This window comes from Mustela nivalis, assembly GCF_964662115.1.
Source record: "Mustela nivalis genome assembly, chromosome: 3".
Classification (NCBI taxonomy): domain Eukaryota; kingdom Metazoa; phylum Chordata; class Mammalia; order Carnivora; family Mustelidae; genus Mustela; species Mustela nivalis.
The window spans coordinates 154,588,746-154,660,834 of NC_139022.1; the positions used below are offsets into that span (position 1 = coordinate 154,588,746).

Sequence of the window (72,089 nt, forward strand, 5' to 3'; positions counted from 1 at the left end):
AAATAAATGAAAACCTGTATCAAAAAAGACTGGTACATAAATGTTCATAGCCACTTTATTTACAGTGGCCAAACAACCCCAAAAATAATGAATTCTAGTAAATGAGTGGATAAAGAAATTATAATACATCATAAAATCAAATACTATTCAGCAAAAAAAAAAAAAAAAAAGGAGAGTATTGTACATACAACATGGAGAAATTTCACAGTTATATGCTGATTAAAAGAAACAGAATTCATATGAAAAATTTTATTTATATGAAATTATAGAGTAAGTAAAATTAAACCATAAAAGTGATTAAAAGCAGAGCAATTTTTACTAGAGTCAGAAGGTGGGGGATCAAGAGAAGAGATTACTACAAAGGGGCACTAGCAAACTTTCCCAGGAGTATAAAAAATGTTCTATAACTTGATTGGAGTATAGGTTGCACATGTATACATTTGTTGGAATTCTTTTGACCTTAAATGTATGCATTTTATTGAATGTAAATTCAATTCATTCATTTCATTAAAAAAAATGGATCTTTTATATCCTGAATTCCACATCCCAGTGGAGCTTAATATCTGTTTCATCTTGAACTTTAAGTTTTCTCCATTTGGAGTACTTCTTGCCTTCAAGTTTCTGCATAAACTGTCCCCATTACTTGATAATCTTTCCACTTCTTCACCTTGAGGAAAGTGTTTCCTTCTAACCTTAGACTGGCTAAGTGCTCTTCCCATCTGTTTCCAAAGCCCTCTAATATAATGCTCAATAGACAATATATTCTCTACCTGTTATTACACGTTATTGTTTTTGCTTGTTTAATTGTCTGTCTCCTGTTAAAGTGTAACCTCCCTGAATATTAGAATTGTGTCTGCTTTGTTTGCTACCGTACTTATCACAGCCTTGGCTTATAGTTGGCACTTAATATGTATTTGTTGAATGAGTAAGTGAATGAACCAATAAATGAACAAATGAGCTTACATAAACCCCCTGAAATATTTAGGTAGCTTATCAGTGATTTCAAAGTTCTGTTCTCTAAGTAAAATTAATTGAGGGCTTCCCCTTCTAAATGAGGGTTATTTTTGGTATGGCACTACACATTTTATTATAGGTATTTTCTTCTAAATTGTATTTCTCAGAAGCCACCGTTTTTGTAGGAGCAGTGAGTCACAAAAATGTAATTCTTGGCTCTGCTTTTCCCACCATCCCGTCCCCCCAGCTAGCCAGACCAAACATTCCATATTAACCATGTTTTTGATTGTCTACAGGATTTCTGTCTGATTTAGATTGTCTATCAAGATATTTTGTAGTCTTCTTCCACTCTGAAAAGTATAACATATTTTTCCCTTCTTATAATGTTCTCTACCTTTTTACAAATGCTTTTAAAAAATATGTGCACCACATTGCTCTCCTAAAAATAGGGAGGGAAGAAAATTAAGGAGTCAAGAATTAACCACAGTTTTCCAGCTAGGTAAACTGGGTAGCAGGTGGTAGAATTCATGTTCTGAGACCAGGTATGAAGTTATGTGGACAAGCTTGGAGAACATGATATGTGGAGATATTTGAAAATTAGTGTTTGCTGATGTTGAGATAGTGATGCCTGTAGGCCATTAAGTTCAGCTACTGCACGGAATGGAAATGAGACTTTGCAGCACAAGGTATGAGCTTGGGTTGGAGATGAAATTGTGAACACATTAGTACCTATATAGTGGTTGAAACTTTGTGTACATATTGAAGCACCAGGAGGAGTATGCAGACTGAGAAGGGGCTTAAATGTCCATCTTTGATTTATTGGTCTTTAGATTTATCTTGTATATCTTATATAAAAATCTCTGCATGTATCAGGGCTTAATTAAACTTGAACTCATTCATTGAATAAATATTGATAAAATTACTGAGTATCAAGTTTGTGTTCAATAGTGGGTTATGTTCTATAAGGAATAGAAAGAAAGAAGATAAAATTTCCTCTTTCTAGAATCCTGCAGTCTGGCTGACAAGTCAGAGTGCATTATATACCAACTACTAGAAGTCATAATGTACAATCTGGAGTGTGGACAGGACCAGCATGTTTTATGTTTTTAGATATGTTTCAGGGAACCCTTGGGCATCTCATAATAAATCATCATAAAATATCCAAAAGTTGTGATATAAACATCATTGATATAAGCCCCTCCCAGTTTACTACTTCTCTTTCTGCTCTTCTCTTTGGAAGCTATTCATTACTTAACAAATAATCAAACCTCATTTCTTGAACATTTTATTCTTTAAGCCCATTCCTTTAATGCTAAAGAATGCAAGTGAGTCTCAGGAAGGCTTAGAATTAGAAACCTGTAGGGAGAGCCAGGGATGACCTCACTCCATTTCCCATCCCTGCTTTCCACTGCAGGTCTGGTTCATCTTCTCTCTGCAGACGCTCTTTCTGCTCCTAAAGCTGCCTGAAAAAAATATGACCACCTAGAGTAGAATATGATTACTAAGCATTTTCTTAGCCTTGAGTTCCTCTTGGTTTTCCTTTCTCAACACTATGCATGTATTATTTTTAATCCTTACCACAATCCTTCAAGACCGAAATTATTCTTTTTACATTATAGATGAGGAGACTGAAGCTGAGAAAGACTGTGGCCTGCCACGTCAGTCAGCTGCTGGGAATGCAGAAATGCAAATGTAAGGCCTCTGCCTTCATGGACTTCATACTCCAATGGTGAAGCAGATATTTATCATTACAGGTAGAGACATCAATTAATTATTACAAAATGCTTTGAAAAGTACTGTAATAGATGTGTAAACACTGAATTTTAGTAACACAAAGCATGGTGCCTGGAGGAGCAGAGAGAGCACTGTAGAAATGACATTTGAACCAAACTTGGAAGAATGTGCAGCTCTCCAGATACAAAAAGGCGGGTGACATTTCAGGTTTCAGAGGCACATAGTATTAATTATAAATAGGAAAAGCAGTGATGCCATGTTTCTCTTTGAAACCATGGCTCACCTTCTGAGCTGACAGCCCAGCCGCAGGTGTGCTATATGTGAGGTTGGCTACAGGCTCTGCTGAAATGTTTCAAAGTAAACTGATTTCCAGTAAGCCAGAGAAGAAAACACTTTAGACCAGTATTTGTTATAAAAATTCAGTCTCTCTCTTACTTCTTTAGTTTTCTCTCTCTCTTTTTCTCTTCCCTGCACCCTGCCCCAATCACAATATAAATCAGCACAGACAGCAATGTGGGATTCGGCAGTAATTGCTATTAGTTTTGAATGAATACATACCAAGTCTTGGGCACTACAAAAGCTGTTGTGCTGTACATTACACTTTTTTAAGGATATCCTCAGGTATATTTGTGTTTTCTCTGTCTTACAACCTATATCATACTACTCTGCATAGAACTTTTGGAATATCCCACCAATAAGAATACTCTGGAACCTGTACAGACTTACTTGGCAAGGTATGGGTTATAGAGTCTTGCATATGTCTCTTCATAAATAAGGGTGAAATGTAGGTGCTGTTTACACACAAAACAGCTGAAGACTATCTCTAACTTGCTATAAATGATTAAAAGTACTGACAATTTTCCCTACTGATGTGGCATTTTTCTCATAGGTAAGTATACCCTCAGAGATGTTTGAGTACAAAGTTTATCCTTAAGCCATAAGAAATCTTAATAAGCAAAAAAAGGTTTATTACATAAAACATTATATTTAAAGTTTCAGTAGAATTGTACCTGAACCTTTATAAACTCATTCTACTCCTTAAGCTTTGAAGAAGATGGATGGGTATTTCTATTGAATGCTCTTTCAGCTTAATATTTGTTGTAGGAGAGTTCAACTTAAATGTTTTTTCCACATGGCATTATTATCAGAAATAGCCCTATCTTTTTTGAACCCCAGGTCTTGCTGGTTCAGGACATAAAAAATATTTCATGTACTAAACCACGTCATTTTAACTATTGTAACTGAAAATCGACTAGTCCGGAGGGATCAGGTGAAAGCGAGCACAAATGTTTTTAAGCATGTCGCCCCACTAGCCTTCAGCGCTAGTGGAGACAGTATACAATGATGGCATATAAATTTTTTAAACCTGGGCGCCTGGGTGGCTCAGTGGGTTAAGCCGCTGCCTTCGGCTCAGGTCATGATCTCAGGGTCCTGGGATCGAGGCCCGCATCAGGCTCTCTGCTCAGCAGGGAGCCTGTTTCCTCCTCTCTCTCTGCCTGCCTCTCTGCCTGCTTGTGATCTCTCTCTGTCAAATAAATAAATAAAATCTTTAATAAATAAATAAATAAATAAAAATTTTTAGACCTTTTTTTATCCAGGTAATTTTATGTATATGTAATAAAACAATGAAAAAATATAAAATATATAGGGTAAGTGAGACAAAGCCTTCTTCCCATTACTCCCAGCCATATAGCATTGTCTCCAGAGGCAATACCTTATCCAAATTTTCTCTATCCTACCAGAGCTATTATGCACCTATGTGATTGTATGTACATGCCCATTGCTTTAATTTGACACAAGTGGTGGCAAATAATACACACTGTTTGGCACCCTGCTTTTTCATTTACTGTATCTTGGAGTTGTTGCGTATGAGCTCATGTAGATCTGCCTCATTCCATTTAATTGCTGCTTAGGATCCCATTATTTCACTGGGAATGGGAGTGAAGGCATTTTGAGCAAAATCTCAGAAATGATCAGATATTTTGTTCCTTAGCTTAGCTCTATGTCTCTCTTTCATAGTTCTGTCTCTTTTCTAGGGATTCCTTCGCTGACACTATACTGCATCTCATTCTACTTTATTTCTAGTACCCTGAATTCTTTTGTCTTTTTATTCGGTCTGTTCCATTAACCATCAAATCTGGATCAACTGAAACATCTGCCTTCTTCACTACTACACCTAGACTGCTAACTGTTTGGGTGAGATGCATGTAATTTGGCTATTATGAACTTAGGTTTTCTAAGATCATTTAGAGACTCCATTATACTCAAAAATCATTTTATTTATACCCATCTAATTGCCTACTTCTAATATTGGCCATTCCACTAGCTGACTATATTTATAATCTTCTCTTTTTTAGCCTCTTAATTTTATTTTTTTTATGTTCCAAGAGTCATTGTTTATGCACCACACCCAGTGCTCCATGCAATATGTGCCCTCCATAATACCCACCATGAGGCTCACCCATCCCCCCATCTCCCTCGCCTCCAAAACCCTCAGTTTGTTTCTCAGAATCCACAGTCTCTCATCTTTTGTCCCCCCCCCCAATTTACTCCAATTCACTCTTCCTTTCCTTCTCCTAATGTCCTACATGTTAGTCCTTATGCTCTACAAGTAAGTGAAACCATATGATAATTGACTCTCTCTGCTTGACTTATTTCACTCAGCATAATCTCCTCCAGTCCAGTCCATGTTGATACAAAAATTCGGTATTCATCCTTTCTGATGGAGACATAATACTACATTTTATATATGGACCATATCTTCTTTATCCATTCATCTGTTGAAGGACATCTTGGCTCTTTTCCACAGTTTGGTGACCGTGGCCATTGCTGCTATGAACATTTGGGTACATATGGCCCTTCTTTTCACTACATCTGTATCTTTGGGGTAAATACACAGTAGTAAAATTGCAGGGTCATAGGGAAGCTCTATTTTTAATTTTTTAAGGAATGTCCACACTGTTTTTCCAAAGTGGCTGCACCAACTTAGATTCCCACCAACAGTGTAAGAGGGTACCCCTTTCTCCACATCCTCTCCAACACTTATTGTTTCCTGTCCTGTTGATTTTGGCCATTCTAACTGGTGTAAGGTGGTATCTCAATGTGCTTTGATTTAAATTTCCCTGATGACTGGTGATGATGAACACTTTTTCATGTGTTCGTCTTACTTGTACTACCACAGGAAATGGCTTGGTCTCCCACTTCTTAGAAAAACACAGCTCACTAGCTAAGAACCCTCTTACTTCCTCTTTTAACCCTCAAAATTTCTACTTGAAATTCTCAGATGATCTCAAAACAAGAGTTTCCCTTTCATTATCCAGTGCTAATCTTACAATATATTCTTTATTCCCACTACCTCTCTACAATTTTTTAACTCTCTGGTATAAATAAATTCTTAAAAATGAAAATCCACTCTCTCCCCTTTATTCTCCTCCAGTGGTCATATCCCATTTCTTCCCAAATAGCATCCTTAAGAGAACAGGCCAAAGAATTGATATTGGTTCCATTATGTGATTTCCAGCCTGCTTGCCCATTCACTAAAGAACAGGTCCTGCCTCTACCACAACACTACTCCTGCTACTCCTGCTATGATCTCCAGAGAATGTCAAATTTCTAAGACTTTTGAACAGTCTTGGGCATCATCATACTTAAATTTTCTTCCACATTTGACCCTTGATTTGTCCTGAACCCCAACCCCTTCCAATAAAATTTCTGTTATTTTCACTATAATTTTTCTTCTTGTTTTCCTTTCCTTTTAAAAAGTAAACTATTCTGATTTCTTTCTGACATTAGGTCTTTAGGTCTACATTCCCCTAGGATTAAGTTCTCATCAAGCTTTTCTTTTCACTTTTTTCTGTTTTCTCTTATTATGGCATGAAGTCTAAATTCTTTACTTTTTTAATTGAAGTGTACTTGACACACAATGTTACTTAGGTTCAGGTGTACATCAAAGAGGTTTCACGGCTCTATACATTATGCTGTACTCACAAGTATAGCTACCATCTGTCACTGTACAATGCTACAACATTATAATATCATTGACTATATTCCCTACGCTGTACCTTTCATCCCCAAGACTTATTCATTCCATAACTGGAAGCCTGTACCTCCTACTCTCCTCTGCCCATTTTGCCTATCCCTCCAGCTACTCTCATTTGGCAACCATCAGTTTGTTCTCTGTATTAATGGGTCTGTTTCTGATTTTTTAATTTGCCTTGTCTTTTTTTAATCTTTTATTTATTTATTTATTGGAGAGAGAGAGTCTGCACAGGTATAAGCAAGGCAGGGAGAGCAGAAGGAGAAGCAGACTCCCCATTGAGCAGGGACCCCAATACGGGGCTCCATCCCAGGACCCCAAGATCATGACCTGAGTTAAAGGCAGACATTTAACTAACTGAGCCACCTAGGTGTCCCTGCTTTGTCTTTTAGAATTCACATATAAGTGAAATCATATAATACTTGTTTTTCTTTGATTTATTTTACTTAGCATAATGCCCTCTTAAGTTTATCAGTGTTGTCACAAATGAAAATATCTAATTTCTTTTTTATGGGTGAGTAGTATTCCATTGTGTGTGTGTGTGTGTGTGTGTGTGTGTGTGTAGAATAAAGAAGATGTGGTGTATATATCTTCTTTATTCATTCATCTATGGATGGACACTTCGGTTGCTTCCATATTTTGACTATTGTAAACAATGCTGTGGTAAACATAGGGATGCATACATATTTTCAAATGAGTATTTTCATACTCTTTGGGTAAAAACCAGCGGTGATCCTTTATTTTAAAAACCTTGTTGCTTACCTTTTAGCTTCCTGACTAAAAGCCAATGGCTAAGATGATGATGTGAAGTGAAGTGAAGGAGGAAGAAGATTTAACCTGAGCAATAGCATATTTCAAGGTACAGAGGTTCTTCTTTTCTTTTGTGGATGTTGTCATGAAGAATGTGAATTTTGGAAACACTGAATATATTCGTTAAGTAAAGATAGAGGGAAGTTGTTGCTTCTGTATCCCAAAGTATGAAAGGAACATATGGTCATCAGATGTAACAAGGAGGACTCCAGGTTCTTACTGTTTTCAACTTTTGAACCTGTCTTTTGTCCCAAACCATCAGGTCCCTTTTGCGTATTACCCACTCCCAGAATACACCCACACCACTTCCAAGACCATGTTTTTAGACTCATAGCTATATCTTCTTTTTTTTTTTTTTTTCAGTCTAGTCATTTGAAATAGAACTCCAATTTACAAAAGTTGTGAAGTATTTGGGGGTAATAATAGTGTCTGTTATTATTTGTCTATTCAGCTTTCTCAAACTTGAAGAAAATAAGCAATTTTATAAAAATATGTATTATCTTTACCAGCTACTGCTTGACTTTCCTCTTTAGTCATTCTGGAGCTCCAGACCCAGTTCAAGCTCCTTTCCTGCTGGGCCTGTGTGTATCCCCAGCTTTGGTCTCACATGCTGTAGACCATGTGCCCAGTTCCACTATTCCCTTTGCCAGATGTAGCCAGTTTTACAAATGAAATTATATACTTGAACCATATGAGTTTGGCTTGGTGATTGGCCCTGTGCATAGTCTACAATTTGGGTCAGACTTATGAACAGTTTGGTGAATTTGGCATCATCTTTGAGGAAGTGCGGATTGTCTTAAAACTCCAGAGAGAAAGCTTTAGGATCTCAGACATTCCATCTTTTGTGGGCTTCCAGAAAAGGCCACCCTCTGCTGGCATGGGAAAAAGGGCTTATTTTCAAACTATTCAAGTCATGTTGTGACTAGAAGTTGAAGTCTGGTGCAAAACTATGAAAACTTAAAAGATAATTTGCACAGATCTTGGAATAAGCAGCTTCACTCTACTGTACAGTGACTCTGGGATGTAGGAAGATACTTCTAGTACCACTGAACCATAATTTTATAAGAGAGTTTACTTAAGTTATTTGTATTCCTTAGAATAAATGTCATTTCTCAAATGTGAGAAAAGGGGCACCTGGGTGGCTCAGTGGTTTAAGCCTCTGCCTTCAGTTCAGTTCATGATCTCAGGGTCCTGGGATCAAGCCCGCATCGGGCTCTCTGCTCAGCGGGGAGCCTGCTTCCCCCACTCTCTCTGCCTGCCTCTGCCTACTTGTGATCTCTCTCTCTCTCTCTGTCAAATAAATAAATAAATAATCTAATAATAATAATAAAATAAAATAAAAAGTGAGAAAAAATAAGTCCAAGTTAGTTAGTTGAGGGAAGACAATGACCTGGTCCCTTTTATCAGTTGAAAGAGATTTGTAGGTTCCAAGGTATGTGATACCTCTGTGCTGCTGCTTCTTGTTGGCTTCGGGAGGAATGAGACTTCCATTAGGATCTGAGTGCTAAGGCCTAAGAATTTTTTCCATCCCAGATTTTTAAAGAATCATAAAGCAGCTTGAAAGAAAGCCTCACTCACTTACCCTGAACCCTCCACTGAAAAATAAATAATTGAAACCATAACTGAGCATGATTAATGAAGATACATTATAATAATTTATTATACTGTTTTTGGAGGGCTGTTTTTCCTCCATTTTTTCTCATCTGTCTCTTATATTACCTCTACTACTACTCTGGAGACTAGGCAAAATGCAGATGTTAAGAACATAAAGATATCAAAAAGTTAGTTTTGGCTGAGTTAGCAGTGACCACATTACAGATCTCAGATTTTCCCTCCTTTCATGTGGCTTTTGGTAGGTTGGACAATAAATTTACTGGTATGAAGTTACTTCATATATGATCTAAACATGCTGCACTGGATAAAAGGGAGTAACTGTGGATAGGTCTGCAGGGAACTTCAAGATCAGACTCAAGTATGATGGAGGGAACTTCAAATTTAGATGATATTTTTCAAATCAGACAAATGCTTTGCTAAAGACATTAGTAAAATTCTTAAAACTAATAAGAGAAAGCCATCCTTGTGCCTAATTAGCACATACATTTTCATACAGAAGTCTTATAAAGCAATTATGTTTCATTAATGCTGGTTCTCTTCACCTGACTATATCTCTACATCTTGGTTGTGATACTGCCTTTTTAACATTAAAGAACCTTCTAACTGCATAACCTACTCCTTGTACTTATAAAGCCTAAAGCCTTAGTGTTTCAAAGTATTTAATTTCATACAGATGATCTAAATTCATCCTAAAACTGTGCTAAAATGGTGTTTCTTATTTAAAATGTTAAATTTCTTGTCTAACAAACAAGAGCTTTTGTAGTTTTATCTCAAAAGAGTGTATTTAGGGGCACTTGGGTGGCTCAGTGGGTTAAAGCCTCTGCCTTCAGCTCAGGTCATAATCCTAGGGTCCTGGGATGGAGCCCCGCATCAGTCTCTCTGCTCAGTAGGGAGCCTGTTTCCTCCTCTCTCTCTCTGCCTGCCTCTCTGCCTACTTGTGATCTCTGTCAAATAAATAAATAAAACTTCTTAAAAAAAAAAAAAAAAAGAGAGAGTGTGTTTTGATGCCCAGGCTGTAGCCCAGACGACTTAAATCAGAATTTTAGGACATGGTACCTGTACTTTCCCTAGATGATTTCAATGTGTAGAAATCATCCTTAGATGATTTTAAGGTTGAGGCTACTGATTAAAAAGGTAGAACACTGTGATGAAAAGAAATCAGCCAGTTCCTTGGTTGGCATTCCATTTCCAGCACTAAATTAATTCATTCGAAAATATTTAAATATCTAGGGGCACCTGGGTGGCTCAGTGGGTTAAGCCTCTGCCTTCAACTCAGGTCATGATCTCGGGGTCCTGGAATCGAGCCCCACATCGCGTTCTCTGCTCAGCAGGGAGCCTGCTTCCCCCTCTCTCTGCCTGCCTCTCTGCCTACTTGTGATCTCTGTCTGTCAAATAATAAATAAAATCTTAAAAAAAAATTTTTGAATATCTAGTGAAAAACCAAAATGCCTAATATACACTGGCACATTCAATATATGGGTGGAATTATTATAGGAATGATAATATCTATTAATAAAAATATTTTATGAGCGGCCTTATACACATGTAGAAAACAGATGTGTTCGTTTAATAAGATTGTGTTTTAAGTGCCTTGCTATGCTTCACAGTTAAATTATGTATGCTGCATTCATAAGGATGATAAAGTCAAATAGACATACCTCTCCCACCTTTGAGTACTTTTAACACCTTGTACTTCCCTTAAACTGACTACTTTAATTTTACTTTGGATTATATACAAATTATCTTTAGCAATGCAGGGGAAAATTTCTTCTTTGGTACATACTAAACTCTAAGCTTCTTGAAAACAAAAATGTTTTCTTACTCATGCTGGCATCCTCTTAGCATGGTGCATCACTCTCCATAATGTTAGCAGGTGACCTGTTTTCTGAAACCAAGGTTATAAATAGGTTGTGTTATATTAGTTTGGCAATACTTAGGAGGTGATTAAAGATAGGATATTGGATGAATTATAAATTGCACATCCATTTGGGTGTGTGTGTGTATTTGGAAAGAAAGATTTGCTATTAAAGGAAACTGTGTTTAGCTTAGATTGTTCCTTGGCTCATGGTCTCTTGCAGTAGGCATTTTCCTGAGAGTTGTCAGAAGACTGATCTTGTGGGTGGTCTGCCATACTGAATTTGGGAACTAAGATCTCAGATCCAAGGCCCTCATCCCCCATAATGCCAGCAGACGGTACAGTCCATCAACGCCTAATTACTTCCTAATAGTTTGAACCCACAATCTTTTTTGGTTTGGTACCAGAATCAACTTCAGAAGATGTTGAAGAAAGAATGTCTGGAATTGGAAGCCTAAATATGTAGACTTTCCTTTGGGAGGTGATTGATCAGAAGAACATTTGTTATCCACAGTACTTGCAAATGACAACTTTGAAGATGAAAGGCTTTCTGACCTCAATGCAACCATTGTTGTCCACTAAAATTTCTGCCCTGAGTGCTTTCTGCCTTACCAACTATTTTTAATAAGAATTTGAGATGGAAATCAGTTAATTAAAAAGATATAGTCGTTTTAACTATCAATTGGCTGTACATCTAACCACACTGCCTCAGACTGCACTTGTAGCTAATGCCTCCACAGAACTGAATCTATGACATGTTCTAAAGTAACTTGGAGAAAACCTAAAACAAGGGTAGGAATTGTTTCTGAAAATCGTCTTTTAAAACAGAGAAAATATTTTTTTAAAGAGTTATAAAATACAAGAACATCCATAGGTTTTGCTTTTCTCTAATAAATTTATAGTCATGCAGAACATGATATAAAAATACTAGAAACTATAAATGGCTAAATTATTTTATTCTGCTAGTAAAGGGAAATCACTCTCAACAAATTTTACATCCTAATTAATACCACAAACCCCATAACACCCATAAAGGCAAAAGCCATGTAAATCTATTTAGGAGGCAGAAGCAGAAAAATAGTGATAGGTAGATAGCAACTTCCTCCTTCTCTTAGTGCCCCTAAGGAAACATATTGGTTTCCTAAAGAGGGACTGACTAAATTTCTTCTAATATGTATTAATTATTTTATTAAAGTTCTATTTAACAGAGTAATATGACTGTGTATAAAATTGCACTGAAATATTTCATCATTGCCAGAGGTGATCTCAGTCCTAATCAGTATCTACCCTAAGTATATATGAGCATTTTCTAATAAAACTATTGGGCTGGCAGAAAGGGCTACTAAAGATGGCAAATGTTCCCACCACAAGACCTGAGCTCTGACAGGAGAACAAAGGCCCAAGCAGGAATCTGAGACCCCCGCCCCGGGCTCCTGTGGACCAATGGGATCCCAACGAGCAGGCGGGATATCCAAATAAGGGAAACTTGCCAAAAGACCCCTGAGCTTTCCCCAAGACGCCTTAAAAGCCCCCTCCTCCCTGCCTTGGGCGCGACTTCCGCCACTCTGCTTTCCAGTGTCTGGGAACCTCGCCCGAGGGTGCCCACCTCCTCCCGGCACAACTTTCCCTGCTCCCCCTCTCCTAAGCCCTGAAACTTCGCTGGAGAGTGTTTTTAATAAATCTTGCCTTGCACCCACTTTGCCTGGTGTTGTGTTTATCTCGCTGGAAAAACTTTACAAAAACTAAGTTAATTTTGAAAGGAAAAAGGTGGATTTAATTCTGTTTCTTAAAGTTAATTTAGAGAATAAAAATCCTTTACGTCTGAAAAGTAATACTGATTGTCCTCAAATATTGTTAGTTTGGAGGTGTTACATGGAATAGGAGATACTGAAAAAGGAAGAAGGGAATCTTAAGTTTCCATATCACAAATATCAATCAATATTTAGAATTTGAATGTATCAAAATTCCAAAATAATCCTTCAATCAATATTTTCTGGTATATGTATCTCATATAAAGACAAGAGCCTGTTGAAAGAAGAACAACTTAATGGTACTTTCTCCCATCCCCACCCAAATACCTCTGTGAAGACCTATCCGTTCTTCACAGTGGTAATCAGACATCTCTTATGTACAAAGACTTTTGCATTCACATAACAAATTTCTCCTGGTTTTCCCCACTATTAATCAGCTACTCCTGATTTGCTGCTGTCAATCAAATATTGCATCATTAATCCATTTACAATTAAAGTGTGATACATTTTGTAGTAAAATTTTGTTAAGTCCAAAAGATCCTGTTTATCCCTGTGTGATGGGAAAACAACTGCTATTTAGAGGGTCATTGGTATTGTAATGCAAATATTTTTTGAAAACCATAGTTTGAAAAACAAAACCCAATTAATGCTGTAACTGAGGAGTCACAAAGCAAAATGCAAGTTAATGCAAGCCACATTTTTTTTCTAAAAGAGTTGGAAAATTCAATTAGAAGAATATTTTAAATGGTGTTTTAAGCTGTTTTAAGATCAGCCTTGGGTCTTCCTCTAGACTTTATAATATATATTTTGTAAACTATTTCATCTTTTCACCCTCAACTTTCCTCACATTTGGCACTGATTTAGACTATTTAGAATGGAATGGTTTCCCTTTCTTTAAACAGATCTTTCTCTTAGGGAAGTTCTACTGACCTCCCTTCCTAATTGGTAATAGATACTATGTAATTCTCAGTATTCTCCACCAAGAACTTTACTAGCATGATTGATCTTTTTAGTATTAATTTTCCCTTTACTCTGCTTTGTGATCTAGCTTATGATGGGGCAGTGCCTGAGAGAGCCATAGCACCGGTTTCTACAATAAAAATTTTCTCTTATAAGGAAGTTTTCAAGTTCAACTTCTTACTGTTTTTATGAAGACAAAATATAGCTGACCCAAAGGTATTCTAATAGCACATCATGGGAAGACCAACTAGCCAAAAACATCATCTGATGTTCATTTCTTACTTAGTTTAAGGAGAGAAAAGCAAATCACACCTTGTATGTAATGCCATAAATGTGCTTTCTTTGGTCGATTATGAAGAGTGGCACTGGATTTTAACATGTTGATCTTTGACTTTTGGGGGTGAGATTTTATAATTGTCTAATCATCTGATTTTCTTCCAGTGTAATCATTTAATTAAGGTATAAAAACATAATGAAGGCAACATGGAAAGTACTAATATTAATATATAACATTTATTGAATGTCAACATTACACTAAGAATTATACAAAGCACAAAATCAAAGTGCCTGCTAGTTAGCTTAGCATACATCTGCCAAATTTGTTAAGCAATTACAAAATTTCTTAAGACCTAGTAAGTGTCTTTATAACCAAAAAGATTTGGCTAATCCTTTCACCAAAATCTTTATCATTGATCTATTTTAATAGTAACTGCTTAGAAATACTACTTCCATTGTCTTAATACATGTGTCAGAGTGAACTGGAATAACTAAATCTTCCTGTCAAATTAACAAGGTAGTGAGTGGTGGGGGTGGATAAAAAACCCTAACAAAAATTAATTTTAGGGGCTTCTTGGTGGCTCAGTAAGTTAAGTGTCTGTCTTCATCTAGGTCATTATCCCAGGGTCCTGGGATCAAGTCCCACATCAAGCTCCCTGCTCAGTGGGGACCCTGCTTCTCTCTCTCCCATTCCCCCTGCTTGTACTCTCTCTCTCTGACAAATAAATAAATAAAATCTTAAAAAAAAAACTAATTTTGATCTTAAAGGAGAGATTTTGTCTCATCCTAATAAAAGTCACTGTATGCTGATGATGAGGGAGCAGGAAGCTGGCTGAGGACAAAGCAAAAGCTGGCACCTTGCACCCTCTCTCCACCTGCTCCCTCCCCTTGGCTTGGAATATGTGACATTCCTCAGGCACCCCTGACTGCCATAAGAGAGAAACAAATAGTTAACTTGCAGAGATCACAATCCTGCAAGACAGAGTCTCCCTTGGTTTACAAATGTCCTAGAGATCTGCAGACGAAGACGTTACCTTATCTATAGCACAATTTCCAGAGGCAAATAACTCAGTTCCTCAAGCCCTAAATAAAGTTAAATTTCTTCTAAACCCAAATCTCACTAACAAAGACGCTTGATAGCAGAAATGTGAATGGCTCAAAGTGAATGGCTCGGCCAAAAGAACATTGATCAAGCCGCAAGGCCTCCAGTATCCCGGCACCTTGTAGGCCCTCTTTAGCATATGAAAACCCCGTTGAAACCTGCCTTCCCCTCACCTTCCCCCAACCACAGGGTACATAACCTGCCATCCCTCACAACCCAGGGCAGCATCTCTTCCTGCTCAGGGGTTCTGTCCCCGTGCTTTAATAAATCACCATTTTGCACCAAAGATGTCTCAAGAATTCCTTCTTGGTCATCGGCTCCGGACCTCAGCCCACTGAACCTCACCTACATTCTAGAACTTCATCACTACCATATATTCCCTAGCTGAAACAGACTGTGAGCATTGTGCTGATTTTGAATTCTGTGGTGATTTCACTGGCCACATATTCACAAAAAGGGAAAGCCAATAGCTATTCTTACAAATAATTTATGAGCTTTTAAAGTACAGAGGTCCTATCTCCCTTTTTCCCTTTATGACTAAATTGATCCCCTCCCCCAAAAGAAAAAGAAGGGCGGGATAGTGGAAGTGGGGAAAGAGACAGAGAAGTCAGTATGCATATGATACCTACTTTTCTTCACCATTCATTCTTCTTACTTCCCAACTTGACATCCACACTTACAGGGAAAACTCAAAAATCTCTTGTAACCTCCAATTACCGAATCAAAAGGTTTTTACATAGTCTTTACTTTCTTACTTTTACTTTACTTGTTTTCAAGGAGAATATGAAACAGTTGACACTGTTGATACTGTTGAACAGCCTCTTTTACTAGTTTTTCTTTCCAAGGCTTTGTGACACTGCTTTCTCCTCAGGTCCCATTGTCATCTTCTTTTAACATCCTTTACTACGTCCTTGACTTTTTCCACCCTCTAAATGGAGGCATTTCTATGACTTCCATTATTGATATCTTAATTACTTTGTCTTCAGTGACTCCTTTTATTCTTGTATTCACCATATGAATTTAATTGTGAGGTCTAGTCCACACCTCTGTGATCTCTCTCTTGTCCCTCTGCTCCAACCATACTGGACTTTTTGGCATATCTTGTATTTGTCAACCCAGCTCTCACCCCAGAGGTTTTGTATTTGATGCTCTCTTTACTGGGACTGTTCTTCCCCCAAGTATCTGAAATCTCCTTCAGCTCTCTGCTGAAATGTTGCCTTATAGGTGAGGCTATCCTATATCATCCCATGAAAATACTAATTCCTACTCTCCACACTCACTTCCCTATCTTATGTTTCTCTATGCTATTCAACACTCCAGACATATACATTTTTTTGTTTGCTTATCAACTGTCTCCACATCCTGTAATATTTACATCATAAAGGCTGGTATTTTGTGTGTTTTGTTCACTGCTATATTCTCAGTGCTTAGAACGGTGCCTGACACACAATGGGCTTCAGTCAATATTTATTGCATGAATGAATGAGTTAGCAGACTTATAAGAAAGTCAAAACTCTTCATAGCTGATGCCATAGGGATGATGGCAGTGGGGCAACTTTGTGGGTCACATTTCAAAGTGTGGTATGAAGATTTGTGTGGAAGTGATTTATGAAGGCACTTCTCTAGAGATAGTCCTGGAGAAGACAGAAATAATTAGCAGGAGATAGCCCTGAAACTGACTCCAGTGCTTTTTCCTGGAAAGCCCCTTACTGGTGAGATAAATTAGTCAAACATCAGTTTTATAACAGTCTTGAGTTCAGCTGAATTAATTACTTTGTATAATCAACAATTTGAATTGTATTAATATGGCCAAACACAGTTTATTGAGAAAATCTGTAATGTATGGAAACCAAGTAAGATTGAAATTTCATGGTCTTGGCAGGTCATTTTTACCAAAAACCAAATGATATTCCACTAAAAATCACAAAGGTTCTTATTTTGAATTTTTACTATATTCATATTGGACCCTTCTAAGACCAGCATATGGTCTCCCCATTATTTTTTTATGTCCATGGGCCCATAAATCCCATTAAACAAACAAAAAAAAAAGTCTTCATAAAAATATTCTGTCAAAAGGCTTTCTGTTAACAAAACTAAGTTTTTTTTACACTCCTGAAAATTTGTCGTAAAATTCAGAACTCTCTGAAGTCTAGTTAATTCACAGAACATTAGCTTGCTTTCAAGAAAGCAAATATCAAAGTGAGTTCAAAGTAAAATGTTCGGGCACAAGAGTATATAGCCATGTCAGAAAAGGCTTTATTTTAAAATACTTCCTTTGAGGAACATTTGTCTAGACATGTCTTCTTGCCTCATGTGAAATTAATAGCTTAAAAAGAACTCTGTGAATGGTTCCAAATGCAAACTTTAAAATTGTTGAATAACTTAATAAGGATGCATTTCATTCCTGGTTTACCAAATACGGTTTTGACAATGTTTCCAACAGTCAAGATGGTTTCTAAAATGGAAAATGCCACATTATTTAATAATAATGGCACCCTAAAAGGAGGACTGTAAATGTTCTTTAAGAGATTACCTGCATAGACCATCTATTTGGTATTGAAAAAGATTAGAGTGTCCTTTGAGATCATTAAGGAAGTAGAAAAAGGTCTTCTAAATTAGAAAAAGTCCTAAGTCAAAGAGAAAGTCTGAGCCTCTCCTCTATTAGCAAACAGAACCGTGCATCTATGCAAGAATTGGGTAAAATAGCATTGGTCTTTATGAAGTGGGCATCCACTTTGATGGAGAAAGTAGACTCTCTGAGATACTACACACAGTACTTGTGTCTCAGATACTCTTGCATATCCTGTCTTATTCAGTCCTCAAAAACAACCTTGTCAGATAGAGATAATTATGTTTATATTACTGATTTTTAAAAAAAAAAAAACAACTTACAAGTGATTCAGAGACTTGTGGCCAAACTGGAATATGAACCTAGGTCTTATGACTCCGTAGCCAGTATTCTTCCCCTAAATCACACTATCCCATGAGTCTATCCAGTTACCTGAGGCAGAAACGGTATTCACGATCTCTTGGTCAAAAAGTATCATGAGCACTGTCACAGATTTCAGTACTCCACCCACATTCCTTCAGAAACATCTCACGGAGATGTTTATATTCTCTCTGTCTATTCCAGATCCTATGGCTGTGTAACAAATTACCCCACAGTTAGGTGGCAGGAGACCAGCTACTTATTATGCCCATGGATTCTGCAATTCAAGAGTTTGAACCAAGCATGGCAAGGACAGAATGGCCTCTGCCGATGATGTCTGGGGCATCAGCCAGAGGGCTGAGGGATGGAATCATTGGAAATCCACCTTATTCACATGTCTGTGGTTGGTGCTGGCTACAGGTTTAGATCTTAGATGGAGCTGTCAGCCAGACCTCTCCATGTGGCCTGGGCTTCCTTATTACATGGTACGTCAGTTCTGAGGGCAAGACTAGCCCAAGAGGAGTCAGAATCAGCCGGGTAAAACACCTTTTTAGAGCTAGCCTTGGAATCGATACAGTGTTAGTTCTGATGCATTTTGTTCATTGGAAGTGAGTCATTAGGACAAGCCCATATTTAAAAGAAGAAGAATTTGACTCTCTTTTGTGGGAAGAGCGTTGGAGACTTTGTGAAGATTTAAATATTTTAAATTACCACAGTGCTCTTCCACCTGGCTTTGGAGTACTTTTGCTTGCAAGAGCCTGCCCTGTGACTCTTCCCTGGAAGACTGCCCTCAGGTTCGAGTCACTTTGTTCGCAAGCCAGAAGGAACTGAAAGTTGACATGAGGAAACTCTTATTTCACAGGGTGGAACATAACTCACATTCTGATCCTGCAGATTCAAAAGAAGCTACCCTCCACAGAGCTTTGTTTAAAAACACACCCTTGTTTGGTTTCTTTTTTTTTTTTTCCCCCTTAATGCATTTTTGTAAACAAATTTTCAACTCATGGTCCTTTCCCTGGGAACTCAACGTATGACAGGGATGACTAACATATCTGCAAAATGATCCTGACTTTGAAAGGCAAATTCTAATGGTTACCATTTTTGCTGTTCCTATCTGCCCCCAGCATGTAGTACATAGTCATTTATTCTAAAGAGTTTTGCCAAGATTTATTAATTCACGGATTCTGACCATCAGAAAATATTTGTAAATGCTTTATATTTTAAAATCTGAGCCTCTTTTGATTGCTGAGAGGTTTATCATTACTTTTATTAAACTTTTTTCTCTAGCTAATTTCTTAAAGACATATTCCCTTTGTAGTAGAGCTTTAGATTTCTCTGAGCAATTAATTGGACATTTTCCCAGTAATTGCTTTTGCATACAATATTTGTGCATTAAAGCAGAGAAAAAACGTGTTCAATAGAATTTCCTTTGAAAGGCAGTCGATATGACATTACATTGTAGATACCATCACTAAAGGCAGAGATGCAGTCATATGTAGTGAATAAATATTTGTGGAAGAAACAGCACAAAGAAGGGTGAGAGAGCAGAAGGAAAAGGGGGAGTGAAAGAGCAAGGAGAGAAAATGGAGGAGAGAGTGAGGAGAGACAAGAAGGAAAAGTGGTAGCAAAGAAAAGGAGGCAGTATATTTTTCAGTGATTTCTTCATGGTGATCTCAGAATTTTTCATGAAATCTACAAATCATAATGTGGTTTATGTGTTTGGGTTTCCTGCAGAAGCAGGAATGGAGAAAAATTTTGTGTTAAGTCTGTGCAAGATGCTGAATCTAATTGATGTTGGAATGAAAACCCAAGATCCACTAGATGTTTGTCAGATACTTGCAGAGGTCACTTGGAGGCCACTGGACATTCCAGGTTCTGAAACTGTGGGTTTGGCACACTCTGTAAGGGTCAGGGCAGTCCCGAGTGGCATCTAGGTTACATTTGTTTTTTTCCCAGTGAAAGGATAAGAGCAAAATGCCTTGTCATCACTGGGAACCATAGAGTAGCCTGGCATATTGGTAGACTTTTTAATCTACTTTATGAAGGTGGTTCAGTATGGATGTCTCTCAGGATTGTTGCCTTCAAATTTTTAATTTAATGAAAACCTATGGCAACTCACAATTTCTACTTAAACTAGCACTTGTGATGACTGAGAAGTTTTCCCAAACTAAATTTTCTAGAATCTTCATTATTAAGTGGCAGTTTTTATAGAATAGATTGAGAATATTCCCTATTTTGGGTGCTTTCAGAAATATCTAGAAGGCAGGTTAGATCATGCTGCTTTGCACATTTTTAATGAAATCTAAGTTTTACTTGCCAGTGACTCAAAACAAACCCCTGAACTACCAATACTTCATATTTCTAACAGCAGTGTAGAAGCAGTGTGGAATTAGAAGTGAAATTCAGAGACATTTCATTTTGGTGATATCAGGTCTACCAGTCAGAGTTCCAAAGGAAACAAATGACATGGTCAAAGGGGTTGAATTGAATAAATTAAATAAATTTTGGGAAAGATTATTTGCAGAGGTGTAAGCAGGGCCAGGGCAACCAGAAAGGTGTGATTGAAATACATGGGGACTATTAACAACAAGAAACCATGTCACTCTGAGGCCTAAAGAGTCAACAACAGACAGCAGTTCTACCAACAGAGGCTGATGAGAACTGAAACTGTGGGAAAAGGCTACCTGAGAGAAACTGTGGCCTTAGGGGCTCAACAACTCCCAGAACTATAGTACAATACGGAGAGTACAAGAGGAATGAATATCCTCTTGTTGAATGAATATGAATATCCTCTTGTTGAATGAATATCCCAACTTTTCTCCAGTCTTAACACTGGTGCTGCTCATTGGCAAAACCTGAAAGAAAGCCAGAGAATAAAGGAGCGTGGTTAACTACTCCATAGAGGTCAACATCCCAAGTACAAAATAAGGCAGAAGAGCTGAGAAATTAGGGTAGGGAGACATTTGCTGGAAAATGGAAAATAACCAACATATCCAGTTTCAAATATCATTAGAATTGCCCGTGTTGCTTTTTTCCAATACAGGAGGAAACTCTCATTTCTTTTAAAGTTACCAACTACTTTTAACCCACCTGAACTTTGCCAGGTTGAAATAAACATGAAACTACAGAACAAAATTGGAGAGAAATATATTGTTAGGGGGGAAAATCCGAAAATAACTTACAGACTTCGAAGCTCCTAACTGACTTGAAGCTTCAGAAGTGGAAATAACATGCAAACAGAAATTGAATGCAGGGTAAAGTTCTAACTCTATCTAGAACCCAAAACCTAAGCCTCCAGTCAGATTTGGGAGGGACCTCAGAATACATCATCCATCTCCCTTGTTCTCCATGAGACAGAGTGATCTGAGTATGTCACACAACTAGAGCTATTGAATTTTAACAGCTCTTGTGTCAAGCTTAGTAAAGGAATACTCTCACCTCAAAATGCAGACATGGATAAGTTTAAAATTCCTACATGAAGTACTTCGGGCACCTTATACAATAAAATACTGAGATATGTTATTTTAAGAAAATGGAGACATTTTTGTTATCAGAAGAATCTCATTTTTTTTTTTTTTCAGAAGAATGGTTACATTAGGGGAGAGTTATAAACATTTTTCTCTTTTTTTTAACATAATATTTTTAAATTTACTACTGGTTTCCAAACTTCTTTTTTTTTTTTTTTGAAAGCCCCAAAACAATCACCCTACCACCTCACTCCCATGTAGTTAAATTATATTGATCATTACTAGAGTGACTATATAAATTTATCTCCTAAGCCAGGACATGCTTGAAAGTAAGAGAGGTTGCTAATATTATTAAGATTCTATAATTTTTGAGATTTTTGTTGACTGAAAAATAAATTTTATACAATTGGTAGAACTACAAAGTGGTTCTAGTCCCAAACTATTTCCAAAATCAAAGTTCTAGTTTCAAAAGGTGAAAATAATATATCCATGCATGTTAAAGCAAAAATTTTTTAGAAACTTTCTATTGTTTGTCAAACATCAAAAATTACATCAACAGAATAATTATACTCAATTCAGTCAATATACTGTTTCTCTATTATTGTGTCTCTGACTTTTTTTGAAGAGTTTGTTTTAATATGGCCTTAATTTTTTTTAAGAAAAAAAAAGCTCTTTTATAAAATTGTTTGGTCATATCTTCAAAACTACATTGAATTTGAAATTGTTAAACTCATAAATTGACATTTGTCTGTGTAAGAAGCTTACTTAAATGCCAGCAGCTATTAAATTTATAATTTATATGACTTGACACCCTCTCAATATCTAGACCTTTCTTAAACAAGACTCATATTTTTACTAATTGAAGAAGAAAACTTAAGCATTTTAATTTTCTTTTTTAAAGATTTATTTATTTTAGAGAAAGCAAAAGCCTACATGAGAGTGGGAGAAGGGACAGAGACTCCATATAAGGACGGAGCCCAACATGGAGCTCAGTCTCATGACCTGAACCAAAATGAAGAATGGGATGCTTAACCAACTGAGCCACCTAGACACCCAATGAAGCATTTTAATTTTCTTCTCACAGAAGAAATTTATTACTGAGTATTTTCCCTCTATAGTTGCAATTTTGAAAGGCATATTTCCATTATATTTTTGTAATGTTTAAATATAGAAGAACTATTGACTTTTAGATCAATTTTACAAATAAAAACTTTTCCTCAATTACAGTTATTAGCTAAATTTTGCCACAGAACAACAAATGGGTTCAAGAATTTCAACTGTATACCATTTGTGAGATACTATTGCAAAGTTAATGGGGCAGATCTGTATAGGTAGCCAGTTGGGAGTTCTAATGTCCACTTAATGAAATCCAAATTCATTCCAAGTCCTGATGGCAGTTTCTCACTTAAATATCAATGAAGAAAATTCTGAATCTCTTAGCTGGCTGGAATTTACAGCATAGCCAGGAGTGATTCCAAATTTCTTAGTTATTTAGTACCTCTTTTGTTAGCCAGATCTGGGAATATTGACCCACAAGAATTATGAAAACATAGGAACTCACATTGTGCTTCTCTGTGTCTTTAGACACACAGGGTTTCCTGCCATATACCTACCCGTGCCTCTACTCTATGCCCCACATCCCCACCATAAGATGAGAACTACCCCCATGCTCCTGCTTCCTCCTCTCTCTCTGCCTGCCTCTCTGCCTACTTGTAATCTCTCTCTGTCAAATAAATAAATAAATAAAATCTTTTAAAAAAAGAGAAAAGAAAGAAAGAATTCTTGAGACATCTTTAGTGCGAAATGGTGGTGTTTTTGTTTTTAAAGATTTTATTTATTTGACAGAGAGAGATCACAAGTAGAGAGAGAGAGAGAGGAAGGAGCAGGCTCCCTGCTTAGCAGAGAGCCCGATGCAGGACTCGATCCCAGGACCCTGAGATCATGACCTGAGCTGAAGGCAGAGGCTTAACCCACTGAGCCTCCCAGGCAGCCCCGAAATGGTGGTTTTGTTAAAGCACGGGGACAGGACCCATAGGCAGCAAGAGCTGCTGCCCACAGGTTGTGAGAGGTGGCTGATTATATACTTGGGAGTTGGTGGAGTTGAGGAAAAAGGAAGTTTCAAAAGGATTTTCATATGTTCAGGACTCACAGGATACTGGAGGCCTTGCCATTGTCGAGTTAGGGTTGTTTCTCCCTCTAACAAGGCATTAACCTTACGATAATTAGAAGTTTCCTAGAGGAATATCATGCATCTCCCACCCAGCTTGTACTTTGTCCTTAGCTAGCCTCCTGTTTCCTCAATACTACCAGTTGTAACATTAACAGTCTCTGTTCCAGGTAAACTGATCTCAGCTGTGGTCCTCTGTATTTGCCTATAACCATAGAGGGCATGGTTAATAGTTTGCTCTGTATCTTCCTTCTCTAATAGGAGAGTCACTGATCTGCAGTTTGCTTAACCTTTTCTTGTAAGGACTTTGAGCTCTCTACTTGTGGAGCTAAAACTAGAAGTTGAATTCTTTCTGTTTAATACTTTAAGTCCAATCTTTTCAGTAGAATATGCCTCAGTAGTGATCATTTTCTGTGAAATTATCCTAGAACAGTATATTGCACTTGCAAATGGCAAATTCAGTTCTTTCATCTTATCTTTGATTTTTTTCCCTATTCCATTATTTCTGTATATTTCAAGGACACAAATTTATCTATATATGATTGTTCTCTATTGTCTATCACCATTATTCCTCTTTGCTTCCTTTTATCATTTTGTCTATTTAAACTGCATTCTGTAACATTTTCTAGAGCTCTTTATCAGCTTTGGTCTTTTGCTGTTCTCATTAATTGCTGTTCATAAATATTTAATTGGTTTTAACATAATTTTGCCTCCAGTTCATTCTCCAGTCTCATTTTTACCTTATTTTTTGTCATTATTTCACTATAGGTTTCTTCTTTCAAAATTTTCATCTTTTCTGAAAAAATTTTAAAAAAATTTTTTTCATCTTTAATTTTATTAATTCATAAAGATTTTCTTGATTACTGGTGTCCATCAAGAATGAATTATTTATCTGGGTTGAATATATGTGCTTACATTTTATTAATTTATTTATTTTTAAATTTTGTTTTGTTCTCCTGTTTTGTTTTGGTATAATGGCTCTTTTATTTTTTCCATCTCTTTTCCCAAATACATGGATTGTTTCTCCTTGAAAACTTTCTACATTATCTGGTTTTTTTTTTTTTTTGCAATTTCCCTCACCTTTGACTCAATTCTATATTTGCCTCTTCATTTACTTAGAGGAGGAGAGTGGTAGAATGGAGGTGAGAGAGGAGAGTAGGAGGTGTGCCCTGCTTCCATTCACGTACTTTCTCTTTAATCTCTTTCTTTGGAAGTTTGTTAACATCTTTTGCCAGATTTTACCCTTGTTTCTTTTGGGGGGCACCTCCAGATCCATGATGGTATTGGACTATTACCCCATTATTAGAGTGAATCCTTCAGTTAGCTTTATTAAGTCTTTGGCTGTCTGAAAACACCACTATTTAACTCACCATTCTCTAGCCATCTTTTGCTCCCTGACCACAGCTGTGGTTATGTTAGGGAAAAACTCAAAATCCAGAAATTTTTCCAACAATCAGTGTGATGCTTTTTATCTACAATGAAAAAGTATCCAGTGGTTTGAGGAGTGGTATTCTCCTTTTATTCTCATCTTCTATTTTGCCAAACTTGTGTTTATCATAGAGAACTAGTTCTGGATAATTCTTCCTGAAGTATTTCTCTCATGTTGCTCCAAGCCAGAAAAAACAAAACTCTGACTTTTTTTGTTATTTCAGCTTCTCATTCACCTACCTTTCAGTCCTCTCCTCTGAGCCTTCAAAAGGCTTTTTAGGAATTTGTCTGTTCACTTTCTTCCCCATGATACAGCTCTGCTTGTTCTCTCTCTTTCTCTGTGTCATATTTGGAGGGAGAGGTAGTAGATAGGGAAATCTTGCATTCTTTTCAAAATCCACATTATGCAAAGATACTCCATAAAATTTAGAATTCATGTTAGAGTACTGTTCTTGTTGGAGGGCTGTTTTTCTTGTTAAAGTACTTTTTCTGGTTTTTTTGTTCATGTTGCTTATACTCATTAATGGTTTGTGTGGAAGCTTCTGTAATCTTACATTTACTCTGTTGTCTTTCTAATAAGTCCTTTAATATATTTCATCACCACATACTGATCAAGCAACCTGAGTTTCTTCGAGAAGAACTGCTACGAAGATGAGCATAATGAACACTTACCTTTATGTAAATTGTGTTTCAGTGCGGTAATTGAATAATTACAGAAAAAAAAAAAAAGGCTGAGTAATTGAAATCTGCTCCTGTACTGAGGGTACTAAATGGATTTTAGTCATTATTATCAATTTTTTCCATGACTAAATTTCTAGTGGTCTCATTGATTGTGCTGAATTAATTATAAAGACACAAATGAGGATCCTATATGGAATAAAGGGAGGACTGTGTAATTCGTGCATCTGATAGGCACCACTCTCCTATTCCCATGTCCAGATATACAAAAGCTTACCTGGGTCTTTGAAATGACAACTTACCCAAAAAGACATTTCATCTTGGAGATGAGGAATCTTTAAAACAGATGTAGTGATGCTGAATCCAGGAAAAACTATGAGATAGGTGATGTTTGTTGTCTGAGTCTCATAATCCTTTGTTTCCTGGATCACAGGCTTCTCAAGATCCTTATATCATACCACTATTCCTTTGACAAAACCTGTCTCAAATTCTTTTTTTACTCTGAGGAATAAATAACTGGTGAGGGACCTCACCCAGGGAATAGTTACCTTTAAATGGGATTAAATCCTTAAGTAAAAGAGAGATTGTGGAATATAGGACTTCAGGAAATCAGCAAGCTTATAGAATGGATTTCTGTTTGTGTTGAGGCCTCTTTTAGGTGTAGGGTTAGGTTGTGTACTCTTGAGCCCATGAAATTATATTATTTGGCTAATGCCTAATTCTATTCTTTGCCTATAGAAAACCCCCAATCGTAATTAATTTCTTTCCAGGTTTACCATTCTGCTGAAACTGAACAAACCTTTTTGTATTTATTCAACAAATATCAGCTTATTGATATCTCTTTAACACAGTAGTGGAGAAGTCAGAAGTATTTTTCAACAACTTCATCATTTTATTGGTTTTGGTCTCCGGGTTATGTGAGGCCTTATATACTCTACTATTTTTTAACATCTTATACATCAAAATATTTAAAGTGAGGCTGAGAAATATAGCCTGGGACTGAACATTTGTCAAGACTAGATAGAACATACTGAATCCTCCGTGGCTTCTGCTATGAAGCCTCTTTCCTTTACTCACAGTTCTTAAACCCTAATCTGTGACAAAAGCTCAGATTTCAGCAAATCGTAGTACATCGTTTGTTCTTGGGATAAGCTCTGGCCCTGAGTGATTTCAGATAATCTAACTGCTAATATTTTTATGAAAGAGGCCTCTCTTTGGTTCTCCCAGCTTCCAGGGAGATCTCTACAATGCCTGTAACTCATTTCTACAGAAAGGGCTCAAATGTTGCCTTGATTTCAAATTTAAACTACTTGTAACTAGGCTACTCCGAATATATTTAAAACTCTCTGATTCAAATTAGGGATATTTAGATATCTCTGCGCCAAGTACTATCAAGTGATAGCATGATAGATCTTTTATTATAGTGGGGATGGTGGTATAAGCAGAAGACTCAGCTACATATAAAATGTGTCAGATGGTCATAAGTGCTATGCAGAAAAGTGAAATAGAGAAGTGCGTTGAGAACTCTGGGGTGGGGGAAATTGCATTTTAATATAGGGTCAGGGAAGGCCTTATAATAAGGTGACTTTTGAAAAAAATTTGAAAATTTGGACTGAGCTGTGGAGATATTTGGAGGAAGAGTATACAGGATAAGTAAATACCAAATACAAACACTGTTTAGAAGTGAAAGTACACCCAGTTTGTTTTAGGCATGGTACAGAGTGTGTGTTAGCAGAATGAATAAAAGAGGAGGAGGTGGTAGGAAATGATACCAGAGAATTAAGAGAGTGGATGAGCAGATCTTGTAAGCCATTTTATGAATTTTACTTTCTCTAGTTTGAGTGAAATAGGAAGCTATTAGACATTCTGAGTAGAAACCCAATATGGTCTAATTTATGTTTTTCCAATGTTCACTTTTGTTTCTGTGTAGAAACTAAAGAGAGTAAGGATGGAAACAGCAAACCCAGGGTCATATTCCAGGCAAATGAGGGTTAGGACTCAGACTGTGGTGGTAAAATTAAAACAATGAGAAGTGGTAGGATTCCAGATAGATGCTGAAGGAGGGTCTTAAGATTTGCTGAAGGTCAGAATGCTGGTCATGGAAAGAAGGGAGTTAGGGATATCGCCAAGATTTTTTAACTGCAGCTGGTAGGAAACAAATAGCAGCTGAGATGGAGGAACAGAAATGGTGGGGGGGGGGGCGCTGCTCAGGTACTCAGGAGATATCTAGTAAAAACTTGAAATTCAGTTCATTAAGCTTAAAATTTTAAAAATCCAAATAAAAACCTGGCAATCATCAGCATATAAATAGCATATAAAGAGAAGAGATCCAAGCACTCCAGAGAGCATCACCCATGCTTCTTGTTGGTTTTACCAATGGGAGTCACTTGCAGGAGATCAGAGATGAAAAAAGCAAGGTCATGGGTTTTGGGAGGTCCCCCAGCTCATGTCCATGTCAGGCATCCCCTCTGCTATCCTAAAAGGTTTCACCAGGCTCTGGGCACTGCTCCTTCCCTGGCCCTCTAGGCCTAGGAATGATGGTCTGACAACTGCTTCTCACTATTACCAGTCCTAAGTGCTTTACCATCTCTCATTGGTTCCCTTGATCCTATCCGCTCCGTTTAACTTCCTTCTATTACTGTTTCAGAGTATGCCATCTGTTTTCTGCCAGGACCCTAAAGATATAATGGTAGCTCTAGTAAAAATAGATTGGAGTAATAGCACTTAAACCCTGTGGTCTAATCTATTGCCAATTAGTGATTATTGATAATTATAATTTCTACATAGTCCTTAAAATTATTTTTATCATAATTTTATTTGCTCTATTTTATTCCATCTTGCAATCAAATGGATTAGAAGCATATTACAAAGAAAAAAAAAAACAGCTTTGACTTGTCCTTAGAAAAGTCATGTTACTTTATTCTAAACTTCAGTTTCTAGATGAGTTCAGTAGACATGGTAACTACTACCTCTGCTTCCCGAAGTCCTTAAATGAGTTTGTACCTCCTTCAGGGTCATGGAATAAAGCAGTTAGAGGAGAACAAAGGTTGGCTGCTTCTTGCTAAATAATTCTACCGGTACGTAAAACTCAGAAATGCTAGCTAGAATTAGAAGAGATGGATAGGGATGGGGGAAAGCTCTCAGTACCTGCGAGGACAAAATGCATGTCATTTCAAGATGTGTTCAGTAACATTTTGTTTATCAGAATAGATTCTTTTGGTAAAGCCATGTGACTAAGAAAGAAAACAATCTAAAGACTTCGGAATGATAGTCTAAATATTGATGGTTACCAGCATGCTTCCTCTAGGTCTCCTTGCTGAAAGCTGCATCCAGGAATGACACACAGTCACGCAGCCCTGGAGTTTGGCTGCCGAGCACCTCTGCATCTCTAGCCTTCAGCACCAGAGTGTAGTGCTTAAATCTACAAACTGTCTCGTGCAGCATTTTCCCCCTCCTCCTCAAATAATATCCAATTACTGAGTGCTGTGCTGGGAGAACCTGGGGAAATGCTAGAAGGAAGCACAGCTGAGAGCCACTGTGGTTTGACAACTCTCCAGCTACTTTGAAAATATTTTGGCAAAAACAAGATTTTAAGTAAAACTGTTTCCTTTGGTAACATAACCAAAACTGCAGGTTTTACATTTTCAGTACTATGATTTGAGCCAAAAGGGGGGAAAGAAAAGAAAAAGAAAAAAGGGGGAAAAGAGAGAACACTTTGCATAAGATGCAGGAATGAGGGTGAGGAGGAAACATATGGAGACATATTTAACATTCTCTCTTTATTTCTTTTCTCTACTAAGGAATTTCCCCCTGTCAAAACACAGTGTTCTCTTTTGCCCTCAGATGACCTAGAAGGGATTCTCTGGGGATGACCAGGCTAGGATTTGTGTTACTGCTTATTTTAGGGTGATGGATAGTCAGTTGGGGAAGATAAAACCACATGTGGCCATCCCACATTACAGCAGATATGGGAGGGGATGAAATGGAATGATTTTCATCTGCACCCACTAGTTGGTTTTTAGAAGATAAGGTCATCGCTTCTTGCTTCATTTTCTCCCTGGTCACAACCATACATGAAATCCCGCACTACCTGGAAATTCAGGGTCTCTCCTATCTCACAGCTTTTGTAAATGCTATTTTCTCTACCTAGAATGCTCTACCCCCAGTCTCCAGCACTCTTTTTCAGAGAATATTCCCTTCACTCTCCAGATGATGTTAGCTTCTGGTGTTCTCTTTGTGGCTGTCTGTTTACATACTCTGCAATCATCTGTACATTCTATGAGGGCTTGTCCATCGTCATATCCCCAGGCTAGCATACTGTGGATATTTAATTTAATATCCACATATTAATGTAGATGGGTTCAGACAACCAGTATCAACTGGTTGTCTGAACCCATCTACATTACCTCTATTTCTTACTGTACTCATTTCTTAATAACCTATTCTTCCTCTGTGTTTATCTCCCCTTTTATTTCTCCTTCTTTTTTTCCCCCTAATATGCTTTTTCCCCCCTCCATAGTTTAGGGCCCAGTATGAAGCATGGAAAGGATAAAATATACCCTAAACTGTAGAATATTAATGTTAGAAGGTGCTTCACATATTATTTAACTCAGTGCCTCCAGTTGTATGATTGTTCTCAGTGGTTCAGGGTCACACAACTTGTTGGGAACAGACTTTTGATTAGCATCTTGTCATCTTGACTATATTTATTCTTCCTTTCATTATTGGCATGCTCTGTGAAGTATGAGAGGGGATGCAGGACCCCAGAAATACCAGTCATTTCTCTACAACATCAGTTTCTGATCATCCAACCAGTAAGTCTTATTGGAGAGAGAAAAAAAAATGCTTCCTAGATCTTCTTAAATATTTGCTATTCTAAGAATAAAACTGAGGGTCCAACTCTGTCCTCAACTATCCTCAAATTCAACAAGATCCATCAGTCTTAGAGTGCTAAGGGAAGAGTCAAGTGTGATTTTCTGTCCCTAAAATAAATGCTTATGTGAAAATGAACACAAAGGTCTAAGATACTCTGAGAGAGACAGACAGAGAGAGAGAGAGAGATGGTGGTCCTCATCAATAATAAGGACAACAACAGCTAACTGATATTTATTATTCCAACTGGCACTGTTCTAGGAACATCTCCTAAATGGCATGTATTTATTCATTTATTCCCCCAACAATACTGTGAGTTAAGTACTATTATCTCCATTTTATAGATGAGGAATCTTTGGCATAAAAATGTGGAATAGCATATTAACCAGCTTTAGCTAGTAAATGAAAAGCTGAGATTTGAACCTGAACAGCATACCACAAAGCTAACAGCCTGTGGAACACCTGAGATAAAGCTTCCAGCCCAAACACAAAGAGTTAAGAGTTAAGATTATATTCTGCAGACCAAATTTTAACAACCTCTTTGAAAGATCTCACACAACATAACTGAATTCTACAGGTCCTGAGATAATTTAGAGTCAAAACTTGGGGAATGAGGAGTCCTTTCACAATTGTGCGTCTAATTTGCTGGTGTGTTCCTTTGCTAATCCTAAGAATTTTGTTTTGTCTGTCTTTCTTCTTCCAGTAACTTTCACTTATTGCCAGTTCAGTTAGTTCAAACAATAATACTTGAGTTGTACCTTTTCTCACAAGCAGAAGAACGAATCAAGGACATGGTCTTCACAGAAGTGAAGGGAGGAGGCTCCTCAGAAAGGGTTTTGTTTCTGCTTCACGGTGGCATTTGGAATAAAATCTGTGCTATGTAGCCTTGGACAATCAGGACCCCGCCCATTGCCATGGTCTCCAACCATTCTCTCTGTTGCTCTCTGTGCTCCAGCCACTGAAATTCTTCGCCCCCTTGAACTCACCAACTTCGTCCTACTCCAGGGCTGTGTTCTCTCATTCCCTCTCTTATTTAACACACCTTTCCCACATATCTTCCCATGGCTGGATTCCTGCTGCCATTCAGGTCTCGGTTCGCCCATCACTGCTCAGCAAACTATTACCTCTCTACCCACTCTCCGTTCCATTCATCATGACCATAACGATTTTAAGCTTGAAAAAAATATTAAAGCATGAGTAATCCCTAAGCAGCAATAACAACAGCAACATCAAAGAAAAGAACGTTCGATAGATCCCCCACACGACTTGCTTCAGTAATATTATTTCCTAGTATACCTGACAATGTAAATTATTTATTGATTAAAAGTGGACAAATAAGATTATAGAACATCAGCCTAAAAAAAATGGGTGGTAGTATAGTTAATGTAGGGAATTCTATATGATGTATTTGATTAATAGGACCAGCTCTTTATTTAGACCACCCATTGTGTCAGATAATAAAATCAAAAAATAAAATAACCTGAAAGATGTATTTTTTTTCCCTATTCTCTGAATGCTATGGTCTGAATGCCTGTGTGCCCCCCCAAACTCACATGTTGGAATCCTAACTCCTAAAGATGATGATATTAGGAGGTTAGGATTCAGAAGATGCTTAGATCATGAGTGTGGAGCCCTCATGAATAAGATTAGTGCATTAGAAAAGAAGTTCTAGAGCCATCTCTTGCCCCTCCACCATGTTAGGACATAGCACAAAGATGCCAACTATGAACCAGGAAGACGACCTTCACCCAACCATTCCAGTACCTTGATCTTGGACTTTCCAGTCCCCAGAACTGTGGAAAATAAATGTCTATTGGTTTTTTGTTATAATAACTCAAACAGGTTAAAAAACTGAAAAAGGAGAAATGTATCTGGCTCTTTAAGATAAATATCAGATAACTGAGAAACAAGGTAAAAAACAGGAGTAAGAGTAGGGATGAAGAGTGGTGATGAGGAAGAGCATCTCTTTTTTAACCTAGCACAGAGCTGAACCTGGAGATTGTTTCTATGAATATTGACTGCTATGGGACCTTTACAGTCTAAGCATTAGTGTTAAGGAATATACATCCATCTTGGGCCAATTACCAATTTCTGACCATGCAGTTAAAAGCCACACATGATGTAGAATGTGGTTGCATTTTCCTTGACGTAGTGAAATTTTAGATGGTGATATTTCATGAGATAGCTTTACTTAATATTCTACCTATTGTTTATGTAAACATTGTTCTGCAAAACTCAGAATTGCTGTTTGTCAAGCAAGTTTTGTTACAAATTTCAGAAAGTAAATTAATACAGCTATAATTTCTAGGCACAAAAAGGTAAACTATTAAGTATGTCCACTTTTAAATATGAAATAAAATATGTATTAGATTTATTCAAAGAGCACCTTGCTAATAGTTAATAAATTTAGCAAGATTTGAAACATATTTCAGGACAGTCATTAATCAAGCTGGAGACTATATTCTGCCTTAAACCCTGTATTCAGATTGACTTTTCACATTAGTTGCACAGTGTGAGACTTTTCTAAGATCTAATCACAAAGCAGCCTAAGATATTTAAAAACCAGCTTAGGTGATCTTGGTTTACGGCAGGGCTTCTCAACCTCAGAACTACTACATTTGAGACTGGTAATTCCTTGTTGTGGGGAACTCTCTGGTGCATTGTTGAATGTTTAACATCTCTGGCCTCTACCCACTAGACACCTGTGGCACCCATTTTCCCAGTTGTGACAAACAAAAAGTTTTCCAGACATTGCCAAATGTTCTCTAGGGGAAAATTTACCCCCTGTTTATAGAGTAGGTAAAGAAGCTTTCCACATATCCAGGATTTAGGTCCACAACCTTGTTCACTAGATCCAAACCTCAGAAAACTGTACCTACAAACCTGGCCTCTTTACTGCTTCCAAAAACAGACTCATGTCCACTGACATGGCTTATTGAAGCTCGGCCGTGATAAGCATATATTATACATCTACCATATAGAGTTTAATTTGTATCAAGTCTTTGGTGAGCATATATCTCCTGATTTTGGCTCCATTAGGTGCTTTGTTATCTCTGTTTATTTCATTCTAAATTTCTTGTCAAAGCGTTTCTAGAAGGTTGAGAACTCGGGTTTACTATCAAATTTTGCAGTTAAAACTACATTAAAGTTATTTGTAATTCTATGACATTAGAGATCTCACTATCAAATTACCTAAAGTATATTAAGTCTCAACAAAGTTGGAAGTCCTTTAGCCAGTCTTACCATTTTCAGTGTTTCAACCCTCCAATCCAATTGTGTGTTCAGAACATACAAGGACAAAAATAGTTAAATGATCATTTTCTAAGCAATTCACATTACCCAGTATTTATTCATTTTAAAAATGGTTAGAAGCACAATAAGGTTAATCTCAAAATACAGTGATAATCTCAGAATAAATTTTTGATTTATCATGCTCATTTATGTGTGTCAAAAATTTCTTCTTTACATTTATATATTTATCTTTGAAAGTATGTTCCATAGGGTATCAATCCTTTCATTCCTTAGGGATTCCAGACATGGCCCCATCAGACCCATCTGCCAATCTCTGTCACCACAAATAATTAACCCCACCATGAAGTATTTAAAATATGTAAAGGTTAAAAGATCATAAAAATGAGACCATATGTCCAAACATACCACGTGTGCTTTGGCATGGGAAATGTATGTGTTAAGACAAATCTTAACAAGCCTGCCAGGGAACTAGATCAAAACCAGGACAAAAAGATTCTTTTCATATAAGCTAGGTATTTCCCTAGCACTTATCCTGAGGTTAGCCAAGATGAAGAAAACCAATGTACCCACATATCTGCCTGGCAAATCTATCTTCCTTAGTGGTTGAGAAGATAAAAGGCCTAGAACCCTATGTTTGAGGAAATGAACTGCCCTGGCCCAAATCCTGGCTCCACAATTAATTCTGTCAACATCTTACAATGTTGGTAAAATACTTAACATCTCTGAGCCTCAATTTCCTCATCTATAAAATAGAAATGATTATATCTTTCTTCTGGAATGTTTCAAGGATTAAACAATATAAACTGAAAGTGTTTGGACTTTTTCCTGTCATATAATGAAGGTTGCTGTTCTTTATTAAAAAAACAAATGCACACCTAGTCTTTTCAGGACTGCTAACATTTTGGTGTTCACTCTTAGTTATTTTAGATAATTCTCCAAGGAAACACTGGATCTGTAAAGATACATCTATTTTGTGGACACCTGGGTGGCTCAGTTAGTGAAGCATCCCAACTCTTGATTTCAGCTCAGATCCTGATCTTGAGGTTGTGAGATCAAGCCCCAAGTCAGGCTCATGCACAAGGCGTGGATCCTGCTTGGGTTTCTCTCTCTCGCTCCCTCTGCCCCTCCCCAATTTTCTCTCTAAAAAGACAAAAAAAAAAAAAAAAAAAAAATCCAGTTTTGCTAGGTGGCTCTACTACCAAGCCAGATTGAGGGAGCGTATATATTGTCAGAATCTAGTAGCGCACAAGTCTCTGCCTTCCCAGAGTGGGCCATCTGCACTGGTATGGGGTTTATTTCACTGATGGCAAATAGCTAAAGGAGCCTTCTTGAAGATCACTAGAAAGACAGTAAAAAATGGGAATGTTAGATCGATTTCAACCCATGCATTATACATATTCAGTTAGTTAGAATAGCTTGTACCCTGTTTATGCTGGTTGAATGAGCAGACTGTGAAACTGTCAAAACCTAGGAAGAAATTACTTTCAGATAGCCAGTAGTTGGGCTTGTCCATATCATACTCGCCATCCTTTAGAATGGATTATTTCGTGTTGGTTACACCACTATGTGTCAAATTGTTAAATTAAAAATTGTTAAAATAAATTGTAAACTGTTAAAATAAAAATTCATTCATTAGATAGCTAAGTAAATGATAATTAGTGCATATAATCCCTCAAAGTTTCCCATGTTTTTAAGGCCTTTTAGAACTTAAAGAAAATAACGAAATATTCTAGACATACAAAAATGTATGAAGAAGAATAAAGCAAATTTTACTGGGGCTCTAGGGCTTCAGGAGCCCCAGCATGAATCTAAAGTCTCGGTTCTTACTTGCTAGATCTCCTCCCCACGTTTAATACCCAAGCCTATGGGCATAGAGATTGCCAAATGGCTAGAGCCCCTAAAGATTTGGTTGTCAGTTTCCCACTCTACTTTCTCTATGAGCTTCAAAAAGCTGTAAATATAAAGAGACATGTAAAGTATTTCATTCAGCATTCTACAAGTTTTTAGTGGGAATTTTTTTTCAGGATCTCTAACCCTTCATTATTTTTTATCAGAATGTTTTCACCACTATGAGTTTGAAATTTTCATTTTATTTATATATTTGTGTTTGTAAGACATGAATTGTTAAGATTATTAAGGTTTTTTTTTTTAAGATATGAATAATAGTAAAGACAAAATGACCATGAACAGAATTAGTACGCTATAAAAATTATTGTAAGGACATGGTTTTCCATGGTAGAGAGCAATTTTTGTATTTGAATTTCTTTTCAGTAGTTCCAAAAGAATAACTAAAAGAAAATCAGTCATTTTATTATTGTTCAGTAAATGTAAACTCTAAACCCAAACTATCCTATCCCTTTGCAAAGGTCTTCTAGAATATTTTCCCAACTTATAAATTCCCTGTTGTGTAAATTGTCCTTAGAGAATGGAATGTGAGTGCTAGCAAGTCTACCTAACTGTCTCCCCCTCACCTAAAATCTGTTGAGTTAATGAAGAAATTCAATCTCTCTCTGTCTTTCTCTTTCTTTCTCTGTGTGTATGTGTTATCAAACCTCGGAATTCCAATACTTTTCTTACCCCAGTGAAATGATTGCGCAGTAAACAAGTGCTGAATTGGTAGTTTTAACTACCCAGGGTTCTGATAAGCCCAGGAATATCATCAGGTGATAAATCTTGCATCGGTAACTATTTTCCATAAGAACACTGACTAACATTCCTTTGAGTGTGCTTCTGGCCAACTAAAGCCTGATACTTCCTGCTAGATTTCTCTCTGGAGGACCTAAACCCCAGTTCTAATACCATTGGTGGTCCCATTCAGACCTGTCTTGGCCCCTCTGTGTGGGAAAGGGAGGAAGGAAGGTATTCCTTTCATTTTTAAGATGAGGAAACCGAGCCTCATAGAGGTTTTTATGAATTTAAATAATAAAGAGTGGAACCAAACTGACTCTAGAGCTCATAATATTTCACTATACTGCATTGCAAGTATAAAAATACAGTTTTGTAAGAAGCTGGCAGCCAGTAGTGCAGTAACTGATTTTAGGGATCTTTTAAGTGGTTGGGGTTATGCTGGCTGCTTGTGGGAAGCCTAATTTGTTTGGAACAGGGCCTGGCCCATAGTAACTCTTATATAAGTGTTTGCCATTTGCCGCTGCCACAAGCATGGACTCTGACCAGCTTAGATGTCATAAGTCCGTCATAGTTATCATGTATACACTGCTATTTCCTGGATCAAAACGGAAGGGAACAATGCCCTTAAAATACAAGCAATTTAAAGCCAGTGAAAATTTCCACACACTGGAATAGTGTTTCTATGATGCTCAGTAAAGTCACAATAATGTCAAAAAGGAAACTTTGTAAACCTAGCTGTATAAAGCAAGATTAGATCTTTGTAGTGCTCATTAACTTTGTTGTTGATCTTCTAGCCCTTGACACAGGCTTCTTTTTCTCTTCATACATAAAGATACCAAGGTATGAGAAGTTTGTGAATTCAGACTAAGACCTATTGATTGAATCTACATCATTTGAATAAAGGCTTGACAAAAGTGACCCTCTAGAATGTCTCATAAGAAGGAATCTTCTTAGGAAAAAAAATAATATAAATAGTGTTAAAGGAAAATTACTTAAATTATCCAAGGTAACCCACATTTTTTAAGTATCTTAAACTTTTCCAATAACAACACAACGATCATATATAATCGTGAGATCTGTTTCTTAAACCAGATGCACAATAATTTCTACTGGGAAATTCCTCCTATTAACCTGACAAGCTTCTTCCAATTTTTATGTTATTAAGATCCCAGAGACACTAACTTCTCAATATTTTTTCAACCCAACCTAAGATTTTTTTAATAGAATTTAAATTCTCTCTTTTACTAAGGTCAGGCCACAGGTCAGGCCATGTTCTTAAATCTAACTTAACTAGTAATAAAGATGACTTTTGATCAAAAAAATTTTTAAGAAATAAACTCTCTCAAAAAAAAAAAAAAAGAAAGAAAGAAACTGTCTCTCTTACTATCTCTACTTTTCTTTCTCTTTCTGGTGTAATGATTTTACAATGATCATTACTGATCTTTAAATATTGTAAGACCCACAATCCCAGAATGTGTCATAGAAACTTATATTTTTAAAATTTTAGTTATAGCTTTTATAAAATTGGTGACTAAATTAATAATTATCTATTTTGATTCTACAATGTACTTATAAATTACTTCATGTTTAGGAAATTCATTTATTAAAGTCTTAGAAAATTAGATGGCTATTTTCTTAGCTGTGCTGAATTTGAATGTTTGCGAATAAATCAATTTCAAATTTCCCTGTTTAAATTTCAAATGTTCCTGTTTAAATATATATATATATATATATATATATATATATATATATAAAATACACATATACATATACATATATAATAACATATATATGTATATATATATACATGCACACATAGAGTTTATAAATCACCTGGCAGGTATTGTGATTATAGAAACTGTTATTTCAAAAATCAGTACTCAAAGAAGGTATGATAGAGTTGAGAATGAGAAATCTGGCCCAGCTAGAACAAATAGATGGGAGACTGATCCAAAGTAATCCTCTTGAAGAAATTTAGACTGTGTGAGGGTGCTGAAAAAACCCTTAGAATCTTCAATTACTCAAGTTTTATTTTACTTTCATCATGCCTGGTGTATTGTAGCACCCTTGCACCCAACAAATTATAGCACACTTAGGGTCTTGAAAGTGACATAAATGTATTATATGCAGGCCTAGAAGAAGTCTAAAATGGGTCAGCAGGACTGTATTCCTTCTGGAGGTTCTGGGGAAGAATCTGTTTCCTTGCCTTTTCCAGTTTGTCTGTCTGTTCGTTCATTTTCTTTCTTTCTTTCTTTCTTTCTTTCTTTCTTTCTTTCTTTCTTTCTTTCTTTCTTTCTTTCTTTCTTGGCCTTTTCTTTGCCTAGAGGCTGCCCACATTCTTTGTCTCATGGCTTCAGTATTATTCCAGTTCTGTTTCCATCATTACGTCTTTTCCTCTGACTGTGACTCTCCAGTTTCCCTCTTATAAGGACCCTTATGGTTATATTGGGTCCACCTATAGTACAACATAATCTCCCACCTTAAAACCCTAAGTGTAATCACATCTGCAAAATCCCCTTTGCCATGTAAGACAGCATAACTGGTTCTGGGCTTCTTTGGGAGGTGTAGGCATCTTTGGGGGGACATTATTAGCCTACCATACCTGATACTGCTTCTTTTTTTTTTTTTTTTAAGATTTTATTTATTTATTTGACAGAGAGAGATCACAGTTAGGCAGAGAGGCAGGCAGAGAGAGAGAGGAGGAAGCAGGCTCCCTGCCGAGCAGAGAGCCTGATGCGGGACTCGATCCCAGGACCCTGAGATCATGACCTGAGCCGAAGGCAGCGGCTTAACCCATTGAGCCACCCAGTTGCCCCCTGATACTGCTTCTTGCAAAAGAGTGCCGAACTATAGAAGTCAGTGCTGCTCAGGAATCAGTGACTTAATATACTATCTCAGACTTGTCTGGAGAAGTCAGTGGCCCTAAAAGGGATACTGTCAGTCTCAATATGGGATTCTTGTGGGGCAGAACTTAGGACATGGTATACGCAACACATTTTTTGCCTGAGTTGGCTTTGAGCAGATGAGCATTTGTTAGAAACCTGACAAATGCTGAGAAGATGTCACCGGTGATTGCAGAAGTTTCTCTCCAGGCAGCACGAACAGATCCAACTCAGGAAGCTAGTTGCCAATGCAAGCCTGAAAACAACAACAACAAACGGGGAAAAACAAAACAAAACAAAAACCATTTGCCATTATACCCACGCGCTTCTACTTCTCCCCGATACAGAATGAGCAGGAAAAGGGCAAGCAAGATTCAACGCAATAGCCAACTAAATTTGAGAAATAATTGGGCTAAGCAATAAACAATCGATTTCTGAACTATAGGATTTTTCCGTACGCACTATGATTTTTCACAGAAAGGATATAGTATATAGTTGAAATGGACTCTTTTTTTTTTTTTTTAAATGGACTCTTTAATGCCATGTTCTGTGCATACATGGTCTTAATCTCTCTATTCAAGGACTATCCTTTGAGAAACTCCATCTTCAGCTATACTAACCCAGGAAAGTAAGACTGATCCTGTGGAAATTGCTCTGAGTTGGCTGCAAGAGTAAATTGTCTCTTAATAGACACTATACACTCTCTTTTTGAAAGAGGCAGTGAAGTCCAAGTATAAAAAGAGATAAGAAAATCCCAGTGGCTTTTTCTCTGCTTCCCATAGAGGCCATATTAGAAATTTTTTTTTTTTTTTTTACTAATAATTCTTATATCCAAGACCCTGGCAGTCTGGACTTTGAAGACTCAAACTAGAAACTGAACAGTTAAGAAAAATGAACCCTCTTCCAGGGCACCATTTGGGGGAAATCTAGCTTCTTATGGTCCCTTTACATTTATTTTCAGCTAATATGATCCAGGATGTTTTGCCAAGACTGGTCCACCTGCCAGAAATTCAGCAGGCTGGTAAAGGCCAGACATTCTCAAGTAGTAGAAGAGGTAATGAAAATAAAAGGGCATGCAAAACCTGATGTTTTCCTGCATGCTTCTCTTACCATAGACACTTAGAAAAACAAAAACAAAAATAAAAAGTAATTACTGAAAGCTATCACAACATGATTTGCTGAGTCACTGAATTAAGTTTTTTTAATAGACCTGTTTATTTCTAGAGAACTGTTGATTTTTAATAGAGATGTTACTATTTGAATCCAAGTGAGGATTTTTGTTCACTATACATCCAAAACTAAGGCTGCGTCAAATAGCAGTTACTATATGTCAGACACAAAGAAATTAGAAGAAGAAAAACACAGTTTAAGGGATCTCTGAGCTTTATCAGAGCTCCTTAGTTAAAGAATCCACATGTTAAAAATATTATAAGAGTTTTAAACTTGGGATCAAGAGAGATTTCATCCTGGTCCCCCATGAATTAGCTGTGTGATCTGGACAGGTCACTGATTGTTTCTGAAATCCAATTCTCTCTTCTCAGAATTAAAGGTGAAAATGCATGCCCTATATTCCTTGGCTCATCATTGGGAGACAAAATGAGATCAGGTCTGGGATAAAATTTCTAATTATCAACTGCTTTCCTTAAAAGAGGATGGTCAAAGAAAGATGCACCCTTTCTCTGGAATTATTCCAGTGGCCTTAACATGCTAGGATACATAAAAAATTAAATCAGCCTTCTTCCCTGACCTCAGAGACTTAAGCTTTCTACAAGTAACTCAAAATGAGTGCTTCACTGTATATGAAATCTGATTTAAGGAATATCAGCACTGAGACATCCCTTGGAGGCCAGGGATGTTTTCTCTTTCACAATATTGTGAACAATAATCACGTGGTTTTAGAAATTACTCCAATATGTCACATCTCTAGACTGTAGGTTTTTTCTTCTGATTATCCTAGAAATTTACCTTGACCACATCCCTGCTATGAATTATTCTCTTCTGCCTAAGCCACAGTCTTGATAGTAACCAGTTGCTATTCCTTCACATATAATCCTCTAAGCCCTCCGAGTACCAGCATTTCATTAAACAGATCTCCTCTGGTCTTAGAAACATGAGAGTGGGTCACACCACAAAGATGGAATTTTTCACATCTGAATCATGTAATAACATCAGAATTAACTTCAGAAATCATCTTCTGTAATGGTTTATGAGATTTTTTTTAGTAGCACAAAACTTTTATAAAATTAAATCTTGGGTAGAGTGCCATATATAAAATAAATTTGGCCCAAACTGCCTTGAATAAAGAGGGGACAACAAAAAGGCAGAGCTCTAACATATTACTCAGTTTCTTTGTTTCACTGAAGATTCTAAGGTTCCATTAAATGATTTGAAAACCAGTCTATATAGTCCAATCTCCCCTTCCCTCCAGAGCTTTAGACTCTTCTACAATAACCACCAGCAGGTTGTTCAACCTTTCAACATTTCCAGTGATGTCCATCCTCCCAAGGAAGGCCATCCTATTTTTAGACAGTTTTGTTTATTTAGAAATAGAATGTTCATTCTCATGTTTTGTTGGTTTCCTTATAATTTATATTTGTTGAAACTGGAACAAAGCTAGATTGTGTTATATTCCATGTATCTGAGTCAATGATCATATTTCTCTGAAACATTTTTTTACAAACTAAACATCCTTTTTCAACTTTCTCATAATGTGAGTCTATGTGGTCCTAATTTCTGTTCAAATTACTTTCCTCTGGCTTTCCTTTAGTTTGTCAATGTCAGTTTTAATTCGTGTGCCCAGAAGTATGCACAGTAATTGCAACCATCAACTCTCTCATTTTAAATATTTTACTTCTGTTAATAGGGCTTACATTTGATTTGGAGAAGACTCGTGGAGCCTAGTCCACTGGATCCCTGATATCATTCTTGAATATGCTACTGCAGAACAGTACTTCTCGTATCTTAAACTTGTAAACATGTTTTCATGGCTTCATGTGGTCATTTTTCTTTGCTGTAGCTTATGAAGCCAACTACACTGTGCTGTTAGAAAAATTCCCAAGTTCTTATCATTTATAGGACCCACTTTGTAGGATCTGGTAAATCAGCAACTGTATATTGTTCACATTTTATTCTGCAATTGCAGAGACAGCATCTTCTTAATTTTCTGTAGATCTTTATTGACATAAATTCTGTTTCAAAACAAGTTGGTCATTATTTTAGATCCAAACTATGTACTCACGGCTACCCATTTGTATATGACTGAAAGAAGTTTTTTGCTATAGAATTTTTGAGGCTTGAAGACTGTTGACCGTAAGCCTGAAAGGCTATGAAACCTGCTAAGTTGATTATGTTATTCTCCAATGGTCCTGAGTCTGTAGTTTCAACAGTCTACCCTTGAACCAAGGGTTCTAGATGAATTTTTAAGCAGCAGCAGATCAGTCTGAATTTTCATTTTTCCCTAGGAATTTTTTTAACTTTGTGAGTTCCAGCCAGATACTTTGCCTTCCTTGAACGTATTTTCATGTGGTTTTATAATATTTATTCAACATTATTTTCCATTAGTTCTCTATTTTTAATTGTTGGTAACCATTTCAGTGTGTAGCTATTACATGGTGCAGAACTGATTTATCCACATTAATGTCTGAGGAGACCATGACCCATTTTATTTGCTGCGTGGTCAGCCCCAGTATTCATGGCAGGTTTTCTGAATATATCTGATGAAGTCTTTAAGCACATGTAATTCTGAAAACACATTCCCATTTAGTAAGACTTATACAGGATGGTAAGCCCAACATGGCAAAATGTTTCTAAAAAATTCCATAAACATTAAGCATATTTATGTCATAGCATTAAGTTTGGTCAATTTGAAACTTACTGTATTGTAGTATAAGAGGCATTTTGTTTGCTTGTGTTTACTTTCCCAGGAGTAAATGCGTTTGGGTTAACCACAATGGCAAACTTAGTCAAGACATTTATGTCAACAAATCCTACTGCTTAACAAAGTCACATTCTTAGTTTCTAGGACAGCAGACTGGATTCTAAGTAATAAGGTGTTTATAAGGCATGCTGTAAATCTGGGACTATAAACATGTCTACTTTTCTGTTAAACCTGCTGCTGTGCATGAGGTACAATAAGCTCTCTTTTCAGTTTTATGGTGGCCGGTATGCTGGCTTGCCAATCCTGATTGCTGTTGATTCTACTGTTCCCAAAGCCTCCTGCCAAGCTCTTGACCCAAGTCACGCTCCCTGGTGATGTCATAATGCTGCTAAGAATTTGCTCATTCACTGTACCTGCAGGGATGCCCCAAGAGTCACATACTTTCTCTATTAGTCACACATGGATGGAGAATAACATCATAAAAAAAGCAGGGCCTCTCCTTCCCCTGATTGCAAAGGTATCACATTTTTAGGTCTTTCATAATAAGCCTATAGATGATATAATAAAATGACTATTACCTTTATAGAAATTATTATTAACATGGCTTTTTCTTGAGTTAACTACTACTTTTGTTGTTTTGACAAGAAATAAGATTTTCTCTGCATTTATAAGCAAAATTTATTTCAATTCAACACATATTCATGAAACACAAGTGCCTGGTATTTGAGATTATCATCACAGTTACTGATGCTAAATACCTGTAGGAAAAGAGGACAAACTGGTAGTAGATCTTGGTATTTAAATTACATAATGTCAGATGTATCTGTTTGGAAAAATATGATCAATTAAGGCCTTTTCACCCAAATGTTATTATATAGATATACCTTGCATCTTGCCTTACTTTACACTTGATTCCCTCACCCAAAGTGCTCATAGAATAATGTTTCAGAGATCATGTCAGACCAAATATTAAAAACAAAAACAATCCCTCAACAAAAAAATTCTTAAAATCCTCTGGTTTTGAGTTCAGTCCCAAACAAATAGCTCTTGTATTTTTACACTTTTTGTTTCAGTGTTTTAATCAAGCATGACCAATGACCCAAATACAAATGACTAAAACCACAAGTTAAGTTCTCATGGACTATGAGACTTGGAGCTTATCCTCTACCTTTGATGTGTCAGCATGTTTCCTTTGACACTTCATTTAATAAAAGAATTTTTTAGTGGATTTTCTTCTGCTACCTTCAGGAAGAAATTCCATTAATAACTAAACTCAAAGAGTTAGAGGCTATTTCTAGAAAGTTCCTTGAGTTACTTCATCCACTATTATACCTATGTATTTGACATTCAATTTGACAATGAACATGAATTAGGCAAAAATCATTTTCTTAAACAGTTTTTCAAATTTCAGTGATAAATAAATATTTTGCACAAGAGAAAAGCTCTTGTGGATCCATTAAATTATTTTTACCATGATGTTAATCAGATCTGTCAATTTTACAGAGTAAAACCTAAACGCCGCTCATGTTCCCCCAGTGCCTCAGCCCAGCTGTGCAACTGAGCCCATGGCACCTACCCTACTGCCTAGGCCTTGGGCCCCCCTGCCAGAGGTGCAGCAATATCAGACTAGAGCTCCTTGTGGCATGTTTTCCAAAGGGTTGATAAAGATAGGAGTGGGGTGATATTGGACAACAAGCCTCAGCAAGCACTATCCAATGGGATATGGACTCCATTTAATCAGTTGACTGTCAGATCCATTTTGTCTGTGTTTGAAAGAAAAAAGCAAGTTCACTGGCATCTGTAAGTACATCACAGACTAGCAGAACATCTTCCACTCTTATCACAGAGACAACTCTAAAATTATTGAGAAGAATAAGCTCAGGCAAGCACTCTCAGGGTACCAGCTCTCTGACCAGTTTAAGGACATCCTCCTTCGCAAGTCTGACAGATGTGGACAGGGACAAATCATTTGATGACTTCATCCAAGGCTGCATCTTCTTGCAGAATGCATAATCAGTGAAAGTGAAGTTTCTGTGGCCTCCTAAGTGCAACATTCCATGATTTCCTTACCAGCATTGACTGATACATTCAGGCATTATCATACCAATCAGGATGGCTGGATTCAGGTGTCAGATGAACAGTATTTGTCCATGGTCTTTAGCATCTTATGATACTAGCCTTTGCAAATAACAAGTGACTTACAGAAGGAAGACTAAAAATGCCATCTCCTTACATACCATTCTTCCTTTAGATTTTATATAATTAACACTTGAGGATCTGACTGTACATATGTGGATAAGCTAATTAAGGCTTCTGCAAGTGTAACTGTAGTTATAATAATTATTCACATATAAACATTTGATTTGACTCTGTTCATTGTCCCATGAGTTAAGATATAATAATGTTTCAGGTATCCTGCATTCAAAAAATTTATCATGTGAATTTCCAGATAGTTCAAATACTTTTATTAGACAATAGGAATTTTAAAATAATAAGGAAGTTCTGGAGGATTTTATGTGCCTTATATTTTTAAAACAGGGTTTATTGTATTTGTTTAAATATGCAAATAAACAATAAAGCAAATGTGCCTCCTATGCCACCCCCCCAAAATCTAAACAAGTGTAAAAGCAAAAATAAACTCATGACATCCTAAAATTCAATATTAATTTAATACGTTATAATTTGCTTTAATTATATAAACTTAATACTTGAACCATGAATATGATGAACTCTTCTTATCACTACACTATATGCTTCTTGTAGACTGACCCACATCTGGTTTATCTCACCATTTTAAAATCTTAGAAAACCTTTGGAGAGAAAATGAGTAAATGATCCTTGCTAATATAGACAGCCTTTAAAATACTGAGCAGAACAAAAATGTACAACACTTTTACACTGAAAACTATAAAACATTAGTGAGAGAAGTTGAAAGATGCTAAAAAAAATGGAGGATATACCATGTTCATGGACAAAAAGAACAAATATTAAAAATGTCACTTTAACACAAACCAATCTATCAATTCAATGTGTAAACGACTTAAAATCCCAGCAGATAATTTTTGCAGAAATTGATGATTCTGAAATTCCTAAGGAAATACAAAGGCTTATGAATAGACAAGGAAGTCTTTAAGAACAGTAAATTTAAAAACTGAAGGCCTTACTACCATATATCAAGACTCACTATACTGTACTATACTAATTATACTATACTATACTATATACTATAATGTGTGTGTGTATACACACACTATACTAATTAGAAAAAGTATGGCATTATAAGAAGCCTGAAAATGGAACAGAACTGAGTTTATAAACAAAGTAATGTATGTAAAGTCACCTGATTTATGACAAAGGTGACACTCCAGTGAATTGCAGAAAATATGATCTTTTCAGTAAGTAGCAATGGGTCAATTGCATATCCATACATACACACACACACAAAAAAAAATCTTCTTGACCTCTACTTTACACCATATACAAAAATAAATTCCAGGCTGATTGCACATCTAAATGCAAGAGGTAAAACAAATGAAGCTTTAAAGTGAGAACAAAGAGAATATTTTGATATCTCAGAATATTCAGTGGTTTCTTATACAGGCCATTAAAAGCACTAACCATTAAGAAATGATAATCTATAAATCTATAATAAAATAAAAACAACATAATGAAAACATAATGACATTCTGTAATAGACTGAATAATAGAAACGAGATTTACTCTCTCATCTGAAATAACAACAGCAAAAACAGACAACAAACAAAATAGGAAACTACCATTCTCAAAACACAATAGATCAGAGATCAAAGGTTGTGATACCTGGGAGATGGAGAACAAATGAAGTGGGCTCTACTATTGCCCTAGCTTTCTCCCTTGAGAGAGCTGAGAATGTACAGTGCAAGGTGGGGGGAACCAAATAGAGCCCAGCAGATTCCCTGAGTTAAGCAGACAAGGCTAAGTGTCCAGAGAGACCAAGGAAGCTAGAGTTCACAGGACAGAGACAGGAATTGCACAAAGAAATAATTCTGGAGATAAGTACTTAACTGAGTACTATCTGGTGTATATATATGAGGAAACCACTTGAGGCAAAGAAAAGAATGATGAGAGAATATTAGAGGGAGCAGTGCCTGGCCCTTACACAAGGTCAGAATAATGCCTTTTTTGCACTAGCCAGACTGGTAAACCTGATGATTTACAAGGCATGGGAAATAACAAAATGGAGGTGCATTAGTAAAGAGAAAGAAATTTAAAATTAGTCCTAGACTAAATATTCCTCAGATACCACCTAACAGCTCTTAAAAGCAAACTCAAAAGAAACTGTTTCCAACTAATTGAACTGCAAAGTTTAGGGCTATTCATAGGAAGGGTGCCTGTGTAGCTCAGTCAGTTGTGTCTGACTCTTGATTTCAGCTCAGGTCATGATCTCAGGGTCCTGATATTGACCCCTGCATCAGGCTCCCCACTCAGTGGGGAGTCTGCTTGAGGTTCTCCCTCTCCCTCTGTCCTTCCTTCCCCCACAAATAGAAATAAATACATCTTTTTAAAAAAAGAATATTCATAGGAATACAAAAATATCTAGAACCCAAATATTTAAAGTCGCAAAGCCAATTTAATTGGCATTTAATTAAAGATTACCAAACATACAAAGAAGCAAGGAAAATACATCCCATAATGAGAATGAAAATAAATCAGCTGAAACCAACTCAGACTGACACAGATGTTAAAATTAGCAGACAGGAAACGGGAATTACAAAGCAGTTACTATAACTGTATTACAAATGTTCAAAAGTTATGTACAAACATATAGCTATAAAAAAGAATCCTAATCGGATACACAGAGGTGAAAATAATAATGTCTGCAATGAAAACTACATTGTTTAGGATTGGCAGCAGACCAGGCATTTTAGTAAAATGATCAGTAAACTTGAAAAAAAAGTAATGGAAACTATCTAAATAAAAACAAAGAAATTTCTTAATTTTTAAAAAGCATCAGTGCGATATGGGATACATTCAAGCAGCCTAATATATGTATAACTGGAGTTTACAAAGGAAAGAGAATGAGATACAAAAAGTAGTTGGAGAAATATTGTCTCAAATATTTCAAATACAATGAAAAACTATAAACCCATAGAAGTTCCATAAAAGTTTCATAGAAGTTCCATAAACCCTACACACAAAAAAAAAAACACAAAGAAACACAAAGAAACGTCACCAAGTTATATTATAATCCAATTGCTTAAAACCAGTGAGGAAAAAAAGTAAAAAAGAGAAAATCCTTTATAGTTTTAGTACATTTACATAATAAAGAGCATATTATGTACAGAGAAGTCCAGATAAGAATGACAACAGATTTCTCATTAGAAACAATGTGAAAGACAGTTGAGTTACATCTTGAAAATATTTAAAGAAAAAACTGTCAAGCTACAAATCTATCTCCCCAAAATTATTTTTTAAAATAAATATTCATCACTAGCCAATCTTCAGGTAATAGAAGAATGATGATGGATAGAAATCTAGATTTATATAAAGAAATGAAGATCATCATAGTAATTACATGATAAACTACATGGTAAATGTAGAGTAGCTAAATGGTAAATATGTAAGATTTTTCTTATTATTTAAATATTTTATTAAATACAATGATAAAGTTTTTTGTTTTGTTTTTGTTTTTGTGAGATATATATGTATAAATAAAGTACATAGCCTTAAATAGCATTAAAATCAGGAGTGGAAGTATACTATACAACAATTCTTATATGTGAAGTGTTATAATATCTCTTAAAAGCAGACTGTGATGGGTTAAAGTTGGCTGCTATAAACTCTAAAACAATTGCTGAGGTAATGAAACAAAAAGTTACAGCTAAAAAGCTAACAGAAGAAGTAAAATGAAATCACTAAAATATACTCAATAAAATACGATTAATTAAAAGGCAAAGAATTTCTTTTTTCTTTTTTTTTATTTATTTGACAGGCAGAGAGAGAAAGGAGGAAGCAGGCTTCCCCTTGAGCAGAGAGCCCGATGCAGGGCTCAATCCCAGGACCCTGAGATCATGACCTGAGCCGAAGGCAGAGGCTTTAACCCACTGAGCCACCCAGATGCCCCAAAGGCAAAGAATTTCATAAGGGTTTTTTTAAAAAAGCAATTCTCAGCTACATACTACTTATAAAAAATTCACTTTAAAAATAAAGACACAAATAGCTAAAAGTTAAAGGGTGAAAAATAATATTGCAACTAATACTAGTCAAAAGAAATCTAGAATGGCTATAGTTGTACCAGAGAAAGTAGATTGAGCAAAGAATATTTCCAGGGATAAAGAAGGTCATCATAATGTTAAAGCAGTCAAATCATTAAGAGGGTATAAATATACTAAATAATGTATTTGCGTAATAAAGAGCTGCAAAATACATATAGAAATAGACAACTTCACAAATAGGAGTTCAATATCCTTCACTCAATAATTGATAGAACAAGTAGCTAGTCAATAAAGATATGGAAGATTTTAATATTTACAACCAGCTTGATTCAAGTGATATTTTCAAAGACTCCACTCAACAATGGCAGAATACACACTGTTTTTAAGTCCACCCAGAATATTTACCAGATAGACCATATTCCAGGCCATAAAACAAGGTCTCAGTAAATTCAGAAACAAAAGATAAAGAAATCAAAGAATAACACTAAAGAAAGCATCAAACCACAAAGGAAGAGAGAAAGGAACAAAGAAAAGCTACAAAATCAACTAGAAACCAGTTAACAAAATAGCAATTAGTATATATTCATCAATAATTAAATGTAAATGGACGGAATACTCTAATCACAAGTCATTGGGTGACTAAATGGATAAAAAAAAAAAAAAGACCCATCTATATGCTGCCTACAGGAGACTCACTTCAGACCTAAGGACACAAACAGGCTGAAAGTAAAGTGATTAAAAAAAGGTGTTCCATGCAATGGAAGTGAAAAAACGCTGGGGTAGCAATACTTATGTCAGGTAAAATAGGCTTTAAAATAAAGACTGATTCAAGAGACAAAGAAGGACATTGCGAAATGATATCAAAAGGTATCGATCGAAAAAGAAGATATAACAACAGCAAATATCTATCCTACCAATGTAGGAGTAGCTAAATATCTATCCTACCAATGTAGGAGTAGCTAAATATATAAAGCAAATAGTAACAGACATAAAGGAAGAAACTGAGAGTAATACAATAGTAGTATAGGAGTTTAACACCCAGTTACATCAATGCATAGATCATCCACACAGAAAATTAACAAGGATAACAAATGGCTTTGAATAACACATTAGACCAGATGAACCAAACAGATGTATACAGAACATTTCATCCAAATACAATAGAATACACATTCTTTTCAAGTGTACATAGAACACTATACAGGATGGGTCACATGTTAACCCATAGGACAAGTCTCTGTAAATTTAAGATTGAAATCATATCAGGCACCTTTTCTGACTGCAATGGTATAAAACTAGAAATCAATTATAAGAAAAAAAACTGGAAAAAATACAATGCATGAGGCTGAAAAACATTCTGCTAAGGAACCAATGGATCAACAAAGAAATCAAAAATGAAATTAGGGGCACCTGGGTGGCTCAGTGGGTTAAGCCTCTGCCTTCGGCTCAGGTCTCAGGGTCCTGGGATCGAGCCCCGCATGGGGCTCTCTGCTCAGCAGGGAGCCTGCTTCCCCCCTCTCTCTCTGCCTCCCTCTCTGCCTACTTGTGCTCTCTCTGTGTCAAATAAATAAATTAAATATTTTTAAAAAATGAAATTTAAACATACATGGAGACAAATGAAAATGAAAACATGATGGTGCAAAGCCTTTGAGACAGAGCAAAAGCAGTTCTAAGAGGGAAGTTTATAGTGATAACTGGCCTATCTCAAGACACAAGACAACTCAACTAAACAATATAACCTTCCTCCTAAAGGACCTAGAAAAAGAAAAAAAAAAAAGTCCAAATTTAATAGAAGGAAAGAAATAATACTAGAGCAGAAATAAATAAAATAGAGACTAAAAAACAATATAAGATGAAGGAAAACAAGTGTTGTTTCTTTAAAAGAAAACAAAAACAAAATTGATAAACCTTTAGTCAGACTCATCAAGAAAAGAGAGAGGACTCAAGTAAAAGCAGGAATTAAGTAAGAGAAATAACAACCACAGAAATACAAAGAATTGTAAGAGAATACTATGAAAAACTACGTATCAACAAACTCAACAACCTAGAAGAAATGGATAAATTCCTAGAAACATACAATCTTCTATTGCTGAATCAAGAAAAAATATGAAACTTGAACAGAATGATTACTAGTAACAAAATTGAATTGGTTATCAAAAAATTCCCCAACAAAAAAAGTCCATGTGGCTTAATGAGTGAATTACCAACATTTAAAGAAGAGGTAATACCTATTCTCAAACTATTCCAAAACATAGACGAGGAAGGAAAACTTCCAAATTCATTTTATGAGGCCAGCATTACTCTGAAACCAAACCAAAGACCCTACAAAAAACAAACAAACAAACAAAAAACCCAGAAAACTGTAAGATAATATCCCTGATGAGCATAGATGGAAAACTCAACAAAATATTAGCAAACTGAATTTAACAATACATTTAAGGGATCATTTACCACAACTAAGTGGGTCTTAGTCACATCGCAGGGATGCAAGGCTGCTTCAATCAATGTGATACATCACATTAACAAGAGGAAGAATTTTTAAAAAATGATTATCTCAAAAGATACAGAAAAAACATTTGACAAAATACAGCATCTATTCATGATAAAAACTGTGAGCAAACTAGGTTTAAAGTAACTTGTGAAAAATCCTCAACTAACATACTCAATAATAAAGAACTGAAAGAATTTTTATCTCTAAGATTGGGAAGAAGACAAGGATTGTCCACTGTCACCACTGTTATTCAATATAGTACTGGAGGTCCTAGCTGTAGAAATCATATAAGAGAAAGAAATTAAAAGCATCCAAATTGGTAAGGAGGAAGTAAAACTGAGTATTTGCACATGGCATGATACCATACATAGAAAATCCTGAAGAATTCACCAAAAAACTATTAGAATTAATAAATGAATTTAGTAAATTTGCAGGGCACAAAATTAATACACAAAAATTACTGCATTTCTATACACTAATAACAAACTAGCAGAAAGAGAAATTAAGAAAACAATCCCATTTATAATTGTACCAAAAGGAATAAAATAACCAGGAATAAATATAATGAAGGAAGTGAAAGACATATACTCAGGAAACCACCCAACATTGATGAAAGAAATTGAAGATTATACAAACAAATGGAAAGATATATTGTACTCATATTTAGAATCTCCAATTACCCAAAGCAATGTACAGATTCAGTGCAATCCCTCTCAAAATACCAATAGCATTTTTCACAGAACTAGAGCAAAAAAAATCCTAAAATTTGAATGGAATCACAAAAGACTCCAAATAGCCAAAATAATCTTTTAAAACATTTTTTTAAATTTATTTATTATAAGAATTCTCTATACCCAATGTGAGACTCAAACTCAAGAATCAAGACCAAGAGCCATATGCTCTTCCAACTGAGCCAGCCAGGTGCCTTGCCAAAGCAATCTTTTTTTTTTTCTTACAGATTTATTTGTTTATTTAAGAAAGAGACAGAAAGAGTGCAAACTTCGGGGAAGGACAGAGGGAGAGGGAGAGAGAAGCCTAAGTAGACTCTGCACTGAATGTGGAGCCTGGCACAGGGCTCAGTCTCATAACCCTGAGATTACAACCTGAGCCCAACCCAAGAGTCGATGCTGTGCTACCCAGGTACCCCCTGCCAAAGCAATCTTGAGAGAAAAGAACAAGGCTATTGGTATCACAATCTCAGATTTCAAGATATATTACAAACTACAGTAAATCAAAACAATATGGTACTGGCACAAAAATAGACACATAGATCAACAGAACATGATAGAGAGCCCAGAAACAAACCCATGCTTATATGGTCAATTAATTTATGACAAAAGAGACATGAATATACAGTGGGTGAAAGACTGTCTCTTCAATAAATGATGCTGGGAAAAGTGGACAGCTACATACAAAAGAATGAAACTGGACCACTTTCTTTACACACAAAAATAAACACACAATGGATTAAAGTCCTAAATGTGAAATCTGAAATCATAAAACTCCTACAAGAAAACATCTCCAGTTAGGCATGAAAATTGGCCTTAGCACCATATTAATGGATATATTTCTTCAGGTAAGGGAAATAAAAGCAAAAATAAACTACTGGGACCACACCAAAATAAGTCCTTTGCACAGCAAAGGAAACCAGCAATAAAACAAAAGGCAACCTACTGAATGGGAGAAGATATTTGCAAATGATATATCAGATAAGGAGTTAATATCCAAAATACGTAAAGAACTTATTCAGCTCAACATAAAAAAAAATCCAATTAAAAAATGGGCAGATGACCTGAATGGACATCCCCCACCCCCCAAAAAATAAAAATATACAAGTGGGATTTACTCCTTTGATAAAAGAGTGATTCAGCATTTGCAAATCAATAAACATTAATAACAGAAAGGATAAGAACCATGTGGTCATTTCAATAGATGCATAAACATCATTTGACAAAGTACAATATTCATTCATAATAAAAACCCTCAGCAAAGTAGGTTTAGAGGGACATACTTCAATATAGTAAAGCTATATTTGAAAAACCACAGCTCATATCATTCTCATTGGGGAAAAGCTAAGAGTTTTCCTCTATGGTCTCTTCCCTTCTTTTCAGGTACTTGTTAACAGTAGCTAGAGAGGGGGCACCTGGGTGGCTCAGTAGGTTAAGCGGTTATCTTCTACTCAGGTCATGATCCCAGGATCCTGGGTTTGAGCCCCGTATCAGTCTCCTTGATCAGCAGAGAGCCTGCTTCTCCTTCTGCTTCTGCCTGACACTCTGCCTGCTTGTACTCTCTCTCTATCTCTCTGTCAAATAAATAAATAAAATCTTTTTTAAAAATGGAGAGAAGAAAGATGACTGAAAAATGAGTTGCTATTATAATAGAATTAGTAAGAAAGCAGGATATGGAGAACTACTAGCCCCAGCACTAGCTATGGGGAAGTGTCATAGGCCTTCATGAATGTATGAGTAAACTCCCTTTATAACCTCTCTTGGTAATACTTATGAGATACGTATTGGAAGCCACACTAAAAAGCCCTGTAGGCTTGCTGCTGTCCTCTTAGTCCCAACAGAATGGACAGATTTCATTCTTCTTTTTTGTTTTTAAGATTTTATTTATTTATTTGATAGATATCACAAGTAGACGAAGAGGCAGGCAGAGAGAGAGGAGGAAGCAGGCTCCCCGCTGAGCAGAGACCCTGATGCAAGGCTCGATGCCAGGACCCTGAGACCATGACCTGAGCTGAAGGCAGAGGCTTTAACCCACTGAGCCACCCAGGCACCCTGGGATTTCATTCTTCTTAAGTGTTACATTGCCTAGAATGCCTGTTGAATTGCAAACATCTCTGGAAATGACATCACATTTAGCTAATCAATTGTCAATACCTAACTACAAAGTGGTTTCTCTGATTAGGCACCATACAAAGCCCTGATGGGACACAAGGCTGGTAAATTCTGAGAGAGAAGGGGAGGTGTGCTTGACAGTCAGTATGAGGGTCCTGGTACCTGGACATGGAAGGATGAAGAGGGAGAAATCCAACAAGGAAGAGGGGAAAGGAAAGCATTGTGCAGTTTCACTTCCCTCACGGTTTTGCCAGAGATAGCTCACGCTTATTTTATGATCCCTTTCTAAAGTTATATGGAAAAAAAGTCAGATACAGTCCTTATAAACCTTATTAGGAAACAAAAACTTCTCCCTCCTCAGCATTTTCCTGAGTTTTTTACAAGTTTGTTAAACTCATCCAAACATAGCTTCAAACCAAAATTACCTCAAAACATAGATTCCCTAAGGGAGCAGAGTACTATTTTGAAAGGGTGCTGAGGTAAAGCAGTTCTTCATATATTATATATGAAGTATATTTTTATACTTGTTTAAATAAATAGAAAAAATTGCTTTGCAGAGACTGACCAGATACTCAACAAATCTGTTTATTCTTCCTCGGCACCTGGCTAAATTACATTTACCAGACCCTTAGCATTCTAGACTATGTAACTAATTCTTACTCATGGAATGAATATAAATGAAAAAATTTAGAATGTAGCTTTTTCATATTTGTTTTTTCTTATTTCCATCTGTTGTCTGGATGACACTAAGGCAACCTGAAGAAGCCACAGGTTGAAGGTAATATGACCACAGCATAGGGATAGCAGAGCCCTCCTACTGACCCTCAATGGGTTATAAGTGAGAAATAAACCTTTGTTGGGTCAAATATTAAACATCTGGAGTTTATTTTAGGAACTGGTATTATTTAATCCTGATTCACAAAGCTGTTTAAGAAATAGAAAACATGCATCATATTTGGATAAAATATAGGACTCCCCTCATTCTTGGATACTTGGGCTAAAATCACATGTGATGGGCCTATTTAGTCGGCCCTAAATTCTCAGCTTTCAGGATTCATGCTCTCAAACAGAACTCCAGGGGCCCAAGGAAGAGGCTAAGATTCACACTATACAATAAAAGACTTATTATATACTGTGCGTAACACAGAAATAGCATTAGTCCTAAGAATAAGGCTTCAAGTGGAGACTCATACAACTTGAATTGTGGTCATCCCACTTATTAATTATGTCATCCTGGGCATGTTGTTTAGCATCTCTGTGCCTTGATTTTCTCATTTGTAAAATGGGATAAAAATGGTATTGATGGTACTAGTGGTATCACTAACCAATCTTGGATAAGGAAGGTTAACTGAGTGATATATGCTAAGTGCTTAGAATACAGCATGGCACAGAGAAAATACTATGTGAATGTTTGCTATTAGTATTAATTAGCTGAATGGCCCTGAGAACTTACATATTTCTGAACCTTCATTTTTGTATCTGAAAAAGAAAGCTAGTAAAATCTCTTTGTGATTGATAAAGGGGGAGGTAATACTATAGTATTTTGGTAAATTGTTAATTCCTGACCCCTAATGAATTATACTTTCGCTATCTACATCCTAATGTACTTGCCTCCATTGACTCTAGGCTTGTCCATGTGACTTACTTTGGTCAATGAGATATCAGCAGATGTGACACCAGCAAATGCTTAATAAGCATTTGTATATCATGGAGTGATCTATAGACTCCACACAATCCTAATCAAAATTCCAGCAAATTATTTTGTGGCTATCAACAAACTGATTTCTAAAGTTTATATGAAAAGGCAAACGACCCAGAATAGCAAAAAACAATATTGAAGGAGAAGGACAAAGTCAGAAGACTGAATCCACTCAATTTCAAGACTTGCTATAAAGCTATGGCAATCAAGACAATGTGGTATTGGTGAAAGAATAGACAAATGGATCAATAGAACATAACAGAGAGCCAAGAAAGAGACCCACATAATATAGTCAACTGCCCTTTGACAAAGGAGCAAAAGCAATGCAATGGAACAGAAATAAATCTTCAAATGGTGCTAGAACAACTGGACAACCATATGCCAAAAAAAAAAAAAAAAAAAGAATCTAGACACAGATCTTAACAACTTACACAAAAATTAATTCAAAATGGATCGTGGGTCTAAATGTAAAAGGAATAATTATAAAACTCCTAGAAGATAACATAGGAGAAAACCTAGGATACCTTGTGTATTGCAATGACTTTTTAGAAAGAACATCAAGAGTATGATCCATGAAATAAATAATTAAAACTGGACTTTATTAAAATTAAAGGCTTCTACTCTGTGAAAGATACTATAAGAGAATGGAAAAACGAGCCACAGACTGAGAGAAAATATTTGCAAAACAAATACCTGAAAAAGGATTGGTATGCAAAATATACAAAGAACTCTTGAAGTTCAACAAGAAATCAAACAACCCAATTTAAAAATGGGCAAAGATCAGGACACCTCACCAAAGAAGATACGCAGATGCCAAATAGGCATATGATAAGATGCTCAACATTGTATTTCATTAGAGAATTGAAAATTAAAATAGTAAACTACCACTACACACCAAAATTCAAAACACTAACAATACCAAATGATGGCTAAGATGTGGAAAAATAGGAACTCTCATTATTTTGTAGTAGAAATACAAAATGGGACAGCCACTCTGGAAGAAAATTTGACAGTTTTTTGTAAAACTAAACATACTCTTACCTTGGGATCCAACAGTTATGCTGCTTGTTATTTACCTATATGAGCTGAAAATCTATATCCATACAAAAATCTGTACATGGATGTTTAGAGGAGCTTCATTCATAATTGCCAAAAACTTGGAAGCAACCAAGATATCCTTTAGTAGGTGAATAGATTTGGTGCTGAAAAGAAATGAGCTATTAAGCCATGAAAAGACACTGAAGAAATTAAGTAGATATTGATACATAAAAGAAATCAATGTGAAAAGACTATAATTGTATGATACCAACCCTATGACATTCTGGAAAAGACTAAACTATGGAGACAGTGAAAGGATAGGTGATTGCCAAGGGTTAGCAGTGAAACTCCTCTGTATGATACCATAATGGTGGATACATATCGTTATACATTTGTCCATACCCATAGAAAGTATAACTCAGGGCTCCTGGTTGGCTCAGTGGGTTAAGGCCTCTACCTTCAGCTCAGGTCATGATCCCTGGGCCTGGGATGGAGCACCAGGCTCTCTGCTCAGCAGGGAGCCTGCTTCTCCCTCTCCCCCCTGTCTGCCTCTCTGCTTACTGGTGATCTCTGTCAAATAAATAAATAAAAATAATTAAAAATTATTTTTAAAAATAAAGTATAACACCAAGAGTGAACTCTAATGTATACTGTGGACATTGGGTGATAATAATATCTCAATGTAGATCTATCAGCTATAATAAATTTACCAGATTGATGTAGGGTTTTGATAGTGAGGGAAATTGCATCTGTGGGGGTAAGATGTATATGGAAATCTCTGTACCCTCTGCTCAATTTTGCTGTGAACCCAAAAATGCTCTAAAAACTAGTCTATTAAAAAATGCCAAGGACAATTAAAAAAAAAAATCTTATGTTGCTGGGTGCCTGGGTGGCTCAGTGGGTTAAGCTGCTGCCTTCAGCTCAGGTTATGATCTCAGGGTCCTGGGATCGAGTCCCGCATTGGGCTCTCTGCTCGGCAGGGAGCCTGCTTCCCTCTCTCTCTCTGCCTGCCTCTCCATCTACTTGTGATTTCTCTCTGTCAAATAAATAAATAAAATCTTTAAAAAAAAAATCTTATGTTGCTCAACATAAGAGGCATTCTTGCCTCTAGTATGTGGAAAGAATTGTAGCAGACTGAAAGGAAGGAAGGGAGTTACAGATGCAAAATGAAATATGCAGTTAACATCCTAAGTATTCATACTCTAGTTGGAAAGACAAGACACAATAAAAATAAATCAAGTAGCTAGCCCGGCTGCACCTCTCTTCCCAATACCCATGAAGACATTTCTCTGGATATGTAACATCTATTTGCAACATACAACTTAGGATTTTATTTAATAGTCTACAAAACACAGAAAATTACTTAGAGGAATTCCACCAAGATCCTACACAATAGGGTGAAAACTCAAAAGACTGCAGGGGCCAGTTTCAGGAATCAACCAAGACCATATATAATATAGTAGAGACTTGCTGTTTGGTGAACCATGGTCAAACTGGAGCATGCTTGCCCGCCCGAAAGAATTCACATTCATATTGAAAGCAAAATCAAACTAAAACAAAGAAAATTTTAAAATAAAAAAGCTCATCCTTCACTGCACAATTAATTATGGACTTATTTCCCTAAATATAGGATTTAAGTATCTCTCAGTACAAGGCATTTTGATAAACAGATCCAAATTCAAATTAATTCTAAATTCTTAACTCTTGGTTGAGAATTTAGAAATCCATGAATGCATTCAATACTTCAACATATACTGTACATAATATTTACAGCGTGTTTTTATTTAGTTATCTGTTTCTATATAAACCAAACTAACAGCTATAATAATGCTAACAATAGGAGACCTTTAAGAATTTTAAAAATAAATAAATAAATAAAAGCTCATGCCTGCTCAGCAAAACAAGTGCCAGATGTGATCTCTGTCCTTAACTACATTCCTTAAAGACTAGGCCAGCAGTCAATTAAGCAATATCCTAATGACTGTATATATTTGCTTGAGAAAGGAAACACGTAAGAGCCAAGACGTTAAATGACTTGGGTTGAAAAATGAGTTGTTTCACAGCCAAGAGGAGTCTAAGGACAAATAATGATTAAATGTAATGAGGCCTCCTGGATGGGATGTTGGAACAGAAAATGGACACTACATAAAAATTAAGGGAATCCAGGAAGTGGTGATGCAACATGGGGGCTTAAGTGGGTAGGAGAAGAATAAATGAAACAAGATGGGATTGGGAGGGAGACAAACCATAAGTGACTCTTAATCTCACAAAACAAACTGAGGGTTGCTGGGGGGAGGGGGTTTGGGAGAAGGGGGTAGGATTATGGACATTGGGGAGGGTAAGTGCTTTGGTGAGAGCTGTGAAGTGTGTAAACCTGGTGATTCACAGACCTGTACCCCTGGGGATAAAAATATATGTTTATAAAAAATAAAAAATTAAAAAAAAAATTAAGGGAATCCACCCTGTATCCAGTGTGACTTCAGGTAACAATATATCAACAAGGTATAACAAACATACCTATACCATAGCAATATAACATATTATTTATAGGTAGAACTGGGTGCCATGTATTTGGGAGCTCTGTGAAGTCTCTTGGCAATTTTTTGGTAAATCTAAAAAAAAATAAGGCTTTTTTAAAAAAAATGAATTAATAACTAATATGGGGTAAATCCAGGCCTCGGTTTCCCAAGCCTCCTTTCTTTTCCCATAGGCCAGAGTTTCTAAACTGGTTCGTGGAAACCTTTGGTAGTCTGAGAAACATAATAGGTAATGGATTACAAAGGAAATAAATGCTATTGATTATAGTAATCAAAATAGTAAAAACCCAAAGTTGAGATGTAGTAATATGTGTATTGTCATTAATATATCAAATATAAGATCTAGTGGTAGGTCTCTTACCTACTATAATTTTGAAATGTGAGGAAAGTAGTTCAAGTAACCTGCACTTACTGAAATTATGATATGAAAATATTTTTATTTGTATTGGTTCAAAGTCATAAGTATTAATATTATTGTGATTTTTTGTCTACTTTCATAACTTAAGGAAGAGTTAAATTTCAGCTAGATATGAAAAACAGCTCTAAGTTTTTCCCATCCATGTTCATAGACCATACACCATCCCCTGCATTTTATGCACAGTCTAGCAGTTACGAATCTAGGGACTAAGAAAGTCCTTGCATTTGCAACCTTTCTAAAAATAATAGCAACTGAGGTTCTCTGAAGTCAGTAGTCTTCCCAGTCTCAGATTTGTGCCTCTCTGGATACTGAAAGGAATTTTTAGAAAAATGCTATTTTGCTGTGACTCTCTCCTCTGCTATACACATCCTCACATTTGTTCCCTTTATTCTTCTCCGTGGTACCCTTATGAAAAATTCATAAATGAATCTGAATGTTCATTATTTTTTAATCACAATGTGATTCTAAAACTTTCTTTAGTTTGTTTATATTTTCTTCCTGTCCCAAATCTTTAGGTAATAAGTTGCACATGCTTAATTAAGTGCTTTATATAAAAGTACCTACTTCAACTTGTCCATAATCTCTCCACACAGCATTTTCTCTGAGAAATAGTGAAAAGCAGCCCACATTCAAATCAAGTTTCTAAAGAACTTTCCTGTATAAATTCTATTAATCTGTGGTCAGTTTACAGCTTATCAGTCATGGATACTTAAATATCCTTCTGAGATGCGGCTTTCTAAGCTTCTCTCTGTTGCTCCATCCCCCTCTCACCAAGTTACTAGGAAGAGAAATCCCATGGTGTCCAAGCTATGCCATCAAAAAAATGCATAGTATCTTGCCCAGAAATGGCTGGTGACTAGCAGCTTGGCAGTGCCAAGTAAAATTTTGTAGGTAAACACTTCGAAGTATTCCCCTGACGGCTTTCTTCGTCTTTACACAAGCTTACCTGTTGATGGTATCTGTCAGTGCCTCCTTCCCGGTAGAGCAGTGTTGGCCCCATAGATCAGAATTTCTGTTTGCTGAGAATAGAGCCTGGCAATAATTCAACCACAAGTAATCTGAAAACATTTACCTGCCTAAACCAATCTTCCTTTTGACGTGCCAGCTCAGGTATTGCCAAGCTTGGAGAAATCTCAAACAATGTGTTTTGTTTCTGAAAAACATAATTAATCTATAGTGATTAAAGTCTGACAAGATATCCTCAAGCTATCCTGTATTTTGTTTTATTAAGAGCAACTTTGCATAAACAATTTAATATTATGAAGTCTGAAAAAAAAATAATGAATTCAAGGGAACTAGTTGACTCAATTTTATTTGATTTTGACCAGATACTTCCAACTAATTACTAGTTCTTGGCAATACCGTCATGTTAAAATACAGATATGTGGATTTATAAGAGCAGAGGCTATTTGATATTATTTTTCTACTCAAGCAGAAATATGTCTGGCTTGCTGAACACTTAGAAAAACTTGCTGTTGTCTTTGTCCTGAAATATGAAAAAAAATCTATATCTCTGAGTGGATGTTTTACTTTTCTATGATCCAGTGCTGTGTCCTTATAAAAGAATGCCACGTTAGTAAAATCAAGCCCTCCTTAGTTCTCCTGGGCAAGCTCTATGCCATTGACAAAAGCACCCCTCTGCATTTGCCTCCTTCTACATGATTTCAATCAGACTAAAGACCCCCCTTCCAGATCCCCCACACCTCTAGGAGATCTGGGGTCTCTGGCAAGCAATCAGGCTGCAATGGCTGTGAATGTTCCATACTGATTATTTTCCTCTTGTTTCCAAGAAGGAAAAAAAAAAAAACTATTACAATAAACGTTTTTCATTTGACCTATGTTTTATGGCTTACAATTATCTTAGAGCTGTGAATATTTGTCTTTTTGACCTAACCAATACAATTGTGTTGGAACTTCCATAGAGATGCCCACTATTAAATGTGCCAGGTTAAGGACATTAAGCATATCACCTCTCTCGTATTACTTTCATTTCATTAAAACTAAACAGACATTTTAATGCCAAAAATGATAAGGAAGGACATCAATTAAGAATAAAGAACAGTTATTTTAATAAGTTGTATGAGAAGTCTATTATCTGTCCTTTTTTGGTTTATGTTGGCTTTGTTTTGATTTTGCGTTTTTGGAGGAGGTGTTTTTTGTTTTTGTTTTTGTTTTAGAGAGAGTGTGTGCAAGGGCAAGCTGGGAGAATGCGCAGAGGGAGACAAAGAATCTCAAGCAGGCTCCACACTGAGCATGGAACTGATGCAGGGCTCCATCTCACAGCCCTGAGATGATGACCTGAGCTGAAACCAAGAGAGGAAGCCCAACCAACTGAGCTACCCTGGCTCCCTGGTTTTATTTGTTTTTTAATTTTACTATTTAGTCTAAATTTCAGGAGTTAGTGCTTTAGAGTATAATTTGGCTGGGGCAAAATATCAGGAAATAGTGTAGGAACCTGTGGGAGCCATAAAAGAAGTGCCCCCTCATATCTCCTACTTCAGGAGTGTGACAGAAAAGATCGAGCTGCCCTCAGGGCCCACACCCAGTACCACTTCCCAATGGCCACTCCTAGGTCATGACTTATATAGCAGGCACACTATGGAAAGCCCATTCTGTCAAGATGCAGGACTCCAACAAGTAACTTTGGCTGAAGGACTCTCCCTGGGCTGGCTTTCTTAGAACTGAGCTACACTCTGAGCCTCTTCCTACCATCCCTCCTTCCTTCCCTCTCTCTTTCACAGGGAGGAACCATACCTCCATCAAAGTCTTCTCTTAGATCTATTAACCCCACCTCTTATAGTTTGGATTCTATATAAATGACTTTCATAGAGGACCCAAACTAATACAAAACCCTTTACTAAACAATGCAAGTCAAGTGCAAAAGAAGCTCAGAATTGGAGAGCTCAGAAAGGGAGAGAACAGGGACAGCCAATACAGAAAAGAACACCTAGAAAGGTTCAGATACTTGATGTGGGTGTTTGTTCTTCCTGTTCTGTGTCAGACTCTGCTCCAGATGCTTTATGTCTAAGAACATGCTTCACACAATCCTTGAGGTAGAAAATCTGCATCTATATTTTAGAGATTAAAAACTGGAGGCAGGAAGAGGTTAAGTAATTTAACAGGTTAAGTACATCAGTAAATGGCAGAGCCAGGAGTACTCCATCCAGCTCCCATCCTCTCAATCACTGTGACTCCTGCTGCTCTGACTTTGCCAGATTTCCCAGGCTAAACATTAACAAGCCAGGACTGAATCATGTTGCTCTTATTCCCAGACCAGCATTAAATTCTAGCTCCTAAGACCCCAGAGTAAGTGTCTATTTTTCTTAGTGGTCTGTCAGAGGCTGATGACTCTCAAGTAACTTCTTTAAAAAAAGGTAAGACATTCCCCAGAATAGCAACTTTGGGGTCCTTGTTTAGAAGTGCCAAGGCTCGGGATAGGGAAATATGACAAATATAAGACTGAACTTCTATTAAACAAAAATGTACTGTGAGCAAAAGCCTGGTGTGTTTGGGTGAACAGTGAGTTTCTACCACATGCAAGGTATAATAATAATCGGGTTTTCAAAATACTCAGCCAGACTCCACTGGCCTCACTAAGATAGAAATGCGCAGACAGATAAAAGACTGTTCAGGTTTTATTTTAATCGTTGCCTCCCTGTTTGTGGTCTCAGAGGCCTTAGTATTGAAAGCAAATGATATTTCTACCTCCTCCTTCCCAAGACAGGAATTTGCATTTTAATTTTGGAATGCTTAGGGAAAAATCAAATGAAATGCTTTATTTACTTTTTTTTTTTTTTTTGAGAACTTTTTTTCTTCTTTCCAGGAAAAAAATCTATTGCTTACTGAGTTGTAGATTAAATACCATAAGTCCCAGGAAGAACTGGTTATGGGAGTTGTAGAAAATGTGTTTATACTTCACCCAGGAAGAAGGAGCCCAGTTTCAAGGGGCTTCAGCAGAGAATAGATTTGTATCAGAGCATAGCAGTTAGTTACTTTGACCTGAACTTCTAATCAGGGAGTTTAAATAAACAGGAAATATACTCTAGTAAAGATGTACTTATATTTCTACTTTGGTAGGAAAGTTATTGATGTGCATTTTTTGTCATCTTGCAAGCAATTCTGTAACTCTCTGAACTATGAAAATGACAACATTGCTACCAGTGTATAATTCTTAGAGTTTATCTACCTAGCCTGGCCTCTGCTCACATAAGTAGAACGGCCATACAATTTATCATCTGTACTAGATGCTTAGAAAGCAAAAGTGAGTGCCACTATTAATTACATTGGGACAGCGTATGGACCAAGACTTTACCAGACCACTAGCATGAATAATCAGCCTAATCAGGAGCAAAATTACCTTTTCAAGCAAAGAAACTGTAGCAGTATGGTATCTGCAGACAGAACATAATGGTAGGTACAGAGCCATATAAGTGAAGGGTCAGTAAGAGATTTTCCCACTTGAGACTATATTGAACACAGAAATTTAGAGCTGGAATTTAGATCTTGAGGCCCAGTTGTCAGCTGAGTGGTCAGGTTCCAGTAGAAAGACCCAACAGGGTCAGTGACTTCCCCTTCTAGTATCAGTGGTCTTCCCACCCGGCCATGAAACACCCTCTAAATTTTCTACCAGCACTGACAATAACACTTTTAGCTCTTTTTGGTGTAGAACTAGTAGATAATAACACAAGTGGCTAGTAGCACCAATCATTTGAGCAGCGCCCTTGGAATTGAACGGACCTTCTCTCATTAGCATATTCATTAATCATTTATCTAAAAAACTCAGTATCACCGAGCAGTAAGCTGAGGTCTAAGAATAATGACACACAGGAGGACAGGTCAGTTTTGATGTGAGGTGAAAAGTTCTTTAGGGAATCTGATACTGTAAATAAAGGCAGGTGATAGAAGACATTGACCACCATGACTGAGATAGCGGTGGCGGGCGATGTGAAGGTTCTCCATGTTGGAGAAGGGATAGCTGCAGTAACTGAGGACATGAGAAGAGAAGAGAAAGGTCCAGAAGACAAAATTTGCATGCTATCTACCTTAGCAAAAGGATATGTTAAGGCTTCTTGGAAGTTAATTAAAAGTATGAACTCACACATAGAACAGGTGTGGGATGCCCAGAGCATCCAAGACTGTTTTCTCTGCCTTTGATTATGAGCAGAAACTTAGGAATCAAAGAGCATGAATTAATTATCCCCTTGAAGGCAGGTTCCACTTCATGTCTCTAAATCTTTAGCATTTCCCCGCAAGTCAAGGTGAGTTGGCAGGAAAAGAGAGATGAATTAATTCCAAGTACAGAATTCCTTTTTTTCCTACCACTCATGAGTAGCACATTCTGTTTTATACAGTGAAGCCAGGAAAACTGGAATGAATACCTCTTGCAAATCTAAGAGAAAAAAATAATGAAATTCTGGCATTGTTTGTAATGAAGGAACAGTTCCTTCCGAGATGCCAGTTTATCTGTGGCATTATCTTTGCTGCATGCAACCAAGGTTCAATGAGGATGGAAAAACTGAAGCCGTCATTCAGAACTTTAGTCACAATATAATCTAGATCACCTTATTACCTATTGCATATTTGGGAGTTTATAAATGGATGAATATTTCAGTTTTCACCAAGATGTTGAATGCCATGGAAGGTTGATAGCTCTGCAATGAGATCATACCTTTTACATTAGATATTCCAGAGTACCACTTAAGAAGTTCCCTTTTGGGGCGCCTGGGTGGCTCAGTGGGTTAAGCCGCTGCCTTCGGCTCAGGTCATGATCTCAGGGTCCTGGGATCGAGGCCCGCATCGGGCTCTCTGCTCAGCAGGGAGCCTGCTTCCTCCTCTCTCTCTGCCTGCTTGTGATCTCTCTCTGTCAAATAAATAAATAAAATCTTTTAAAAAAAAAAAGAAGTTCCCTTTTGGGGGGCAGTACTCAGTAAGTAGGCATTAAGTATTAGTCTGTTGCACCAGCTTTAACTAAGACATATATTTTGGGTACATATGTTTAGGACTAAGAAGAATTAGTACAGTGTTTTTCACACTCTGATATTTTCATTTTATTAATATTGTTCTTGTCTATAAAGTTGATTTCTTAACCTAATGTGTAATGAACCACTGCTTGAAACATGATGTTCTAGGAAGTTGTGAATCAGATACCTGAGATAGGGTTTGTGTTTTAATGCTGATTTTCCATGACATTCTGCATATACTTTTTTGCACCAGTTATCTCTACTGAAAACTAGGAAAACGAGGGCAGTATACAAACAATGCCAAAACTACAGCCTAGTAAATTCAATAAAAGAAGCCAAATTAATTAACACTGGAGAATTAGTTTCTATTTGTATGGACTTTTCAAATCTGTCAAAATCGTTAATGCTATAAACTTTTCTCTCCTACGTATTGCTCTGAAATTAATAAAATGACCGAGAAGCCCTCCAAATCATTTTTTAAAGATGCAAGAAATGAGGTTGAATTAATTTTTAATTTGTAATTATTACTAATGTTTTATTGTTAATTGTTTTATTGTATTATTGCTAATGAAAAATCACCATTTCTTTGATTCATCTCCAAAAGTGTTTTACATTCAATCTACTTGATGGTCCTTTTTCATACTTGAATTTGGATTGTCTGTATTAAGGTCATTAGTAAAGAACAAGGAGTCTGGTTATTCATATATCAATTTTAGTATTTTTCTAAGAAATTGGATTAAATTAAAATATCCATTACTTGAATTTTCAGTGTAAGATACATTACACACAGGACTGGCTCACCCAATGAAATGTATCTGTTGAGCCACTGTTCATCATAAGGCTAACCATGTAGACACACATACTTATTCACTCACATTTTTATTGAGCACTTATGAATTGATAGATGCTGGACTAGGCACTGACAGGTGAATTAATTCAGGCCCTAAGCACTGAAATGATTATTCCACATCTACCTCCCCATGATGCACAGTCTATAGCAGAACCTGGGTTTGGTTGGGTTTGTTCAACTTGGAGCTCTGGTAAGTACTAATAGGATATTAAAATGTATAATTTCTGCAATTTATTGTATTTAGTTATACATTTAGCCATAGTGAACAAGGTGCTTAAAATTTATAATTGATTTAGGGGTGCCTGGGTGGCTCAGTTAATTAAGCATCCTACTCTTGGTTTTGGCTCAGATCATGATATCAGGGTCTTGGGATGGAGCAACATGTGGAACCCCATGTGGAGCCCCAAGTTGGACTCCATGCTCAGTGCAGAGTCTGCTTGAGGTTCTTTCCCTCTCCTTCTGCACCCCCCACTCACACTCTCAAACTCTCACTCTTTCTCTCAAATAAATAAATAAATAAATAGATAGATAGATTCTGTTTTAAGATTTATAGTTTATTCCGATTAGCTATAATTTTTCTTAAGGAATTGGCTTGTTAACCTTTCTCCTTTGAGAGAGAGAAAGGAGAGTCCTCACTGGGCTCTTCTGTCTCTTGTGTTTGTGTTCAGACAGTGCCCCTTAACCTATCATATTTTCCTGAAATAATAACATCCTGACTGTACAAACTGAAAGTGGATCCCCATATAGAAAACATGGATGTCAAAACATGTCCTGTGTTAGTCATGTATTTTACACCTGCATGGTATCCATTCTAAGATGGAGAGTTGAACCTTACCATGAAATATAGAGGCTCAGGACTCTGTCTCTATCCTGGGGAGCTGTACACTAGGGAGCAGTGTTGGATGACGGCTCTGAGCATCACATGCTGGAAGGTGAAATGAGGGAGAGCGGAGAGGATAGTGGTAGCAATCAAGGAGGCAACCTCTTGGCAACAAGTCTCAAGTCAGGATGAACTTGTGGTGTAAAATTCCTAAAAGCCTTCTAGAGGGGATAGAAGAGTAAGATAGAGTTTAAAAATGCATAAAGATTGAAGGCCTGGAAAGCAGGCAGGGGGTTATTTCCATCGTATAATAGCAAAGTGGGAAATGCCAAAACTGGAATTTAACAGAAAGGACACAGAAATATTCCATTGAAATTTGTTCACAGATTTATTGAGTTAAAAGTGACATATAAACTTCACATATTGAAAGTGTACAATTTAATAAGTTTTTACCTATATAGTGAGACCATTGCCATCATCAAGATAATGAACATATCCATCACTCCCAAAAGTTTCCTGGTGCCTTTTGAAATCACTCCTTTCCACCTTTCTGGACACCCCTAGGGAAACACCATCTACTTTCTCTCATGATGATCCATTTTAAAGTAATGTTTTTTTTTCATTTTTGGCATGGATGGGTGCCTCAGTCATTAAACGCCTGCCTTCGACTCAGGTGGTCCTGGGATGAGCCCCACATTGGGCTCCCTGCTCAGTGGGAAGCCTGCTCCTCCCTTTCCTGCTCCCCATGCTTGTGCACTCCCTTGCTGTCTCTCTCTCTCTGTCAAATAAATAAAATCTTTAAATATATTTGTGTGGTTTTTGTACTGTTATGTTATTCACCATATAGTACATCATTAATTTTTTTATTTTTTCAAAATATTTTATTTATTCATTTAACAGAGAGAGAGAGAGATCACAAGCAGGCAGAGAGAAAGGCAGAGAGAGAGGAAGAAGCAGGCTCCCTGCCGAGAAGAGAGGCTGATGTGGGCCTCCATCCCAGGACCCTGAGATCATGACCTGAGCTAAAGGCAGAGGCTTAACCCGCTGAGCCACCCAGGCGCCCCCATCATTACTTTTTGATGTAGAGTTCCATGATTCATTGTTTGTGTATAACACCCAGTGCTCCATGCAATCCATGTCCTCCTTAATACCCATCACCAGGCTCACCCAAATTGATATCTTTATATGGTATGAGGTAAGGACAGAGGTTAGTCTGTTGGTCAGTCAGTTGGTCGGTCAGTTGAATTTTAAACATGTCTATCCAACACCATTTATTGAAAAGATTATTTTCCTCCATGAATTGCCTCAACAATTTGCTATTAATTGGTCATATATGTGTGGGTTTATTTCTGAATTCTCTATTCTGTTCCATTGATCTATTTTTAGGCCAGTAAGAGTGTCTTGAGTAACTCTAACATTGTCATAAAATCTGGTAGTGTAAAGTCCCCCAACTTTGTTCTTTTCCAAGTTGCATGATTATACTAAGTACTTTGTATTTCCATATACATTTTGAAACAGATTCTCAATTTATACAAATAAGCTTACTGGGGATTTAACTGAGATGGTTTTGAAGGCATATATCAATTAGAGAGTAAATAAACATTATAACAGTATCAATTTTCTCAATCCATGAACGAACTTCCCCAATCAGAAATGTATTGCAGATTTCAGTGTACAGATTTTGCATATTTTTTGTCAGATTTATCCTTTGATGTTTTTTATGCTATGATATTAGAAATGGTATTTTTATTTCAATGTCTGACTGCATGTTGCTAGTATACAGAAATAAAATAGATTTTTGGGTATTGACCCTGTATCAAGGAATCCTGCTAAGCATACTTAATAGTTTAAAGTTAATTTATATATCCTATTCCTTAGGATTTTTTATAATGATAATCATGTCATCTGCAAACAAAGTTTTATTTCTTCTCCAATTTGAATGACTTTTACTTATTTTTCTTGCTTTATTGAATGGCTTGATACTCCAATTCAGTGTTAAATAGAAGTGGTAAAGTGAACTTAAGATCATTTACCATTAAGTGTGATATTAGCTGTAGATTGTTCATAGATGCCCTTTGTCAAATTGCAGTAGGAATCTTTTATTGCTGTAGCAGTGCTGAGAATCTTTATCAGGAATAGATATGAGGTGTTAATCTAATGCTTTTTCTGTACTTATTAAGAAGATCATATGGTCTTTTTTTTTTTAATTTCAGTAATCTTTCTTTTTTCTTTTCAGCGTAACAGAATTCATTGTTTATGCACCACACCCAGTGCTCCATGTAATACGTGCCCTCCATAATACCCACCACCTGGCTCCCCCAACCTCCCATCCCCCGCCCCTTCAAAACCCTCAGATTGTTTTTAATACATTGAATTATAGAAATGGATTTTCAAATATTAAATTAACTTTGCATTTCAAGGATAAAATCCATTAGTTCTGTATTGTTGGATTTGATTTGTTAGGTTTTGTTAAGAATTTTTGCAGCTATGTTCATGAGGCATATTGGTCTATAGTTTTATTTTCTTATAATGTCTTTGGTTTTGCCATAAAGGTAATGATGGCTTCACAGAATGAGCTGGGAAGTTCCTCTTTCTTCATTTTCCTGAAAGAGAATTACTAACAGATATTTACTAGATGTTTGGTAGAATTTTCCAGTAAAGCCATCTGGACCTGGAGTTTTCTTTGTGGGAAAGTTTCTAATTGTACATTAAATTTATTTAATAGAAGAAGCTATTGAAATTATGTATTTCTTCCTGATTGAACCCTCGTAGTTTGTGTCTTTAAAGGAACATTTTTCATTTCATCTAAGTTGTCATATCATCGGCATAGAGTTATCCATGCTAATCTCTCATTATCCAGTCCTTTGTATGACCTGAAGTGATGTCATCTCTTTTATACTTAATATTGGTAATTTGTGTTCTTTCTTTTTTCCTCTTATCAATCTAGATAGAGGTTTACAATTTCTGTTAATCTTCACAAGAAACAAGCTGTGGATTTCATTTTTTAATTTCAATGATTTCTATGCTTACGTGTATTTCCTTTCTTCTGTTGATTTTGAATTCAATTTACTCTTTTTCTGGTCCCTTAAGGTGCAAGTAGAGACCATTCCTTTTGAGACATTTCCACTTTTCTAATGCAGCTGCTATCAATTTAGTATTTTAGTGCTATCAATTGTCCTCTAAATACTCATTTACCTCCGTAAATTTTGGTATGTCCTGTTTTCATTTTGACTTAGTTCAAAATAACTTTCTAATTTCACTTTTGATTTGTTATTTGACCCATAATTTATTTAGAAGGATGTTATAGCTTCCAATTATTAGGAAATTTTCAGGTCTCTTTCTATTATTGACCTCTAATTCCATTTAATTCAAAGAACATACCTTCTATGTTGTACTGAATCCTTTTAAATTTTTTGAGAGTCATTTTATGTCCCAGAATATGGTTATCTAAATAACATTCTGGATATACTTGAAAAGAATGTTTATTCTTTTATTGTTGTGTGGATTATTCTACAAATGCCAGTTAGGGCAAGTGGCTTGATATTAACTCTTCTGTATCCTAACTAGTGTCTGCCTACTTGATGTGTCTACAATGAAAGGGAGTACTGAAATCTTTACTATAATTACTGATTTATCTATTTCTCCTTCAGTTCTATCAGTTTTTGCTTCATGTATTTTATTCTGTTATTAACTGTATAGAGTTTTAAAATTGTTTTGTATGCTCTTGATGAGTTGATCACTTTTTAACAGCTTAATTGAGATATAATTAATATACCACAGAAATCACACTATTATATTGTACAATGGTGTTTAGTATGTTTTAGATGGTTTTGTAACCATCCCCACAGTCTAATTTCAGAACATTTTCCTTGCTTCAACAGTAGACCACTATCCCATTAGCAAAAATTCCCTACTTTGTCTCTATTAATTAGTCTATTTTGAACATTTCCTAAAAAAATGGATCATGTGG

At 36.4% G+C, this 72,089-nt stretch overlaps 1 pseudogene across 1 annotated transcript; it reads left to right on the forward strand.

Annotated features, from left to right (window-relative positions):
* The first annotated feature begins 18,291 nt into the window (after window positions 1–18,291).
* On the forward strand, window positions 18,292–45,443 carry LOC309860967 (programmed cell death protein 6-like; annotated as a pseudogene). The gene is made up of 4 exons: window positions 18,292–18,424; window positions 19,756–19,922; window positions 44,861–45,277; window positions 45,346–45,443. The product of its transcript is annotated as a programmed cell death protein 6-like (transcript).
* Window positions 45,444–72,089: the final 26,646 nt, after the last annotated feature.